General features: G+C 37.2%; 2 protein-coding genes and 1 long non-coding RNA gene across 3 annotated transcripts in view; 1 reads left to right on the top strand and 2 right to left on the bottom strand.

Annotated features, from left to right (window-relative positions):
- Positions 1-8,519, bottom strand: part of LOC100303599 (death effector domain-containing protein) — a gene marked incomplete at its 5' end in the record, with an annotated part of 23,364 nt that extends 14,845 nt beyond the window's left edge. Inside the window, 2 exon segments of the mRNA NM_001164949.1 lie at positions 7,495-7,641; positions 8,466-8,519.
- A 10,218-nt stretch (positions 8,520-18,737) lies between these two features.
- Positions 18,738-32,442, bottom strand: LOC146730171 (uncharacterized). The gene is made up of 2 exons (XR_014927979.1): positions 32,334-32,442; positions 18,738-18,933 (listed from the first exon to the last, which is right to left on the bottom strand). It is a non-coding gene; the product is annotated as an uncharacterized LOC146730171 (long non-coding RNA).
- Positions 32,443-60,017: 27,575 nt separating this feature from the next.
- LOC146730170 (bifunctional purine biosynthesis protein ATIC-like) lies at positions 60,018-61,373 on the top strand. The gene is made up of 3 exons (XM_085494616.1): positions 60,018-60,279; positions 60,854-61,020; positions 61,315-61,373. Exons 1-3 carry the CDS (start codon positions 60,265-60,267, stop codon positions 61,346-61,348), a joined length of 216 nt encoding a protein of 71 aa, XP_085350742.1. The 5' UTR covers positions 60,018-60,264; the 3' UTR covers positions 61,349-61,373.
- The last annotated feature ends 10,716 nt before the right edge of the window (positions 61,374-72,089 follow it).

Raw genomic sequence — 72,089 nt, 5'->3', positions numbered from 1 at the left:
ATGCATGATATTTGATGATTTTTTAGCACAAAAATGACCACCATTCGGCCATTTTGAATATGATAGTCAAACCAATATATCTGTTTATCTATGACATGATGTATAATGAATATTTAAAATTTGAAAATATTATCGGTCAAAACAAGTCAGAGATATGGGTCTAGAAGCCCATTCATTAAAACAAAATGGCCGCCAGACAGCCAATTTGAATCCGATCTGAAAAATAAATGATGTGCATCAGGAACCTGTAATGTCTAATATATGTACCAAGTTTGAACGAAATCCATCCATAAATGCCAGAAATGCTTGATAGTTGATGATTGTTTAGCACAAAAAAGGCCACCATTCGTCCATTTTGAATAGGATAGTCAAACCAATATATCTGTCTATCTATGACATGATGTATAATGAATATTTAAAATTTGAACATAATCAGTGAAAGCAAGTCAGAATATGGCACGAGAACCACATTCTTATCTGAAAAACAAAATTATTTGCATTAAGGTCCCATAATGTCTAATGTATATACCAAGTTTGAACAAAATCCATCTGTAAACAGCCGAGAAATGCTTAATTTTTATGATTTTTAGCACAAAAATGGCCGCCATTCGGCCATCTTGAATCAGATCGTGAAACAAATTGACGTGCATATGTATAATATCATGTATAATGTATGTGTGAAGTTTGATTGTGATTAGTCCAGGCATTTCTAAGATACAGGTCCGGACGCATGCACGCACGCACACACGCACACACACACGGAGGTCAAAACATAAGTCCCCGTTTTCAGACTGCGTCCGAGCGGGAACTAATAAAATATGCAGATTATGGAAAAATATTTAAATATGTAAATTTCCTTGAAGAATGCCCCTCTTCACAGAATGACCCTAAGACTTGAATGTCAAATGGGTTAGAGGGAGTTGGAAATCGAACAAGTGGTGCATCACTGCCTTTGCTATAGTGCAGCACATATCACTGACAAGAGCCAGAAACTGATTATAATTTGGGGTCATCAAGACTACCACACCTCATCGCCAAGGTGTGAAATACATACATATCAGGTCCTTTGCATCGATGGGTGCGTTGGATTGATGCACATCCCACCAACTGAGGGCAGTATTGCATTAGCTATCTACCGGTAAATATGTGACAGATGTATTATTCCGTGTTAAAATATTTCAGGTGTGATCTCCAGAGAAGTAACTATGAAAACAATATTGGAATAAAAAACTGAATTCGAAGAAAGTCTATATCGATACATCACTCAAATTTGTATAATTTAATTATTAGCAAAGCAGCGCACTTAGTCAACATTGTTGAAATATTCAGAGCCAGGACAATATTGTATACAAATTAGCATAATTCAGTGCATGAATTAAACTTTGGTCACCATACACTAAATGTCAGCATCACTGTGCAGTCATTTTCTCAAAAAACTATTTGTGACATATCCTTATCAACTTTGACTTGCTTTTCCTATCGAGTGCATGTTCTTGTCCAGTTATTATATTTGAGATCACATAAAATATGGCCAATGTATTAAACCACTTTGAATTTGTACTTCGTGTGATTATATTTGGTGTACGTAAAACATCAATCTTTCTAAACATTTTCTAAGCCAATGCATGATATATGCATATTTATATTCACAAAATAATGTGATCATATTTTATATTATGTAAAAGTACGTCGTTCTGGATCACTTTGCAAATTCATTCCAAGACTCAAGTAAATAAAATAACTAGTTTCCAAGCTTCTGGTGCAGCTGAATTTATTCAATTTTGTAATCCTTTCAATTTCCCAGTCTTTTGTATTGACATCAGGTTTGAATTGCTATGCAAGCCTACCATGTACGACCCCCCTGCCATCACCCCACATATGCATAAAGGGTTTTGAAATGCAAGCACCTACAAAATTCATCTGTAAACAGCCGAGAAATGCTTAATTTTGATGATTTTATAGCACAAAAATGGCCGCCATTCTGCCATCTTGAATCAGATCGTGGAACAAATTGATGTGCATATGTATAAAATCATGTATGATGTATGTGTGAAGCTTGATTGTGATTGGTCCAGGCATGTCTAAGATACAGGTCTGGACGCATACCCTAATGGAGGCATGGAAGCACAGACACACACGCACATAGGTCGAAACATAAGTTCCTGTTTTTGAACTGCGTCCGAACGGGAACTAAAAATGAAATAAAGCGTTTTGGTGTAAAAATTCAAGATATGAAATCTACGGCTGGATTAAACACAACAATAAAAAGGACAAGCATTGATAATACATAGTCCCCGTTAAATATTAGCTGTAGTCGATGTAAATATTCAGTACAAGCATGGAAGGTAAAAAGAGAGGAGATAGGACGCTATTGTTCTTCCTTGTTCGATGATCGTTTCGATTTATTTACTTGGTAAACAATTTCGTAATGCGATTACGTGAATAATTAATATTCGGGTCGGCTCAATTCAAACATGACAACAAATCTTGCTGCACCAGTAAAACTATCAAGCAAGACAGCAACATAACCATAACCCAACATCTTTCCCTATTTGAGTATTTCAATCGCGGACAATAACTGTAAAAATCGTTAAAATGAAATGAAAAATATGTATTTATATGCTCATATCAGAAAACTGACACAACAATAACTGTTTGTGATCACACCAGGGTTCTAACATTGCACCACCTTCCATATGATCACACACACAACGTATTTATAAGTATATTTGTTGTGTCGAGGCGGTAACAAAATGGCGAAACTATTGCAAAAAAATCTCGTTTTTTCACCATTGCATATCACCGCATACAAACAAGACAAAGCTTACTCGAAAGTGCCAGACATAAAGTCCCACTTGAGCTTTTTAAATACTTCAAGAGACAACCGGGCGTTTAGTTTTTTCACTGTTACTAAAAAAGACGGTTAGGAAACGCCATTGTTAAAAGGTGTGAATCTGCCTAATCCCTCAAGGATGCGTGTCGCGCTTGAGATTTCAAGGTCCACCATTTTGTTTCATTTTTATGTCGATCACTTGATGTTCCGCGAATTTGAAATTTTAAGCTCGTTTTCGATAGAATATTCACGTTTAGTGAACAAGCGCTACGAAGAACTACACGTACGTCTCGGATGAGTACTCTTTGTGACTGTGATAACATTCAGAATCGAGAATCGTCCTTTATCGTTTTCACTGTTGTCATGAGAGTAAGCTTGGGTCCCGGTAGAAAAGTGACAACAATTCTAACCCCTAAGTCACTATTTTAAAATACATTATATTATAAAAAATACTACCAAATGAATTTTTAGTATACTACTGTGCGTACTTATGAAGGTTGTGTGCGATTTGGGGGCTTATTAGAGTAAATTTTATCATTTTGCTTTCACGTCACTGTATCAGCCATTTTGTTCAAAGTCGTGACACTTTTTTTGTAGACGTCGTAGAAATTGTTGAAAATGTATTCAACATTTTCCGCCAGTTTCATAAAATGCCTGTTTAATTGTTCTTGTCTGTTCTTGTTTCAGTTTTTTGGAAAATTTTTCATGTTGCAATATTCAGCATGCCGTTAAATGTGGTTTTAGTCAACGCTACAATTTTTGAATACATTGAACTGTCGGTACAACTTTCTAGCAGTCTCTTCGCCAAATCAATTTTTCGAACCCTTTTTAACCGTTCTTAATTTCATTGGAACTGCCTGTTGTTGCATATTTGGTCTGCTTACATGCATTTTGTAGAGCATGGGCGGGTTATTTCAGTTATCTTATCGCATATTTTGTTTATTTCCAACAAAATGTACGTGGTATCATGGCTCCTCATTAAAACTTTCGCATGGCTGAAATATAAACACTTGTATGGTTTCTTTGACGTCTTTTTTCTGATCATGTTTTGTTTGTTTTTTTATTTCAGTTTTCTGTCAATCTTGTTCTTTAGAAACGAAAATGCCATACACGACAGGCAAATTTGTTTTGAGTTTAAACCGAGCGACAGGTTTTGTCAGGATTCACTATAACAACTTACACTTTAGTATTACTGAAAGTATCCACAGAGACACAATAAAATGGCGTGCAGTTGTTGATTGCAATGAACTCTGGGAAAAATGACGTCATGTTTGCGTGATTTCCTGTCTACATTTTATGTTAATGATTTATCACAGATTAGTACGTCTTTTGTTTCAAATGTTTACCCGCGACACGCATCTAATGAAAAGAACATGATTCGTTTCCCAACTGTCTTTTTAGGTAACCGTGGTTTTTTCGTCTTTAAAATGGAACAAGTTTACGTGCAGAGACCGAGCAGCGTATCATCCGCTCATGCTGGAAAACAACCGACGAGTGTTTCGTTTCTGGTGTCAGGCCTTGCCAATGACCTATGACGTCACGTGAACCTTTCTGCGCATACACCCTTCTGTCTCTTCGCTGATGCGCAGTGCCACTCGTGACGGTGATTTTTTTTTTCAGTCACGAAAAATGTGAGTTCATCCCATTTCGCCGAGTAAATAAGCGGTACTGGTGACGGGGTAAAACGAAATATAAACAATAAGGCGATATTGTCAGTGTGAAACAAAAGAAACAAGTCATTGAAAATGACACAGTCCCCGTTAAGTTCTCTTTGTGCTTGTCATATTAAAGCGGAGGGGTTGTCGCGAGCGTGTCCTTGAAACTTGAGTTCCAAGTGGCGTATACAACAGATTGTTTATTTACATCAAAACACGTGTTTCGTGTCATAGTAATATGGCCAAAATAAAAACAGTCGTTATTCAGCCATCTTTGATCTGATTATGAAACACACTGATATGTATGATGTATGTGCCAAATACGAATGAAAATGGTACATAAATTGTGGAAATATAGTAGTAAGGCCAAAAAGTCAGATGGCTGTCAATCGGCCATCCTTGACCAGATTTTGAAACAAATTGTCATGGACATGCATCCTAACATGTATAAAGTACATGTATGTGCCAAATTTGAATGAAAACTGACAGAGCACGTCCAAGATACCGCATAAAAAAACAAAAACAAGATGCCTGCCAGTCGACCATCTTTGATCCAATTGCAAAATAAATCGTCATGGACATGTATCCTAACATGTATAATCTATGTACCAAGTTTGAATGACAACTGACAAAGCATGTCCAAAATACAACATTTTCAAAAAACAAGATGGCTGCCAGTCAGCCATTTTGAATCGAATCGCTAAACCACTGCATGTGTCCCACATAAGGTACTAGGCACATGCAAAGAATGAACGGAAACGGTCCACAGGATTCTGAAATATGACGTTGGATAGACTGACGCATGGACAGACGGACACACAGACTTAGGAACTCACGGACGGTCGGGGACATGTATCCTAACATGTATGATCTATGTACTAAATTTGAATGAAAACTGACAAAGCCTGTCCAAAATACGACATTTTCAAAAAACAAGATGGCTGCCAGTCGGCCATCTTTGATCCAATTGTGAAATAAATCATCATGGACATGTATCCTAACATGTATAATCTATGTACCAAGTTTGAATGAAAACTGACAAAGCATGTCCAAAATACAACATTTTCAAAAAAACAAGATGGCTGCCAGTCGGCAATTTTGAATCAAATCGCTAAAACCACTGCATGTGCATATGTCCCACATAAAGTACTAGGCACATGCAAAGAATGAATGGAATCGGTCCAAGGGATTCTGAGATATGACTCCGGACGGACGCACAGACGCACGCACGGACGGACGGAGACTGAATTATAAGTCCCCGTTTTCGGACTTCGTCTGAACGGGGACTAATAAATTGGATTAAAAGTCGTCCTATCTCCTCTCTTTTTACCTTCCATGGTACAAGTGACATGTAGAAATGAAAGATCAATATTATTTTTAACACTAACACAGATTATAGATTGTGTTACTGTCAGTATAGTACCTATGTAGAAACCTTGAACTGAATTTGACTATATCTCAGGGATTTTTTTAAACAGGGAAACAGGGGTGCAGTGCCATCATGACGTGCACCACCTTTACCCTGGGGAGCAGATCCTCTGGCAACCACAAAATTCTGATTGACCAGGAATCAAATGCGACCACAGTCTTCAACTGTGACCTGTCTGATAGTAATTTTGGCCCCAAGGAAGCCATAGAATGCTCCATTTTAGCTTTAATCAAAAACTCAACACCCTGGTAGGGGGAACCCTATCTCCCCCAACTTGGTGGCGCCACTGAACTGATATCTTACAGAGGAAATAGCATGAAAGAAAAATGCAGCCAGTCGGGTATTGTTGTTAAAGTATCTCCAAAAGAAATATGGCTTGCACTGTAACCCAATATGTAAGGTCATCATACAAAGTGTGATTGAAAATGCCCTATTCAATTTTGAACTGAATCAGGCCATATTGCCCTGTTATGACATGTTACAGAATGATATTTCACGTTTTTTTGACAAAATGGCCACCATTTGACAAATTTGAGCTAATTTGAGTTGTGTTTTCTTGCAGTATACTACCTATCTACAAACTTTCAAGTGAATCAGGCCATTTCTTTCAGAGGAATCAGCACAAAAAAGGGGGCAAAAATTGCCACCAGTCGGCCATTTTAGTCCAAAATTTAAAAAAATATGACGTGCACTAGTAACCCAATATACATTATCATCATACAAAGTTTCGACAAATTTGATCAAATCTCAAAGCAAAACATGGTTTTGTATTACCTTGAAGTATAGTACCTATGGACAAACTTTGAACTGAATCTGGCCATAATTTATGGAGGAATCAGCACGAAAACAGAAAAACACAAAATGGCGACCAGTCGGCAGTCTTGGACCGAATCTCGAAAAAAAAGTGATGTGCACCTATAACCCAATAGGCATGATAACCATACATCCTGTTCAGCTCAGAGAAACAGTTCCGGACACGTTTTAATATCAAAATGGCCTGTGAGTCAGCCATATTCAATCGAATCATAATAAAAAGTTGTGTGCATATGTAGGTTATCATATTTTGTCTGTATGCCAAGTTTGAACGAGATCGGTCAAAGGGTGTCAAAGAAATGAAATCGCCCTATATACCGTATATATGGTCAGATGCTTTAGTAATGAATGCAAACCACATTATTGTGCTGTTCCAACCGTTTTTTTTTCTTGCAATGCTATATCAACATGAAAAAATAATTGTGTTTTTTAATCTTATGACTCGTAATAAATATAACAGCAAATGGAAATAATTTCATATAGCAATTATTATTAACATCATATGCGTATTATTTTCCATGTTTTGGTCAAATTACAGAACGAAGACTGGGGGCATGATTTCGGCACAGCCCTAGCGAGTCCCAAGTTGGTCCCAACTAACGTGAATGAAACTGTCCTGCTCCAAACATGAAGGATTACAAATTACCGGTATAGCATGTGTCCAGATCCTGTAACATGAACACAAGTAAACACTCACACCATAGCTACAGTTAATGAACACACCAGATAATGTCAACTTATAGTCACCACTTTGTAGATATTACCTGAGATATGTATCTTGACTCTGGAGCAGGCAAGGTGTCACTCTTAGCCGTTGCAGTCTGGATATATGGTCTGGTACCGCTGATATTGCAATACGTACCACTGAGCTGTTTCTTGTCTTTAGTTAATTATTAACTGAAAGCTGTAAACTAAACAATAAAAGCAGTGCATTTGTCAGTTTGACCACAGTCTGTCTATATCACCTGTCTGACAACAGCTGTTGTTTTAGGTATGCAACAGCTTATTCCCTGGGACCAATGACGAATGGTATACTATATAATTAGTCTAGTGTCTGAGGTTGTCTGTTTCATGCTAGCCATTATTCACTTTGTCTTGTTTTCCCAATGCATTTTTACCCAATCTCACCAGTTATAAACAATTCCCAAATAGTTTTAACAATTATAAAGTGTAATTCTCATGTGAAGTACTTTTTACTATCAATCTTATTTTAGCAATAATTTTTACTCATTTTTTACAAACATAGAGAGCAACATGCATCGATACAATTAGCATTTTATCTACGTTTCATTTCCCTGACACAAGGGTTCAATTCATTAAATGTTAATGCCACACCAGATATAAATAACGTCTTCATGAATAATTATTCACATAATGTAATGCTGACATCATTTATAACAAACTCTATAAAATCATGTAACTTTAAAAATTTTTTTTTTTCATCATGTAATTGACTTGACACAATCTTTGTCATGTAATAAACAAAACAGAAAACAGTCGGCCACTTTAAATCATTACTATATATAGAGATACATGTGTGTAAAGTTTGATTAGATCGAGTTTCCGATTGGCAGAAATGCTGGAATAAAATGCTAACTCGCATGAACATTAGAAACACATTTTGTAACAAAAACATCAGTGTTTAAACAAAGTGATTTTAAAATATCAAAACAAGTTTTACATTGTGCAAGAGAAGTTTATAATTGTACTACAAAAACAAGATGAATTAACTCACAGAATTGTGGTAACACGTTAAGATGGCAGATCAGCATAAGATGTGGACAACACGGTGCTGGCACATACACTGTTCAGATTGAGATGTGTGGCTGCAAGTGTAGGCTGTATTTTGTAAAGTGATTGTAACTAATGTTAATAAACTGATAACGTTGCTACATACTCTAGTTAATGATTATATGTAATCAATAATAATCAATAAACATAGAGATATTCCTACAGTACAGGCTGGGCATAACTTAACTTTTAGTTCACAAGATATTAATAAAAATTAATTAATTAAATATGCAAATGAGCTTGTTAATTAAGCTGAAATTCAATATTGCATAGCATATATCTTATATTGACAAATCAAGTTTTATCTCATTTGGACTATTAGTTCACAAGATATTAACAAGAATTGATCAGTAAAATTCATATTAATAATTAAATATGCAAATGAGCTCATTAATTGATTCTTTGAAAAAATTTGTACCTAGTCTCAGCAAAATCGGTCCAGGCATCTGCGTGAAATGATGATGGACACACCAAAAAAAAATGGATTTTACAGGTGTTTGCCGCCAGGCAGCCATATTTGATCAAATCAGGAAATAAATCCATGTGAATATGTACAACTCCTCACTGTGTCTTTGTCCCTAGTATCATTGAAATCAGTCAATGCATCTCTGAGAAATATCAATGGACAGACAAAAGCCATGATTAACAATAAAAATGGCTGCCAGAGAAATAACAATGGACATGAAAGGACCCAATTTGGCTGAATTTTGGCATTAAAAAATGGACCGCCAGTCAGCCATATTTGTCAAAAACTGCGTGTTTGTCGACGGGGATATTCTAATTCGAATGAATCTTCACTGTGGATTTTTTTTATTTCTGGTTTATTTGTCACATTCTAAGCAATAAATTAATTGTTGTTACACTTCTAATGCTGCATATTGTTTATTTTTGTTGCATGTTTTTATTTGCCGTTTTACTCCCAGTCGCAGTTCGATCTGCGTGTTGCCAATTTTCGCGATCTTTCATTTTTTTTGCCGGGGATATCCAAACAAACGCCCACCCCTTCTTTTTGCCGATTTTTCATGTTCAGGACCCTGGGCTCTTACCCGGATAAATACGATAGTACCATATTTACTCTATTAGTGGAGCAACTGTCATAGAGACACATGTACTGTATTTGTACCATTAAGTGCATCCATGGTCTCAAGTTCTTTTTTAGCTGTAAATAAAACTGTGCAATAAACAGAATTTACGGCATTATAAAGATAGTTTGGTGCCAAACATTCTAAAGTTGTTAGGTGAGTTTGCAAAGTTTTTATTTATCTTTCTCAAGCTAAGCATAATTATTTTTTTTATTTGACAAGTCGGTCTTTTTGAACTGAGAATATCATATATTACAGGATATGTCACTGTGGAAATGTAACAGTCCAACAAAATGGCATCTGAAATGAATAATTTAAAGATACAGTATACATTTGAAATGCAATTCCTCACCCCCTTGGCTATTATCACCAATTTTTCATCACCTGAGTGATATACATCCCAAATTTTGGTTTCCTGTGCATCTAATAAACAACTTATCTAACCACTGGACTGAATTAATGATTTTATCAAAAATTTATAGAAGATTGGGCATATATCCATCAATTTTGGCCTCAAATTTTTCTCACTCAAAAATGCAATTGCAATACAACTAGATTTTCAAGGTCACTGGTTGTTCAGATCGAATGGTTTCTTTTTTGTTTCAAGTTTGTTTGTCTAGAAACATATCAATGTTGGATTTTGGTGAATACAGAACATGTTCATTTCTGATAAAGGATTTTGATATGCCAATATCAAAAATTCCTTTAACATCTTGCATATAAATAGTTTTTGACTCTCCAAATTTTTACAATGGTACTATAGCTCCGAATGGAATTCCTTTCTGATAACACACCATGTGTGTGTTTTATTGCATGTCACTCAGAAACCTATTTTTTGTAGTCATCTGTTAGGAGTTGCCCTCAATAAATACATGTTTCAAAGACACCATGTATGTTTCTTAGCACCAAATTCAGCAGCAGGCTATTTATTTGTTGCTTTTATAGTCCAGAGCAACTTAATAAGCACCTTGTTTTTCTGAAGTCATATTGTAGTGATTAATTCTATCACATAAATCCAATAATTAATGTCTCCTTCAAAAATCTCATAAAAACTGTAAAGTTAACCAGGCTACATAGAGTCTTGCTGGTTTGTCATGATAAAATTGAACAATTATGACCTACCAGTTGTTTTTTCATATTCCAGATTGAGTCATACAAATACAAGTGCGAAAATAAAACTTGCCCAAACTATTATAATCAATATTACCATAGAGAGGACATGTGGTCTAAACAAGATCATACTACTTTTTTAAAAACTGATATTGCTTGATTGGGTTTGAGTGTTTGGTTCAGGGCTGACATAAGACATGGCAATGCATATACACAGGCCTTCTTTTTCCAGTTACCTATCGTTGTCTGGTCTTGCTGGGGACCAGACTGTTTGGTTCACGGCCTGCATAAGACATGGCAATGCCCATGCACAGGCCTTGTTTTTCCAGTTAGTCATCATTGTCTGGTCTTACTGCGAACCAGACTGTTTGGTTCAGGGCCGGCATAAGACATGGCAATGCATATACACAGGTCTTGTTTTTCCAGTTATCGATCATTGTCTGGTCTTTCTGGGGACCAGACTGTTTGGTTCAGGGCCTGTATAACACATGGTAATGCATATACACAGGCCTTGTTTTTCCAGTTATCAATCATTGTCTGGTCTTTCTGGGGACCAGAGTGTTTGGTTCAGGGCCAGTATAACACATGGTAATGCATATACACTGGCCTTGTTTTTCCAGTTATCCAGCATTGTCTGGTCTTGCTGGGGACCAGAGTATTTGGTTCAGGGCCAGCATAAGACATGACAATGCATATACACAGGCCTTGTTTTTCAGTTATTCTTCATTGTCTGAATTTGCTGGGAACCGGAGTGTCTGGTTCAGGGCTAACATAAGACATGGCAATGCATATACACAGGCTCTGTTTTTCCAGTTATCCCTCATTGTCTGGTCTTGCTTGGGACCAGACTGTTTGGTTCAGGGCGGGCATAAGACATGGCAATGCATAAACACAAGCCTTGTTTTTCCAGTTATCCACGATTGTCTGGTCTTCCTGGGGACCAGAGTGTCTGGTTCAGGGCTAACATAAGACATGGCAATGCATATACACAGGCCCTGTTTTTCCAGTTATCCCTCATTGTCTGGTCTTGCTTGGGACCAGACTGTTTGGTTCAGGGCGAGCATAAGACATGGCAATGCATATACACAGGCCCTGTTTTTCCAGTTATCCCTCATTGTCTGGTCTTGCTTGGGACCAGACTGTTTGGTTCAGGGCGGGCATAAGACATGGCAATGCATATACACAGGCCTTGTTTTTCCAGTTATCCACGATTGTCTGGTCTTGCTGGAGACCATAGAGTTTGGTTCAGGGTCGACGTGAAACATGGCAATCAGGCCTCAAAATTAACATCGTCCCGATGGCCCGGGGGCCCGGGGCACTAACAATTTAGGCTGGAACCACTAGAAATTCACTTTCACACCTTTTTTAGGATGATAATCAACACTGTAATGTAAACCCATCATACGTTTGTCAGGCGTGTGACCCAGCTGTCGTCTCCCAAAAGGCCCCCGAATTTGATCTCTTGTCATGCAGCGCACATGGAAGCTGCAGACACCCTGATTCGTGACTCCGCCCCCATCCCTTTGATCTGTATATAAGAGTATGTTTATTGTGACTAGCGTGAATGGGTAAGCCTCTTTCAACAATGAGCTGTTATCACTGTAAACAATGTTAAATAATTCTTCAAATGCTCAGTTTATTTTTTGAAAACAACTATTTTTTGATTTGAAAAAAAAAATCATGCAGTTTTCCCATCAAAATCCAAGCCAAAATATCATACTACAACATTGGCAAATATCTCTCCGCATTGCGTTCAATACAATGTAACATTAACATATTTAATGAGCTATGGTAATTTGAACACATTGGCATCATCCAGCATTTTGATTGGTTAATTAGCGATTTGACCTATTAGGTCAATTCAAGCAAAAGATAGAACATGGCGGATAGCCGACAGCATCAAACATTTATATGCGACCGTAATCATTTGCTTACGATGAAACTAAGTTCAAGAATTTTTGTTTTTCCAGTTATACATCATTGTCTGGTCTTGCTGAGAACCAGAGTATTTGGTTCAGGGCCAGCATAAGACATGGCAATGCATATACACAGGCTTTGTTTTTTCTGTTATGCATCATTGTCTGGTCTTGCTGTGAACCAGAGTGTTTGGTTCAGGGCCAGCATAAGACATGGCAATGCATATACACAGGCTTTGTTTTTCCAGTTATCCATCATTGTCTGGTCTTGCTGAGAACCCGAGTGTTTGGTTCAGGGCCAGCATAAGACATGGCAATGCATATACACAGGCTTTGTTTTTCCAGTTATTTATCATTGTCTGTTCTTGCTGGCGATCTGAGATACCCATAATTCATTGCAATGCATCTATTTATTGTAGTTTCCAGATATGACACATCGTGAGAAATGTCACTACCCATTATTCATTGCAATGCATTACACTGTAGTCTCCAGATATTTTCCAAGATGCATGTACTCAATATCAAGTTTCATCACCCACAATGCATTGCATTTAGCCCAGCATTACTGTTGTATCCTGATATATCACAAGGTGTATTGCTATTATCATTTCATTTTATGACGTTTTATCAGACTCTCTTACATGATGGTTGGCCATTCCCTGTCACTTTCATACCTAAACATACCTAAATTATCCCTATATTACTGTGTCAAACTCAAATACATTATATTTTATGTGGCCAATTTGCCCATCACAATGTGACCTATTTTATGCAGTCACCTGCACTCTACAAATCTGTTTCAAGGACACCATGTAGGTTTCTTTATACAAGAGTGGACCAAACAATACATTTACTTATTCCATAGTTCAGAGCAACACCAATTTTACAATCTTGTTTTTCTGTAGTTGTATTGTGTTCTTATCTATAGGATCAGTAGTGCTGAATTCCATAACATAAATCCACCAATAAATGTCTCCTTCTCAAAGATAATAAATACCTGAGTGGAGGTTTACACAGAATTTGCAAATTAATTAAAGTTGACATTAAATGAATGCAAAAATAAAAGTATCAAATGTGTACATAAAGTGGTACACTAATAATACTTTAATATAGAATATGTTTACTAGGGATAAAACACTGACTAATTGTTATCAATAGTTCTGTATATATTAAGTGTCACATTAAACAGACTGTTATAAAATAATAAGTTGATTGTAAATTACCCACTATGAGTAGTATAGCACAGATAAACCGATAGTGGGGGAGAGGGGTGAATTTGTATTCAAGCACAACTGATTGTTTGTCAGCTGCAATAAAAAAGATAAAAACATGCACAGATTTCTGAGAGCATATTTCATAAATAGTACACAATCACGTATCTTACTACAGGGTAAAATTACAGAATCTAGACTGAGTATATTATTACCAAACGCTTCAGTGTGGTATTAAGAGTTTGTTTTCAGGGTTGGGTGATACCAAGGTGGAAAATGGATGCACATATGAGGTTAATTCCTTGAATTGCAATATAGAGGGTTCAGGCTAAAATACAATATATAGTGTTTTCATGTTTCATCTGATATTTCTGTGGTATTCTGCTGCTGTAACTAATGCACGATTTGTTCCGAAATTCAGTGGGTTGTGTGCACTCCAGGGTTATTCGTTTTTTACTGAAAACACCCCTTTGTTTTAATGGAAGAGTCGAATAGTTTCACTCCCACTGGGAAATCTGCATTGTTGCTTGAATGAGAGCTAATTAAACACATTTTCCAGACCGGCGAAAGAGTATGCAACAGCCAATTTTAACAGCTTGTCACATGATTTTACTCTGAATGAAAAGAGGCTAGTCCATTTTACGAAGTAGTAATTGGGAGTAAATATGTGAGGGATAGTATCAACAGAGATGTGTATACTGAAAAGTAATATCTATCCTTTTTTGGCATCGTCAAGCATTTTTGTTTTACTGAAACTCCCCTATTGATCGAATCCTGGGGTTGAAGGAGAAGGGCACACCACATGTTTGAATACAATGGTGAAGGCAAACATGACTTGCGTCGACAGCGGTCGTCACTGAGCAGCATGCTACAACTTTGCTTGTGATGTTGCTTACTGATCGTGGATTGAATGAGCCTTGGTTACCGGTTAAAATGTTGCTCTTTTGCCGTTGGTAATCTTTATTTGGAACTGGGTAACGTCGCAACGTTGCCAGCAGAAACCTCATGATACTTTGATGTTGATGGTCGTGCCTCTATGGTAATCGCTAATTTTACTGCAGGTGGATCTTCGAAGAGCCCTTCAGGGTTTATAAAACTCAGTCAACAAAATTAGCAGACGAAAATTTGTTTACAAAATAAAAATAGTCCGATTGCCATTATAACTAAAACCGAGCACCATATACGCAGTTTGCAAAAAAACATTCAGTCTTTAGAAGTCACTTTATTTTATTTGCGATAGTATTTTCTAGATTGAAGACAGCATTTACATTTCATTCAAAGTTCGAAGTTGCGTTGAGATTACTTTGATACAGTGTAACATTATCGGTGCCCGTGATCTCTCACCGGTGCAACGTAGCCAAAATAAAAGGCATGATCATTTGAACACTGCTATTACAAGACTGGTAGGAAGTAATACATTTGGGGCGAAAGTATTCAAAAAACAGTTTTTGACTGTTGCCATGGTAGCTGTGGGCCAGGATTGTTTTTCCAATTAGTGACTGTACGACCTGCCTGTCAAATATGAACAAAATTAGCCAAGCCAAAAATAATCTCCAAGCCGTTGCTGGTGAAAAGTTACCCCAAATTCGGGTCAATTTTCTCGGTAATGAAAATAAACATAAAAAACAGTAAATTGTTGCCCACACTCAAGCTGAGTAGAATGACCTCCGTCCGTGCTTTTTAATCATAGAAATGTAGGGTGTGATACATTTGGCTTAAAGGTATTCAAAAAATTCAGTTTTTGGCTGTTGCCATGGAAATGGCGGTCAGAATTGGTTTTCAGATGTTACAAATAGTTACTTTGTGCCCACACTCAAGCTGAGTAGAATGAACTATTTATGAGGTGTTTTATCTTAAATTTGTAGCAGGAGATACATTTAGCACTCTGCTGTGTGGTGTCCTAAGTGGTATAAAAGTTTTAAACCACAAGTAAGTCAGCTACGATGTTGACATGTGATCAGAATAGTAATGATTCACAGAAAATCAATGCTACTTGTGTAGTTCATGAAGTCACAGATGCAAGTAGGCATCCATGTTTACAGGGACAAGATCATCGTCCGCCTGCACGGTGTTGTTCCGTTCGGACATTCCTCCCTCTACAACACCGTGCGGTAATTCTATTCATAACCGTGTATGTCACGTGGTTGCGCGATAGAAAGTTTACCGACCAATAGAAAGCTTTGTTACAATGACTGCCAGAAAGCGCCTCGACATCTAAGCCAACACAGCTACCACTGTGTGCAGCGACATTTATTCTCGGGTCAGGCATTTTCACCGCCTGGCAACCATCATGGTGAAAACAAAGGGTGTGCTTAAACCGAAGAACGAAGAAAATATATGTTATGATTAAACAGTATGAACGATGAGTGCATGTAAATGTATTAAACTGTTATGATTAAACAGTATGAATATTCTGTCTTCGTTCTTTGTTTTTCGTTCTTCGGTTTAAACACACCCGACAACAAATTTTCAGAAAACGGTATTTTGGGATGGTTGTTGACACCCCCCTGAACAGTGTAACAAGATTACCCCTACATATGCAACATATTTAAATTTGATTGTTTAGGATGTCTTCAAAGTTTGTGCTGTTTTCTCGATTTTAGCTATTTTCACCGGCTTTTCGACCGGTGTTTCACAGCAGCTCACCCGGCAGCTCGCGCAGAGCCCATATAAATACAAGGTAGAGTGGTGCGCGTTTTAAATAGTAACGTAGAGCGTCTGGTGAATTAGTTCCGCCCCGAAGATTATGATAGCTTGGCCAAGCGCGTTGAAGAAAGAAGCAATATGATTGGCTGTTGTTAACTGATTCTAAACTGTGAGGGCATTGTCACATACACGTAGTCCTAATGAAATACTTCAAGGTGATAGTGGAGTGCTTCGCCGGAACATTCACCTTGAAAATTCAAGATGGGACAAGATAGAGTTGAGTTGCAATTTGGCCATGATCTGCCAATTATTAGTGTTGTCAGTGTGGCACATCAATACTCATTCTTTATCCAGAGAAATAGTTTAGGGGCAGTAAACAAGAAACCTGAAAAACTAAAATGTCGTCTGTATGGATGATTAAAAAAAACAGAGTTAAGGGGTCCTGCACGTTTCATAAATTTTGCCCATATATTTTTTGTATTGATTTGTGTTATTTTTATCAAAGGAAATTTATTTAAGTCTTGTGATCGTGTTCAATGTACTTGTGAAGCGCTAAACCCATTTTTGACAAATATTAGTAACTATATCGTTGTACGTCAAGCTAAGTGGCCCGAATTGTAACATCACAGCGCATAAATTGTGGAAGTCTTTGCCCGTTACCGCACGTAGGTTAAACAGGTGTTTATTTGAGTTCAGTCGGGATGTACGCAAATACTGAGTGACCCACTTTAATAAGTACCTTGTTTTTGTGAAGTCGTATTGTATTCTTATCAGTGGAACCAGGAAGGATTAATTTCATCACATAAATTCAATAATGAATGTCTCCTTTATACAACTCGTAAAAACTGTAAACTGTAGTAAAACAGTCGACGAGCCAATATCATACTTAAATGCAGGCACTGACTGACTGAGTTGAAAAAAAATACGACAAAAACTCAAACTATGAACAGATGACAGAAATAAAAACAAATATCAGGCACTGTTACTGTATTATCCCGATTTTGAAATTCATTGCAGAGACTGTACATGCAATAGTATCTTGTAAGACATATATAACTCTGTGACGTCAATTAAATGACCACAGTAGCATGGTCTGATAGCATACTGTGTGTGTGTTGTTTTATTGCATGTCACTCAGTAATCTATTTTTGTAGTCATCTGTTGAGAATTGTCCTCTATTAATCCATGTTTCAAGGACACCATGTACGTTTCAAAGCGCCTAATGCAGAAGCAGACCCAGCTATTTATTTGTTGTTTTCGTAGTCCCTAGCAACACCCACTTTAATAAGCACCTTGTTTTTGTGTAGTCGTATTGTATTCTTATCAATATAACCAGGTGTGATTAATTCCATCGCATAAATCCAATAATAAATGTCTTCTTTATAAAACTCGTAAAACTGTAAACTGCACAAAAAACAATGTGCGAGCCAATAACACAATTAATTGCAGGCACTGACTGACTGAGTAAAAAAAAACAGGGCAAAAACTCAAACTATGTACGGATGACAGAAATAAAAAAATAGCAGGCACTGTCAGGCCTTGCTGTTGTATTGTCACTCACTAGTACGACAGACAACTTTTTTAAAAACTTCCTTTCACCTTACCAACTTGTTTCTGATCGTATATTATAATGCATAGACAGGTTTTTGAAATTATTATGATTAAGAAGCCATAAATGGCGTGTTACCTTGAAATAAATTTAAGACGCCAAAGCACGGACACTTTCGAAAATTAACCCGAGGTCACGATGCTGGTTGCATACATAATTAAAGGAAAAATTTAAATGATCGATTAAGTGATGACTAAATCCTAGTCATATCTTGCAAATTTTCCATAGAATATGACTGCCTAGTTTTATTTCATTACGATCACCGATTCCTGAGACATCGTGTTTATAAAAATTTGCTGCACAGACAGGTAACACAGGACACAAGCACGTGTTGACTGTCAATGGGTGCTAAATACGAGACTTGAAGAAACCAATGTAACCTGGAATTGCGTTCATGTCATAGAATGCTAGAGATTTTATTTAATGGTACATGTAGATTGATGATGTTAGTCGTGATCAAACTCTGTATTATCCCGATTTTGAAATTAATGGCGGAGAATGTACATGCAATAGTATCTTGTAAGACATATATAACTCTGTGACGTCAATTAAATGACCACAGTAGCATGGTCTGATAGCATACTGTGTGTGTTGTTTTGTTGCTTGTCACTCAGTAATCTATCTTTTGTAGTTTTTTTGTAATTTTCCTCTATAAATTCATGTTTCAAGGACACCATGTACGTTTAAAAGCGCCTAATGCAGGACCAAGCTATCCATTCGATAATCGCAAGCAACACCCACTTTAATAAGCACCTTGTTTTTGTGAAGTCGTATTGTATTCTTATCAATGGGACCATAAATCCAATAATAAATGTCTCCTATGCAAAACTCGTAAAATCTGCAAAAACAAAGTTCGAGTAAATGACATAGTTAAAATAATTGAAAGAAGGCACTTACTGAAATGAAAATAGCCCGGGAAAAAACACAAACTATTGACAGAATTTGAAAAAGAATAATAAAAGCACATGTGAGACAGACAACTTTTTCCTTTCTTCTTTTTTGAACTTTCTTTTACTTATTTGATTTATTCTTGATCGTGTCACACAAACTTACATTATGGTCAATGTGCTTGGGAATACTACTAGGTTACTGATGGGACTCGTGTGCATTGAAATGCATTTTGTCAAGATGGCTATCAAATGTCCTGCCTAATTTGCATAACAGCTAACTGACACAGAAGCGTAGCAATATGAGATGTTAATCCAAACAACTTGGAATGATCCATTTATTTGTAGGCTTGCCACAAACGTAGTTTTAATTGTTATAACTATTAAGTAAAACAGTATTCCATCTAAAACGTTAGTTATTAATTACGTTGGCATTAAATTTAAACAAAAGTAATTCTCATATTCACACACAGTTGTGTCTTTCAACCCTATGCTATAAATGGTATCTCCCATCTAGATTCTCAGTACAGTGCGATACATGAGGGAATTGTAATGAATCCAGGATCCAAAGGTTTTGCACACAATTTTTCAGACAAAACTTTACGCATTTGATATAACCGTTGTTCCGTGGCATTTTCGTCTGAATAGGTCATCATCTATCAGTATACACCGTAGAGTCAGAAATGTTTGTGTAAGAAGTGGGATTGTGAGTCTGATTTGGATTTTACTGTCAATCCCCTGACTAAATTGACTGTTTAGTAACTGCTTAAGGTCTGAAGAACACGGTGTTCAGACCAGTTTGTACTGCTTAGTAACTGCTTAAGGTCTAGAGAAGAAGGTGTTCAGACCAGTTTGTACTGTTTAGTAACTGCCTGAGATCTAGAGAACAAGGTGTTCAGACCAGTTTGTACTGTTTAGTAACTGCTTAAGGTCTAGAGACCAAGGTGTTCAGACCAGTTAGTACTGCTTAGTAACTGCTTAAGGTCTAGAGAACAAGGTGTTCAGACCAGTTAGTACTGCTTAGTAACTGCTTAAGGTCTAGAGAACAAGGTGTTCAGACCAGTTTGTACTGCTTAGTAACTGCTTAAGGTCTAGAGACCAAGGTGTTCAGACCAGTTAGTACTGCTTAGTAACTGCTTAAGGTCTAGAGAACAAGGTGTTCAGACCAGTTTGTACTGCTTAGTAACTGCTTAAGGTCTAGAGAACAAGGTGTTCAGACCAGTTAGTACTGCTTAGTAACTGCTTAAGGTCTAGAGAACAAGGTGTTCAGACCAGTTTGTACTGCTTAGTAACTGCTTAAGGTCTAGAGACCAAGGTGTTCAGACCAGTTAGTACTGCTTAGTAACTGCTTAAGGTCTAGAGAACAAGGTGTTCAGACCAGTTTGTACTGCTTAGTAACTGCTTAAGGTCTAGAGAAGAAGGTGTTCAGACCAGTTTGTACTGTTTAGTAACTGCCTGAGATCTAGAGAACAAGGTGTTCAGACCAGTTTGTACTGTTTAGTAACTGCTTAAGGTCTAGAGACCAAGGTGTTCAGACCAGTTAGTACTGCTTAGTAACTGCTTAAGGTCTAGAGAACAAGGTGTTCAGACCAGTTAGTACTGCTTAGTAACTGCTTAAGGTCTAGAGAACAAGGTGTTCAGACCAGTTTGTACTGCTTAGTAACTGCTTAAGGTCTAGAGACCAAGGTGTTCAGACCAGTTAGTACTGCTTAGTAACTGCTTAAGGTCTAGAGAACAAGGTGTTCAGACCAGTTTGTACTGCTTAGTAACTGCTTAAGGTCTAGAGAACAAGGTGTTCAGACCAGTTTGTACTGTTTAGTAACTGCTTAAGGTCTAGAGAACACGGTGTTCAGACCAGTTTGTACTGTTTAGTAACTGCTTAAGGTCTAGAGAACAAGGTGTTCAGACCAGTTTGTACTGCTTAGTAACTGCTTAAGGTCTAGAGACCAAGGTGTTCAGACCAGTTTGTACTGTTTAGTAATTGCTTAAGGTCTAGAGAACACGGTGTTCAGACCAGTTTGTACTGTTTAGTAACTGCTTAAGGTCTAGAGAACAAGGTGTTCAGACCAGTTTCTACTGCTTAGTAACTGCTTAAGGTCTAGAGAACACGGTGTTCAGACCAGTTTGTACTGCTTAGTAACTGCTTAAGGTCTAGAGACCAAGGTGTTCAGACCAGTTTGTACTGTTTAGTAACTGCTTAAGGTCTAGAGAACACGGTGTTCAGACCAGTTTGTACTGTTTAGTAACTGCTTAAGGTCTAGAGAACAAGGTGTTCAGACCAGTTTGTACTGCTTAGTAACTGCTTAAGGTCTAGAGAACACGGTGTTCAGACCAGTTTGTACTGCTTAGTAACTGCTTAAGGTCTAGAGAACAAGGTGTTCAGACCAGTTTCTACTGCTTAGTAACTGCTTAAGGTCTAGAGAACAAGGTGTTCAGACCAGTTTCTACTGCTTAGTAACTGCTTAAGGTCTAGAGAACACGGTGTTCAGACCAGTTTGTACTGCTTAAGGTCTAGAGAACAAGGTGTTCAGACCAGTTTCTACTGCTTAGTAACTGCTTAAGGTCTAGAGAACAAGGTGTTCAGACCAGTTTGTACTGCTTAGTAACTGCTTAAGGTCTAGAGAACAAGGTGTTCAGACCAGTTTGTACTGTTTAGTAACTGCTTAAGGTCTAGAGAGCAAGGTGTTCAGACCAGTTTGTACTGTTTAGTAACTGCTTAAGGTCTAGAGAACAAGGTGTTCAGACCAGTTTGTACTGCTTAGTAACTGCTTAAGGTCTAGAGAACACGGTGTTCAGACCAGTTTGTACTGTTTAGTAACTGCTTAAGGTCTAGTGAACAATGTGTTTAGACCAGTTTGTACTGTTTAGTAACTGCTTAAGGTCTAGAGAACAAGATGTTCAGACCAGTTTGAACTGCTTAGTAACTGCTTAAGGTCTAGAGAACAAGGTGTTCAGACCAGTTTGTACTGCTTAGTAACTGCTTAAGGTCTAGAGAACAAGGTGTTCAGACCAGTTTGTACTGTTTAGTAACTGCTTAAGATCTGGAGAACAAGGTGTTCAGACCAGTTTGTACTGTTTAGTAACTGCTTAAGGTCTAGAGAACAAGGTGTTCATACCAGTCTGTACTGCTTAGTAACTGCTTAAGGTCTAGAGAACAAGGTGTTCAGACCAGTTTGTACTGTTTAGTAACTGCTTAAGGTCTAGAGAACATGGTGTTCAGACCAGTTTGTACTGCTTAGTAACTGCTTAAGGTGGATCGCCAATACCATGTTCATTTGCATATTGACCGTGAAAATACCAAAAACATTATTGCATTGGTAATATGCAAATTAGTTTTAGTCAACATAAGTGACTGCCTAGAAGTTCCATTACTGTTGTTCAAATTTCATTTCACTCGGCGAGTATATTCATGAACCCAAGGGTAATATATCGTAGCTCTAAATATTGTTTATTTCTGTTATGTTTCGAAAAACGCTACTCTTGAAAGGACTACTTTGTTTGCTCCCAGACCTCATTTGCATATGGGGTGTGGTAATACCGATGTTGATTTCTGGGACGAATCAAAATAAACTGCAGCACATATGGAATAATGTGGAATACATTTTTAATGTAAACATTTTTCCTCTAAAATAAATTCCAGTGAAAACTTTCCTTATACTCTATTGAGAATTGACACAGCACAGTGAACATTGGAATCACACGTTATGCTTGAAAACTTTTCATCAAAAATAAATTAAGTGAAATTCTATGTGACTTCATGAGAGTTGGAAATGAACAAATTATATGAAACCCAACCTTACCGATCCATACACAAAGTAAACTATATCCCAAAACATGCTTTCACCAGTGTATTCTATTTGACTTCAGGAGAAATTGAAATAAACAAATTATATGACAACAAACTTAATTATAATTTCAGTCTCTAGTTCAGCCCTGATTAAATAAACTACATGTACCTCGTCTTTATGTCAATTTGAAGTTATTCAATGTCTACATCAGTGACTTCAAAATATATGTTTCAATCCCAGGAATTTCACTTGCTATTAGTTGCATATGAGTGCAAGTCTTTTATTTTCTATTGCAATGTCAATTTCTTGCGATTACTCAGAACATGAAGCTGTAACCACAGCCGGCTAGGTAATACCTGGTGTAAGCACCGGTTAGGCAGTCTTGAACTATGCATGTGAAGCCAGCTGAGATATATATCCAATCACATAGATTTCTCATTGTTTGGTAACTATTTGATGCAAATGCAACAAAAATCAATATAAAAATATTACCCACAAAGCATTCTACAGGTTACTTGTATATTACTAGTTTTTGATACATGTATTAGCATACAGTCTTGGCAGGATAATGCCATAGACTGCGTACATCACATGTGTACACTTACAACAAAAAGATATTATCATTGAGTATGTTACTATATACATACTGTCAATCATATCCTGTACTGCCCTCTGTAGGTGACATACTGTCAATCATTACACAGTAATAAATACACTTGGCAATACTAACTAGTGTTGGTATCAGTCAGTTGATGTGTACTGCCCTCTGTAGGTGACATACTGTCAATCATTACACAGTAATAAATACACTAGGCAATATTAACTAGTGTTGGTATCAGTGAGTTGATGTGTACTGCCCTCTGTAGGTGACATACTGTCAATCATTACACAGTAATAAATACACTAGGCAATATTAACTAGTGTTGGTATCAGTCAGTTGATGTGTACTGCCCTTTGTAGGTGACATACTGTCAATCATTACACAGTAATAAATACACTTGGCAATACTAACTAGTGTCGGTATCAGTGAGTTGATGTGTACTGCCCTCTGTAGGTGACATACTGTCAATCATTACACAGTAATAAATACACTAGGCAATACTAACTAGTGTTGGTATCAGTGAGTTGATGTGTACTGTCCTCTGGAGGTGACATACTGTCAATCATTACACAGTAATAAATACACTTGGCAATACTAACTAGCATAGGTATCAGTGAGTTGATGTGTACTGCCCTCTGTAGGTGACATACTGTCAATCATTACACAGTAAATATCTTTTCCCTCGGTTCGATAGTATAGAGGGAAAATACTGTCTTCAATGTTACGGTGACAGTAATTGATGAGATGGGTGGGGCAATCAGATAGGGAATAGCGGGAAGCAGTAGGAAGTTAGTCAGTCTAGTCAGCAACTCAGCAGCTCACAGACGTTCAAGTTCAATTACATCAAATATTTAAAAGTTCACTTCGTCTTCATAATTCTCCATGGAGTCGCATAAGCAAACTGCAAGTAGACCGGCAGGATCCAGTGCCACCGCCGGGAAAACACCAGCTACTACTACTATAATCGCTATGCCAGGAGAACAGATTAACAAGAAAATAGCTGATTCTGTGAAACAGATTTCCAGCCAGTTATTGAAAGATCTGGATCAACTTGTTACATCACGAGTTACAACGATGACTACTCAGCTGCAGGAGGCACAGAGTGCTACTTCATCGGCTCAAATAGAAACAATGAAGTCGATGAGATGGTCTGAAAAACCTACCTTTCGAAAGAAAGGAAACGAACTACAATACAAGCATAATGAACGTGTATTGGAGCACATGGAAGAGGCTGTTTCTTCTATCAACGAGGAAAAGACAGGGAAGGCAAAAGAGAAGATAATAGACGGTATTGCTATGGTTAAAAGGCGTCAAAAACTGATCAAGTTGGCGGACATGTCAAAAAGCGGATGGGCTACTGTTGAGGAATATACTGCTCACGATTTAGCATCTGATGATGAAGATGACAAGAGAATACAAAAGGCAGAATATCGAGCATCACAAAAGCTAAAAGAGCGGAGACGTACAAGTACAAAGGCGGTAAAAGACTACCGAGATAGCGGGAAAGTGCTACAGGTTGCATACAGTGAGAAAAGCGGCATATCTAAGAGGGTTGGCATTTGCTATGGTTGTGGTAAACCAGGCCATTGGCGATCAGAATGTAAAGATAGTCACGCATCTGGTGCAAGTTCAATGCAGCCAAAGATAAGTTCATTTAATTCATATTTGAATGACAAAGTTGTGTGTTTACACGTATGTGATGAGAGTGCCTGTTCTAGTCATCATGTCTTAACGAGGGAAAATCAGTTGGATGTGACGATACCCAGTAAAGTGGGTGTGGTGGAATGCGTTAACGGGGATATCATCTCCCATGGTGTGTGCAGTAAGGAAAACACATTAGAAAGTGATGATGTTTGTTTTGATATGATGAGTCAGGCATGGCAAGAAATTGAATGTTGTGGATCAAAATCCCACCCATTGAGGGAATGTAAACTACACTTTGGCTATGACAAGTGTGACAGTGTTGTGAGTCCACGAGGCAGATTGAAAGCTGCTCGTGATATGTGGAAAACAGCTGGTGTTAATGGCTTTGTACTTGAAGTAATTGATCAGGGATACAAACTCCCACTAAAAGAATTGCCATCTAACAAAGAATTGAGAAATAACGCATCAGCGTTGAAACACAATGATTTTGTGACATCTGAAATACGCAAGTTACTGAACAAAGAATGCATTTCATATGCTGAGATTAAACCACATGTTATAAACCCTTTGAGTGTGGCAGTTAATCGGCAAGGTAAGTGTCGACTTGTGCTCGACTGTAGAGCAATTAATTGGTTTCTTCACAAATTCAAATTTCGATGCAAAGATATGAAAGTAGCTCAACAAATATTTTACCAGGGGGATTATTTAATCACGTTTGACATAAAATCGGCATTTCATCATATTGAAATATTCCCAAGTCATCGCACATACTTGGGGTTTTGTTGGGATCTCGGGGAAGGTACGCGTTATTTCGTATTTAATGTACTACCTTTTGGGGTTTCAACTGCCCCGTATATTTTCACAAAAGTAACCAGAACCATGGTTAGTTATTGGCGAGGACAAGGTAAGAAAATAGTTTTGTTTTATGACGATGGCATTGCTGGTATATCGACATACAAGGAGGCAGTAGTATTGGCACAACAGATTGAAAGAGATTTAAGCCGATTTGGATTCCTTATCGCTCAGGATAAGTGTGTTTGGAACCCACGGCAATCAGTACCGTGGCTGGGATATGATATCGATTTGAAAGACGGGAGAGTATATGGGCAAGAAATACGAGTCAAACGAGCTCTGACGGCTATTCTTGAGGCCATTCAAATAATTTCCATAGAAGGAAATAGTGTGAAAGTGAAAATGTTTGCGTCCATTGTGGGACAGTTAATTTCATTGTATCAGGCTGTGGGGCCAATAGTGAGGCTCCGAACGAGATACTTGTTTAATTGCATCAATAGTCGCACAAGTTGGTGGGGAAAAGTCTTAGTGTGCTCAGAATCACTGACCGAGTTGTGTTTCTGGTTGAATAATTTGGAACGTCTAAATGGACGTAATTGGCATAGGACGCCAAGATACACACAGGTTGTATATTCCGATGCTTCGGGCATCGGTTACGGAAGCTTCTCTGTGAGATATGATAATGTGAATAGTGTTGGTACATGGTCAGCCACCGAGGCTGTACAAAGCTCCACCTGGCGAGAGCTTGAAGCAGTACACCGAGTACTGCATGACTTAGGCATGACCATTGAGGGTCAAGTAGTACAATGGCGTACTGATAATCAGAATGTTGTACGTATAATTGAAGTGGGCAGTAGAAAGCCCAATTTGCATATTATTGCATTACGTATATATGATTTTTGTGAGATCATGAATATTCAGTTGCAAATGCAATGGGTACCTCGTACCGTAAATGAGAAAGCTGATTATCTCAGTCGATGTGTGGATAATGATTGGTCGATAAATGTGAAAGTGTATAATATATTAAATGTTCTTTGGGGACCACATACGGTCGACAGATTTGCTACGCACTACAATAGTCAGTGTGCCCGTTTCAATTCAAAATTTTGGTGTCCAGAGACCGGGGGCATTGATGCATTTTGTCAAAACTGGTCAGGGGAAAACAACTGGCTTGTGCCTCCACCTACAATAGTACTAGCAACGTTGCGTAAATTGGCAAGGGACAGGGCGAGGGGAACACTAATTGTACCACAATGGCGATCTGCGCCGTTTTGGTCATATTTATGTCCCAAAGAAGGGAAATTTATGCCGAATATCGTAGATTGGCGTTATCTGCCGTCGACAGAAATAATACAAAAAGGAATGGGAAGAAATGGCATATTTAGTGGTCAGTATATGGCATTTCATATGCTAGCACTGCGTATTGATTATACGAGTAGTTAATGTAATATTATGTTGCAGCTCTAAATTTGCAAGAAAGAGTGCAAAGTGAGTTGGAAGGCGAGACGATTGATGAGAAGATTATCAACATAGCAAGTCAGATGACCAGTAGACTGTTAGATGCTAGAAGTTCGCATACAAATACTAAGTACTTTAGTGCGTTTAGAAAATGGAAGGTTTGGGCAACAGAAAAAAATGTAGAGGTGTTGCCAGCAAATCCTATTTTTGTAGCATTATATATTACAAAACTGATTGAAGAAAAGCATAGTGTTAGTATTATTAATAGCGTAGTGTATGGTATTAAGTGGGCTCACGAAATTTCTGGTTTTGAAAGCCCTACATCTCACCCATTTATTAGGAATTTACTAGAATCGGCTAAAAGATGTCGCGGAAGACCAGTGCAGCGGAAAGACCCGGCGACACCAGAAATGTTGGTAGAGTTGTGTTCGAAGTATAAAGACACTGGTGACGTTGCAGTAATTAGAGATATTGCCATGATTACGTTATCTTTTTCAGCATTTCTACGTTTTGATGAGTTGAGTAGACTAAAATGTAACAACGTGCATTTCCATGGGGAGCATATGACGCTCAGTATTGAGTCTAGTAAAACCGATCAGTATCGGAAAGGAAATGAAATAGTTTTAGCAAAATTGACATCAATTGCATGCCCGTATTTTAATCTTCAAAGATATGTTAATGTATGTAAAATTGATTTGGAGAGTGATTTCTACTTGTTTCAGCCTTTAGTTTTTACAAAAGATTCTGTAAAATGTATTTCAAAAAACAAACCTTTAAGTTATACCAGGGCGCGGGAAACCCTTGTCGCAAGATTGAAAGAGGTTGCCGACAATAAACTTAATATTGGGTTACACTCATTACGGTGCGGGGGAGCGACAGCTGCGGCTAATGCCAATGTCAATGAAAGATGTTTTAAACGTCATGGTAGATGGAAATCCGAAACTGCAAAGGACGGATACGTTGAGGATTCACTGGAATCTAGACTGCTTGTATCCAAAAACCTTGGTCTGTAATCAGATATTTTCACTTCCCCTTTCTTTAGTGGAGTCTAAAGCTGCCGCATCTCTGGCTCATCCATCATTATTGAATGAATGAAGTGTAATGGAATTTATTCAATGGTATAAGAGTATAGTGAAGACTTACACAGTAATAAATACACTTGGCAATACTAACTAGTGTTGGTATCAGTGAGTTGATATGTACTGCCCTCTGTAGGTGACATACTGTCAATCATTACACAGTAATAAATACACTAGGCAATACTGACTAGTGTTGGTATCAGTTAGTTATGTACTGCCCTCTGTAGGTGACATACTGTCAATCATTACACAGTAATAAATACACTAGGCAATACTGACTAGTGTTGGTATCAGTTAGTTATGTACTGCCCTCTGTAGGTGATATACTGTCAATCATTACACAGTAATAAATACACTTGGCAATACTAACTAGCATTGGTATCAGTGAGTTGATGTGTACTGCCCTCTGTAGGTGACATACTGTCAATCATTACACAGTAATAAATACACTAGGCAATACTAACTAGCATTGGTATCAGTGAGTTGATGTGTACTGCCCTCTGTAGGTGACATACTGTCAATCATTACACAGTAATAAATACACTAGGCAATACTAACTAGCATTGGTATCAGTGAGTTGATGTGTACTGCCCTCTGTAGGTGACATACAGTCAATCATTACACAGTAATAAATATACTAGGCAATACTAACTAGCATTGGTATCAGTGAGTTGATGTGCACTGCCCTCTGTAGGTGACATACTGTCAATCATTACACAGTAATAAATACACTTGGCAATCCTCGGGGTGGACATCCGGGCATTTTCACCGCCTGGCAACCTGCGGCGGTGAAAACAAAGGCCCAAAACTTGCAGAAAACGGTACTTTGGGATGATTGTTGAGACTCCTCTGAACAGTGCAACAAGATTAGTCCTACGTGTGTAACATATATAAATTTGATTGTTCGGGATTACTTCAAAGTTGAGTTTGTGCTGTTTTTTCGAATTTTCACCGGCTCGACCGGCGTTCCACAGCAGCGCGCACAGAGCCCATAGAAATGCATGGTACAGTAGTGCGCGTCTTAGCAACGTGGAACGTCTTGTGACGTAGCTCCGCCCCTGAGGATACTAACTATTGTTGGTATCAGTGAGTTGATGTGTACTGCCCTCTGTAGGTGACATACTGTCAATCATTACACAGTAATAAACACACTTGGCAATACTAACTAGTGTTGGTATCAGTGAGTTGATGTGTACTGCCCTCTGTAGGTGACATACTGTCAATCATTACACAGTAATAAATACACTTGGCAATACACCACAGAGGGCAGTACACATCATTTGCTCATACTATCTGGTGTTCATTAATCTAAATTTTTCAATGTTTGTTTTTGTAATAAAATAAAGTAAAATGATCAAAATTATACTTACATTTTTTTTACGTGACAATCCATATACCTTGTACCTTTCCACTTCACACTGAGACCATTGCTGTTTGAAGTCACTGATGTAGTCTGTAGTGTCTTTGTAGTTGTCATCTGGAATTATCAGTCTTGCATCAAGTACAGCAAGTGTTGTGGTAAATCACGTCTTTCACATCAGTCAATATTCTAATAATTGTGAAAAAATAAAATAGAATAAAATTATCACTGTATTCTTTTATATCAAACCATCTTCTTCTGTAGTACATTGTAGGAAAAGTAACTTGTTTATACATGTATGAAATTTCTTTTTTAACGTCCCGGTAAGGTTAGTCAGAATGAGGCAGGACATCACACATCATTCCTAATGTGGTTACAAACTAAATTTTCCACAAATTTAGCAAAAGCAAGAAATGATGGATCATTTCTTTTAGAAGCTTCTCTGTAAAGACTGGTGATTACACTTGAATAAATCTTCAAATATGTGTCACATGCAGCATTGTATGACAACCATCTTACAGCTTTTGCTTGCTTTGGTTTCAAGACTGGGTTTGTCATACTTTTCTGTCAATATTTTACAATTGATTAATAAACACATATATACCCTATATTATTTGACAACATTTAAATTACTGGTACAAACAACATACCTGTATCTTTTTTAAAGCACTCAGTCTTACAGGAGAATACTTGTAAAATCTAATTTCGGCGTACAGATGTTTAGTTGTTTACAGAAATATTTAATACATAGTCTATTAGTTATGTCGGCATACAGTTGTTTACAGAAATATTTTATGCATAGTCATTCTGTGGCAAAGATCATATTACCATTGAACTCTACTTAGGCCAAAACGTCCGCCCTGGTCAAAACTCTTGGCCGAAACGTTCGCTGCCCAAATGTCTGGCATTCCTACAATCACTCTGAATAAATCTGGTATTCAAAACTGTGTGTATTAAAATCCAATAGTGTGGAAAGCACCATGGAAGAAAGAATATATTGAACATCTAAATCTCCTAATTAAACAAACTAATCACTAAAAAATTAAATTACTAAATTTGAAGTAAATACCAAAATCACAATAAAATAATATACAAAAATAATTTTTGTAGATACACACATGTCATGTATGTGTATTGACTGCTAAAACAAAAGTTTGAAAAATATCAAAAATTAAAAACCCAGCCAGTTCACATGTTTTACAGATAGGAGATACCGGTAGCCCGCCGCCGCCCGGCAGGGTTTGCGCTAGTGTCTCGGCAAGACGAGTCCCACTTACAAAATTTTAAGAAATTGAAATTTGACTCTGGATAACTTTATTAGAGATTGGACCCCAGCTTGCCTGAAAAACTGGGTCCCTCTACAATAATTCCGGGAAGCAAAATATGGGGTTAACGCAATCCAATGACCCAAGTGACAAATATTAAATCTGTGATGAAAGTGAAATCAATAAATTATTCACAAGTGAGAGAAAATTTCTCGTAAGTGAAGCAGAACAATTTATAATGAAGTATCACATAAAATAGAGAGAAATATGAAAGTCATCATGACCAGTGAAAATGAGGGAGTACTATCTGTTTTAATTTAAGGGAGGGAAAAAAATAAAATTTTCAGTTTCCTCATAATAATTTTGTCATGTTATTTATCTTTCCTAGATTTATTTTCTATCATTTTTCTGATATGTTCTGCTATTCAACTGTGTGTGAAGTATTTTGTTGATTTTGTCTCGTCTTTTGATTATCATCTCATGCTTAATTCAATAAAGATTATTATTATTAAAAATGGTAATTTATATACTTGTATACCTTGAAATGGAAAATTAATTAAATTCAGACTTTCATCATTCTTAGAACAAACAAAAGGTTTATTATTTTTATAGCTTACTAAAACAATACAATGTAGTTGAAGGTTAGTTTGATTTGTCAGTACTTAATCCATTTTTAACACCTTGGTTGACATTGGCTGTTTATTCTACTGATGTAGTTCTTGAGCTAACTGATAACAGATTTTCATAATTAATTATAAGATAACACCCTGGTTTAGGGTGGATTAAAGGAATAGCTTATAAGGGTGCTTTCAACTCATGTAAATTTCATGTTCATAACACTATTTCGCAGTTACACATAAATTAGTAAATGAAATGTATTCGCCTGGACAGAGGTAAGACAGCCCAGCCATATTGCATGCACATCATATTATACCATACATTAGATAAAATAATACTGTGTCCAGAAAGTGTTGATACCCGTAATACCGATATACAACAAACATACAGTTACTGTCTAGTGTTATGTTTGCCTATTTTATCCACGGAGTTAAATTTCCCTAAATACCATCTATAGGCTAATACTCAAAAATCACAGTGTTGACGTTAACCAAAGGGGTACCTCATCATTGAAAACTGGATCAAGAATTTCGTCAACGACTTTATTAAAAGCTGTCGTCTGCACATCGTGCAATTACTGTCAACTTGTACTTAATTGTGTGGACTTTACTAAAATAGAATATTTACTACCACCAAAGAAGAATGCAAGACAAGAAAATAGAAAGTCCCCCGAGTTCATGCAATAAATGTTCACGTGAGAACAGTTCACAAATAACTTTGGATCCTTTTCAGAATAAGTTACTCACCAAGACACCATTTCAGCTAAATAATATCCCGGGTTTATCTGGCAGTCGATCCAGCGAGGCGCCAATCACAAAGGCGTAACTTTCTGCACCACTATATCTCAGAATTCCGAAGTATTCCACGCAGGTTTAGATGTTCCAAACAGTTTTATCACTCCTTTAAAGACAATGAGTGTCCTCGTTGCATGTGATACATTTTGTAAACCGCCATGACTCAATGACTATTCTTCCACTGTTGTTAGAGCATTCGTTGTCTCTTTCCTCCAATGTAACGTCTTCAGAAAGATCTCAACAAAGTGGCCCTTTACACATTTACATGATAACGCACAATACGCCATAAATTACAAAACTATGAATTTACAAGCTTTGTTCGTGACTGAAACAATTAACTACATAAAGTACTCATTATTAAAAATCATACAGTATTTGCATAACAGTACCACAAGAGGGCGTTATGTCACACAAACTGTACCTGTGCATATCAAAGTTGGGTTTGAAGTTACAGTTTCATTTTTGTTTTTTGTGCAGTTGTGTTAGCAAGTAATAAGCTATTTCGATTAATTTTTGAAAGTTCAGTGTTAGAATAAAAATGAACTATAATTATTTTAATATGGTTATGTATGCATTCATGCGTGCTATAAACTAATTTCCATGAAAATACAGTTTTCATCACATTATTTCATTATATTGATTTTTTTTTAAATAAAAAACCTATTTCTAATTGCGTTTTTTTGTTCGCCCATTCTCCCTCCATGGTTCGCCATAGAGTCCCGTGTATTAACGTAATCTGCAACGCATATATTTTAGCCAATCATGTACCCTCCTTATTGACCTATCACAAACATGTAATATATCCCCTTGCCGCCTAAATTAAAAAATGCACCATTCCCCTATAAATTGAGAAATTGTCCTCGTACTTGTCAGATGCTGTGTTATGTTATGTTAGTATAATAAACCTCGTTACTTCTTCAAACCACTGTTATCTCGCCTCCGTTATCTCTATCCACCCGAATATCTTCTATATAATTCTACACACAAACATACTCTTCGAACTTTAGTTACTCTCTCTGGTTATTCTGTATGAAGTCAGAGAAACTGTGAATTCGCCCACGGCTTCCCTGGTCGCACATTTATCATGGCCACGAATGGGGCTCGAATCCATGTACATTCACTTCCGATAAGCAGGCAGTTTCATTTATTCAGAAAATGTTATTCTACATTGCGGTACCGGACAACCGTTTATAAAATCGACATATCTTTCTGTACTGAAAGCACAGTTAGGAGGAAGGCGCGACATTGCACTTTTCAACGTTATCCGATATTATCGTCTAAAAATGTCAAAGTTAGACAAGCCTTTTTTAGGCAACTATTGGGGCAGTTCGTTTTTCTCCGATATTATCGATAATATCGATAAAATCGTCTAATAATTTCTAAAAATGTCTAAGTTAGACAGGTCTGTCCGGGCAACTATTGGGACAGTTTGTTTTTCTCCGATATTATCGATAATATCGATAAAATCGTCTAACAATGTCACAGTTGTCAGGTCTGTCTGGGCAACTATTGGGACAGTTCGTTTTTCTCCGATATTATCAATAATATCGTCTAACAATGTCTAAAAATGACTAAGTTAGACAGGTCTGTCCGGGCAACTATTGGGACAGTTCGTTTTTCTCCGATATTATCGATAATATCGTCTAACAATGTCTAAAAATGACTAAGTTAGACAGGTCTGTCTGGGCAACTAATGGGTCAGTTCGTTTTTCTCCGATAGTATTGATAATATCGTCTAACAATGTCTAATAATGTCTAAGTTAGACAGGTCTGTATGGGCGTCTAATAATGTCTAAGTTAGACATCTCTGCCAACATTTCATAAGATTTTATTAGACGATAATTATCCGATAATGATTTATATGACATTGTCTCGCCTTCATGACAGTTAGTAACGTAGCAACCATGCGAACAGGAATTCGCAACTCAGCGGCAAATCATCTTGATCTCTAGATTTTTTTAGTGACCCTGTGGTAATTTAAAACAGAGAACAGGACACGGACGCATTTCCCATCATAATGTAATTTTTACAATTCATCTTGGAATGTTTCATAAATTAAAACAAATCGCAATTTACCTCATTTACTGTTGACAAAGGGCAAACTGTGTTTTGTCATGGATTTGTTTTAAGTATGTCGTATATCTCTGGAATGTAGGTGACCTCGAAACCATGGATACGTAATTAAGTGTGGCCAGGCCACAGTCGACACTTAACATCAAACAGTCTCAGAAAAAAACGTGTTTAGTTTAGTATTAGTCATAATAGGAAATATACCGCTATACCGAATGTCTTTGGTGAATTTCCCATGATGTCACCCGGGTGACAACCTGACAGTCCGAAGAATACTGATTGTTCGTTGTACATCACTGACAGAAACCTCATTCACTTCACCTTAAATCGATAGTATTATCCTTATATTTTTGTTGAGACTTACGTCATGTTTCGTTGAACGTCAACAACATAACGACAATATTGCCTATTTCTAGAACTCATCCACACAGTGGCGGATCCAGCAAAATGTATTGGGAGGGGGGCAAGCTTCGCTTAAAATTACGGAGCGTAAATCACAGAGAAGCTACATGTATGCGTAATCCAGATGATATGAATCGTCATGCGTTTGGGGGGCATGGCCCCCTGCTCCCCCTGGATCCGCCACTGCATCCACAACAGATATCCATGTTTTTCACACACCTTAGATTAATCCAATAATCTTACTTAAGAGTTCATAAGCTTTATCTTTGATGATTCAGTTTAACCATAGACCCACGGAGCTAGAAAGGAATCTGTATTCTACGAACATATTCTACGCTCACTGAAACGTCTGACCTGGTTCAACGTAAAAATATACTCGATAATATTTCTTGTACAACTACATTCTATATTTATATAAATGCGGTTGTCATTGCATTGAAAATATTGCATTTTGAATTGCGAGGAAAATCCACTTGATTCACTCACTCTCCTCTCCTTGCAATATGATGAAGGAAACACATAGTGGACGGTCGAATTTTCCCAAAGTCGATTCTATCCAAATTTATTCGACATTTCACCTGATAATAAAGTCCGCAGTGAATTGTGGGTCAGTGCGGAACTGACTCTGAACACTCGCTTAAAATGACGAATGATGAGTTGAGGAATTAAAAAAAGAATGTTGTTGTTGTCGGCACTACTTTGTTGATTGGAGGTAAAGGTAGGAAAATGTCTGAGACTATTTTCTAGAAGTTATAATGTTCAGTTTTGACACAGGCAACTAATAGTTGTCTGAGGTATTGAGGTCTGAAGGAAACCAACAATGAAAACTGCTATGATATCGTGTGTGACGTGCTACTGAATTGCAGTTTTGAAGAACCAAGACATTTGATCGAAATCGTACATAGTGTTCCTTTACGTACAGGTGATAATAAATATACTTACACTTTTCAACATCGATACCAGGGTCCGTCTCCAATCTCAGTGTTTGTAATAAGATACTATTTAGTTTTTTCATCAAATATAATTTAGTTAATGTTTGTTTTCAAATATTTTATTTTATTTTATTTGCTGGTATTTTAAAAATGTTGGTAAAAAAATAAACTAAATTATATTTGATAAACAATACCCACTACTAGTAGGGTTTTTATAATAAAACGTTTCTATAGTTATAATAGAAAACATAACAGCGGAAATTTCTGCTGGATTTAGAACGGACCACATCAACCACATTCTTATCATCAACCGGAAGACATTAAAAATAAGGGGGATGTTAATCTAGTTTGCAGTGCATTAGAAAAACAATATATTAAAAAGTTAAAGCAGAATTTGTTACTTGTATTAATTGAAAACCTGGATTTATTGATTTTCCGTCACAGAAGAATTTACACGATTTAGAATCTACCGTGACGATGGGGGTTGTGTGAATAAAACCATGGATACAAAATAATAACGATAGATATTAACGAGAAAAATACTTATTACAAACATATTTTGAAGGAGAAAAAAACATTACGAAAAACTGTATGGTGGCCTAATGAATATTCATAACATGGTTCTGGGTGTCATGACACCAGCACAGAGCAAACAATCAACGAGGAACGATTAACATAGAAATTCTACTGACGGTTGTAGAAGCCGAAAATGTGCTTACAGGTATGCCAAACTAAAAAAGTCCAGGTGCGTTCTGGCTTTACCACGGAATTTTATAAAGCATTTTAGAGCCGGTTTAGCATCGGGGTTCAACGACGTATACGTGGCTGTAAAAATAAAATAATAATAGTAGCGGTAATGTATAGTGACGTGTATAGTGCCCCGCCCCTACTCTACAACACGTACGTCTATGGGAGATCGTGAAAGTTATGCGGCACAAACATTTTACTATTAACTTTAATTATAGATTCCGTAAACGGGTGAACATTTTAAACACTAGAGTTGAGGGTTTTCTGTGTTTTTTACCAATTGCAGCTTGGGCTTGAAAAAGAGGAAACTCTCTTACGCCATACCTTTCATAAGAAGTTAAATATGCGATCTGCCAAAACCTCAGTCTAAACAGAATACCGTACAGCGCTGATTGATATTCTGATTTTCATTTACCGGTACTAACAGTTTGAGTGTCTAGCGCCCCAAGTGTTCACTTATTGAATAAAGCAAGAACAGTCGTATAATACTGCGTTATTGTGATTTGTTATTATTGCCATAATTTTATTTCTCTTCCCGCACATCCATTCCCACCTCTGGTGTCAGAAGAGCAGTAGAAAATCAAGAACACGCTCCCAACAGAGTGTATTATTAAATCTGCATTGAAAATAAGCTTACAGCTCACATGTACCACAGTCCCTCTATCCCAAGACTGGAAACAATAGGAGTGTGAGATGCTTACGTTCAGTAAGGAAAATGATCCACAAGATCAAAATCACCATCAGCACTTTTCATGTTGAAATTGACAACCCCGATACCCTGGATCGAAATCTACAACGCCAGTATTTTTTCATGTTAAAATCGACAGCACTGGAATTTTTATATAGAAATAGACAACACCGATACCCGAGATTGAAATCGACAATACCGGTAATTTTTTTATGTTGAAATGGACAACACCGATACCCTAAATCGAAATCGACAACACCGGTATTTTTGTTACGTCGAATACTAAATCGAGTTGGTATTCGGGTGAGTTGGTTTAGGTGCCCCTACCCTGTCACAAAGTATTGAAAAAAAGCTCATAGTTCCACAGGGAGAAAAAACACATAGAAAAATTCTGCCAGAAACATTATAATCTCGACCAAATCACTGTGACCATGCATAGATGTAAAAAGAGAAGGAGTCACAGTCAAAATAATCCTCCTAAAATGTGTTTACTGATTACGTACAGTACCCCCTAGGCAAGCTACAACGATACCACGCCATATTATGGACGTTAATTTTGGCATGGATACCGTGCCAAATTATGGACGTTAATTTTGGCATGGATACCGCGCCATATTATGGACGTTAATTTTGGCACGGATACTGCGCCATATTATGGACGTTAATTTTGACACGGATACCGCGCCATGTTGTGGACGTTAATTTTGGCATGGATACCGCGCCATATTATGGACGTTAATTTTGGCACGGATACCGCGCCATATTATGGACGTTAATTTTGGCACGGATACCGCGCCATATTATGGACGTTAATTTTGACACGGATACCGCGCCATGTTGTGGACGTTAATTTTGGCGTGGATACCGCGCCACATTATGGACGTTAATTTTGGCATGGATACCGCGCCATATTATGGACGTTAATTTTGACACGGATACCGCGCCATGTTGTGGACGTTAATTTTGGCATGGATACCGCGCCATATTATGGACGTTAATTTTGGCACGGATACCGCGCCATATTATGGACGTTAATTTTGGCATGGATACCGCACCATATTATGGACGTTAATTTTGGCATGGATACCGCGCCATATTATGGACGTTAACTTTGGCGTGGATACCGCGCCAAATTATGGACGTTAATTTTGGCATGGATACCGCGCCATATTATGGACGTTAATTTTGGCATGGATACCGCGCCATATTATGGACGTTAATTTTGGCATGGATACCGCGCCATATTATGGACGTTAATTTTGGCATGGATACCGCGCCATATTATGGACGTTAATTTTGGCATGGATACCGCGCCATATTATGGACGTTAATTTTGGCGTGGATACCGCGCCAAATTATGGACGTTAATTTTGGCATGGATACCACGCCATATTATGGACGTTAATTTTGGCGTGGATACCGCGCCATATTATGGACGTTAATTTTGGCACGGATACCGCGCCATATTATGGACGTTAATTTTGGCATGGATACCGCGCCATATTATGGACGTTAATTTTGGCATGGATACCGCGCCATTTTATGGACGTTAATTTTGGCATGGATACCGCGCCATATTATGGACGTTAATTTTGGCATGGATACCGCGCCATATTATGGACGTTGATTTTGGCATGGATACCGCGCCATAATATGGACGTTAATTTTGGCGTGGATACCGCGCCAAATTATGGACGTTAATTTTGGCATGGATACCGCGCCATATTATGGACGTTAATTTTGGCATGGATACCGCGCCATATTATGGACGTTAATTTTGGCATGGATACCGCGCCATATTATGGACGTTAATTTTGGCGTGGATACCGCGCCAAATTATGGACGTTAATTTTGGCATGGATACCGCGCCATATTATGGACGTTAATTTTGGCGTGGATACCGCGCCATTTTATGGACGTTAATTTTGGCATGGATACCGCGCCATATTATGGACGTTAATTTTGGCATGGATACCGCGCCATATTATGGACGTTAATTTTGGCATGGATACCGCGCCATAATATGGACGTTAATTTTGGCATGGATACCGCACCATATTATGGACGTTAATTTTGGCATGGATACCGCGCCATATTATGGACGTTAATTTTGGCGTGGATACTGCGCCAAATTATGGATGTTAATTTTGGCATGGATCCCGCGCCATATTATGGACGTTAATTTTGGCATGGATACCGCGCCATATTATGGACGTTAATTTTGGCATGGATACCGCGCCATATTATGGACGTTAATTTTGGCATGGATACCGCGCCATTTTGTGGACGTTAATTTTGGCACGGATACCGCGCCATATTATGGACGTTAATTTTGGCATGGATACCGCGCCATATTATGGACGTTAATTTTGGCGTGGATACCGCGCCATTTTATGGACGTTAATTTTGGCATGGATACCGCGCCATATTATGGACGTTAATTTTGGCATGGATACCGCGCCATATTATGGACGTTAATTTTGGCATGGATACCGCGCCATATTATGGACGTTAATTTTGGCATGGATACCGCGCCATATTATGGACGTTAATTTTGACGTGGATACCGCGCCATATTATGGACGTTAATTTTGGCATGGATACCGCGCCATTTTGTGGACGTTAATTTTGGCACGGATACCGCGCCATATTATGGACCTTAATTTTGGCATGGATACCGCGCCATATTATGGACCTTAATTTTGGCATGGATACCGCGCCATAGGAAGGGTTGGAGGAATTTGGTATTTACAATGTTTTCACATATGATTAACAACATTTTCTAAATTTTCATTTGTTGTTCATTATGTTGTTGTCATGGAAATTGCTATTTGTTTATTTTCTCTCTCCAAAATTTATTTATTAACAAAAATCCCAGCCCACACCGGTTTTAAAATGGAGAACCCCTCACATCACATGACCTCAGGCATGACCTAAATTCACCCACGTGTTTCCGGTCAGTCACCAGACGAGAAAATAGCGGCTGTTGAAATGGGTGAGTTTGTATTGGCCGTTGTTTCTCACGTTTGTCACTTTATTTCGTATCGTTTCTAATTCCTTCGAGGCTACACGACTTTTAAATGTAAAATGGATCGTTGAAATGTGTTTTCACATCATTGGCGATTCTTTTGGTGGCGTGTTCGCCGCAAATGCCATGTGTGTTGTGTTTCTGATAGTGGATTGCCAAAGTAACCGTGGCTGTATGTCTAGAGTCACCGTAGCCCTGCGTACATGGCTGTGTAGGGGTGATATTTACATTGGGCTTCTTACGCCACCCCAACACAGCCATGTGAACGGTCACTATGATTTTCTAAAACCCCACATCCCCAGCGGACGTGGCATAGAAAATTACATTTTTTCCAGAAACTTAACCATCCTCCATCAGTAAATGGCACCGATCGTTTCAATAACATTTAATGAACACTCGGTTTGTACCTTACGCATGTCTTGACAATTATAAAGTGGAAAAATTCACGTTTTGTCGTCAAACTCGCATTTGTCAACAAACTGTGGCAGCCATCTTGAATCACGCGTGACTTAATTCCTAAATTCCGAGTTACTATTTTTCTCACGAAATTCGATAGAGGGCGTTCTCAAAGTACCCGGATGACAGTCCGTTCAACGTTGTGGTGGGGTTGAAATTTGAGCGGCGTCTGCTGTAAGCAATATGCTAGTAGTTACTGTTGCCGAAGTCTTATTTTTTACAAACGTTTTGCAAGAATTGGTCAAAATGGTTAACTGGCATTGTAATGCCCCAGACTATTCCTTGGGTTCGATTAAAAAGAAAAAACAGCGAAATATCCTGAGATGAAAGGCGTAACTTTTCACATATTTCTTTCGTCCAAGAAATCAACACTTCAACGCCAGTGGATTCGAATGTGTCGTCGGGAATCTGAGTGGACGCCAAACTATATTCCCGGGTTTGTTCACGGCATTTTCCATCCTGCGCCAGTATTTTTTTTAGTTCTATAACTGGAGACAGCCATCTTTCAACCGCAGTTATACATCGATTGAAAAACGAAGACTCTGTCAGCTTCCCGAGACGAGCGCAAATGAAAACATTGAGCCGGATTTGATGAAAAATTCGCTCGTTGCCGATTCCCACATCGATCTTCTTGTTCAGAATCCTTATGATGGCATTTTTTGCGAAGTTGAAGTTAAAATAACTACGGAAGGAAAAAACGTGTGTCCATTTATGATAACTGCATCTGCTGATCGCCTGGTGAATAAAATATTAAATTAAACTTACAATACACAGTTACAAACACCAGAAACTATTTTAGAGTTTGATTTAATAATAAACCATGGCTTGTAAGGATTTTCCTTCATGGATCATTGCCGAATACACTCTGCCATAATGAAATTAAATTCTGTATTCTGCACATGATGAAGCTTTACCGGAAATTATGAAGTAAGTAACCATTAATAAGTCGATATTCTTTCAGTCTGGCTGTTGTCCAGTCACTTCAATGCAACAAATATGCGAACATATCAGCTACACAAAAACAAAGTATGAAGTTTTTTTTGCCAAGTTTTTACGTTACACGGATCTACCAGAGTTATCGTCGACTCGTGTTTTACAGTACGACGACGATTGTTTGACTCTTGGCGAACATTTAACTCGTTTGCTAACTCAACAAGTTCAAACAGTTTAGCTTTACGAACATTGCTGCAAGTTATACCACGATTCTGAAGAAATTTGCGGAGTTTTGGGACTTTTTTGCTTTTCTAATCTATTGATTTACGCATGTAAGAATACAGAACTTCAATGAAAACAACCCCCGTCATTCGGGAATTTTGGATGCGCCCTCTAGCGGAATTCCGTAGAAAACTAACAACTCGAAAATTAGGAATTGATTAACGGTGATCACGTGATACAACTTTTTCTTGACGTCACAGCCGCGAAAAAGAAATCTGCATGTACTTTCATCGAATCCCGTTCAACGAACACTATAAAGAAACATGAATACAACTGTTCAATAAATATTTCATAAATTTATTATTCATTTATTGTGTATTTGTTTTGAAAATTAACATAAATAAATGATGTATTATAACTAAAATTTAATTTATTTTTATTTATTTTTAATTTTAAAAACTCATCATGCTGAGCAGTCTCCACCCGTCTTTGATCACAGATGTTGTGTTGAGCTGTATATATTTGAGACACATCTGTAGCAGCTATAACCTCCATCATTAAGATTTAGTATACTTTTTCTGCCAAGCATGATGGATAACAAAATAATATATTACTTTTTAAAATTAAAGTATTTTTTCTTGAAAATAACTGAAAATTTAAACATTTTAGTCAAAAACCACAACAATTATTTGTAAAACAAGTTTTATATTGATTTTCCTCATAGAAAACACGTTTTCGTCATTCAGCTCTGACGTCATAGTAAAAAAGATTTATCACGTGATCAATCTCGCGTGACCAAAATGGCGTCTCTGTTTATATACTTAAGTACCGTGTATACGCATTTTGGGCAATAAATAGTCTGTTTTAACATCCAAAACTCCCCTACAGTACATCAATTCAACAACCGAGTGTTCATTACAGTATGTTAAGGTGATCGACGCTGCTTTTGGTGCAAAGAGGTATGAATTCGTCCCGAAATGAGACATTTTATATGACATGTGTAGTGTTTTTGAAAATGCCTATGGTCGTTCACAGGGCTGTGTATTGGGGCGCAGATAAAGTCCCGATGAATAGGAGCGCCTCCACATTCACAGACCTGTACACAGAGCTAGAGTCACCGTGGCTATTGTCCAGTATTTGGACATCAGTCAGAGAATGAATGAATAATACAAGACATTATTGTTGAATAGTACGATGTAGAATGGGGTGCATATTTATATATATTTCCAAAATATTGAATATCTACTGGTACATGTATTGAAACAGTAGCTTTTAGCAGCGTGCATAGAATTACCTGTGGGCTGTGACTAGCTTAGTGTATATCAGGATTCCCATCACGTTGTAGAGTAGGCATTGATTACATTCAATCATCGACTGCCCAATCAAACATTGTCATGGATTAAAAGTATTTGTAATCATACTGGTAAATATTTAAAATGATTTTCAACAATGTTCCAATTTTAAACCATTACAAAACCAAACCCTTTGACTAATTCCTAATTTTTACTTTATTATATGATCATCTATACATGTTCCAAAAGCCAAAAAAATTGTATTTATTGTATTTTATGCTGGATTGTTAAAATCTGACTTTGATTCATTCCTAGTGATTGACCATGGTAGACACACCTCTACACATGTGGTATTAATAGAGTAAAAACAGTATTGTATGTTGTAATAATAATCTTTATTGTTGTCATATCCTCTATGGGACTTTGATTATAAATTACAATAAAGTATAGCAATGAAAAAATTAAATGAAATTAAAAAGAGTAGAAAACAAAGTTATTAATAAAATATAATAAATTAAAGTAAATGTTTTTATTGATTTTGAGGCAGCTGGTAGTACTTTTTTCCAAGTTGTTCTCTCGGATTTTAAAACAATCATGTTTGTACTTAGCAATTTGAGGAACCAATTTTATACTACCATTGTTTAGTATTGCAACTATTTTTTATTTTTCAGAAAGTTTTTGAGAAGCTCATTTCTTTCTTTTTTATAAAGACCGCTTTTAAGAAGGAAGTTCTCTTCATTTTCTATTTTGTTGTATGTGTTCAGTTATGGTGCTGTTGGTGGAGGGGGGTGTCATTATTGTTTAACGAGATCATTACATTATGAGGTACATGTACTGTTGCCATGGACACCTCTACACATTTCTACTAATCAATATCGTGTTATAATAATATGACACAAATACTTTCTATTTATAGCTTTACTGAGTGTGTCTGACAAGACAGGATTGGTGTCGTTTGCTGAGAAGCTGCACAACCTGGGACTAAAGTTGATTGGATCCGGTGGTACAGCGAAAGCCATCAGAGATGCTGGTATTCCAATCAGGTGATGTCTTATTTTTTGACAAAATAATATCTTGTCACATTCTAAAATACTGACAAGCATTATAAATTGAGACTTTAGGGAATTTAGTTTTAACTTTCACAATCAACAGAACAAAAATTGTAATGAGAATCTCCTTAAAGAATGTTTACAGTGGACACAAGATATTTAAATACTCCCGCACCCGATAGGCAATTACTGAGGGACTTTGCAACATCCCCAGATACTTTCCTAGACACTCCAATTACCGTTGTAGACGCAATAAAGTTACATACCCGCTAAATAATAATAACTTTTCATTATATTTCTTGTTCTTGTATTGTAGTGATGTGTCTGATGTAACTGGTGCACCTGAAATGTTGGGAGGTAGAGTTAAGACGTTACATCCAGCTGTACATGGAGGTATGACAGTAAATGATAATTTCATTAGATTTTGTGATAACAGAAAACAGCAGCTGTCATTGTGATGTCTGTTGTACTCAAATGTCAGGTGATTATGGGGTAAACCACATCACCAATATTAAATCCATTATGTCACATTAGTTGCGTTCACGCACAGCTCCCTAGCATGGGCTAAGAGGTCAAATTCCTTAGCCCGTGCTAAGAAAACGTGCGTGAACGCTTAGCACGGGCTAAGAAATGCTAAGTATGGGTTAAATCTGATCTGAATTTAAGACACGGTCTAGACCCTTAGCACGGGCTAATGAAGTATGCGCGAACGCTTAGCCCAGGGCTAAGCGTCCTCTGCGGCGACATTTGGTTGTGAAAATTGTCCCATGTTTGTATAACGACTCCATTCCATTCGCTGGTTCCCGGCGTCCTTTGCGAATGGCTTGGTACGCAATGACACTTGAGGCGGGAACCAGCCAACTTTATTCCACTGCACTAGTCATTACTCCGCGCACGCTTCCACATTGATCAGGTCGCTGTAGTAGAGCGTACAACAGCTCCAATTATAGACAACATAAATTTGGTTCGTTGTCTACGACGTGCATTAATAAAACTCTGTATTCTGTTATGCCCGTTGTATACTGTTTCTGTGCATCTAAATAAGTTGGGTCTGTCTTCTCGCGTTCCTGTGCACGTCGCTTCAAAATTAGAACGAAACATGCCAGCAGCAGAAATAGAACCTCGCACGTGTCATCCGTTTTTCGTTCGTAAATAGCGGCTTACCAAAGGTCACCGACTAATGGCACCCCTTAGCCCGTGCTAACGACTGGCCCTCCCTATGCGTGGGTCTAGCCAAAATGCAAATATGCTAGATAAATCAGCTTAAATCTTAGCCCGTACACAACTATAAGAACACTTTGCTGTGTTTACATTGGACACAGAAATGTATACATGTAAACCACATCACCAATATTAAATATGTTATGTCACATTTGAACACTTTCCTGTGTTTACATTGGACACAGAAATGTATACATGTAAATCACATCACCAATATTAAATATCTTATGTCACATTAGAACACTTTCCTGTGTTTACATTGGACACAGAAATGTATACATGTAAACCACATCACCAATATTAAATATGTTATGTCACATTAGAACACTTTCCTGTGTTCTAATGAAAAATTTCTGGGGAGAACACTGTTACTTGGGTAGGTACATGTACACTAGGCAATAGTTGGAATATACATGTCATGGTGGCAATAGGTGGGTATACTAGGCATAGATGGGTATACTAGGCATACCTTACCTGGGTAGGTACATGTACACTAGGCAATATATGGGAATATACAAGTCATGGTGGCAATAGGTGGGTATACTAGGCATACCTTACTTGGGTAGGTACATGTACACTAGGCAATATATGGGAATATACAAGTCATGGTGGCAATAGGTGGGTATACTAGGCATACCTTACTTGGGTAGGTACATGTACACTAGACAATATATGGGAATATACAAGTCATGGTGGCAATAGGTGGGTATACTAGGCATACCTTACTTGGGTAGGTACATGTACACTAGACAATATATGGGAATATACATGTCATGGTGGCAATAGGAGGGTATACTAGGCATAGATGGGTATACTAGGCATACCTTACAGTGTTCTCCACAATCCAAAATAGCTGGTGGGCGGCCTAATTAGCATAACTTTGCATATTAATTTGCATGTCATTTACATACAGCATTCTAGCATTTATGTCATGAACTGCAATACACACTAAGTTATTGCTTTTTTAATTTAATTGAAACATGTTAAAATTTTTTGAAATACAAACAGATTGGTCACTATTATTATTTACGAAATGCAAAAAGTTTGAAATCGGTGATTTACACGTTCGCAAATTATTCTACGTTCATGAAATGCAATTCGAGTAACCAAGAGCAAGTACAAGAGTTATAATGTAGAAAATATACGAGATGATTTGTCCCCGACGCCAAAACGGACGATTTGTCAAAATAAAACTCATAACATTTTTTATTTGTGGCATCAGTACTCACCCGTGCCGACAGACGGTAAGATGCATTTACGCATTTACGGTCACGATACGTTGCGTTTTCACACGTTGTTTTGGAATTCAAGAAAAAATGCTAGCAATCGGCAAAAGAAGAGAATCTGCTATGTTCTCGAAAGATTAGACATAAAAAATGGATAAATTGAAAAAAAACATGGAAAAGATAACTAAAATATTATTCAATTACAAATATTCGCGGTAAACTAATCCGGCAGCCATGTTTGATGTTTATTACCGCTTTCCGAATTCAGTACACGAACACCAAGAATGCGCTGTTCCCAATGCAACTTGGATACTTACTCGTTACAGCGCCAACAACGGTGGGTGGCCGACGGTCGTTGAATGGGGTAGGCCAAAAGGTCACCAGTTTGCCTACTCCATGCTGTTTTTACGATGAAAATCGAGTGAACGTTGTAAATACGGCTAGAATTTTAATTTTTGTTCGAGTTTACATGCAATCTGCTAATATATTTGTTTATTTACTGTGCATATACATTTCGTTCGTATTTACTTCTTCCTTTCGTGATCGGAAGATGATTATTAAAAATACAGCTGTAAATTTAAACCACTGTAGTTGCGTATCGTGAGAAATAAGTGGCAACAATGTCGGGCGACGATGAATTCAGGCGATTGACACATTGCCATGAATACATTTGATAACTGCTTACAGACTTCCAGTGGTCATTGTTTATGTTTGGACTCTTGAAACAATAGCAAAATAAAGGGTTGGGCAACTACTCCTTTGTTTAGGCTTGGGAAGAACAATGCAAGCTTTTTACAAATAATTTCAGCTGGATGTGCGTTGGTGGGCGGGTGTTGAGAGTTACTAGGCGGCCGTAAAACTTGATGGGCGGGCCGCCCACCTAAAACCCCTTGTGGAGAACACTGCCTTACTTGGGTAGGTATATGTACACTAGGCAATAGTTGGGTATATACAGTACTCATTTCGCCGAACCTCCCGCCCGCTTCCGGATTTCGATCGCTTTTTTTTCGCTCGCTTTGTTCAATTCGACCGCGCAATTTCCGCTTTTTTTTCGACCGCGCAAATCTGGAAGTATCCGCTCGCGCAAACGCTCGCTCGCTCGCTCGCTCGCCTGACAGCGAAACCGCCCGCATTTACAGTTCATTACCTACTGTTTCATGTACAAGTGTATCATTTTTGTTTTTTATGATGTTAAAATAAGAATAAATACAATCAGAAATTTATAGAATGACCGTTGACAAAATACGGTGGATCACACGGCCATAAAAAATTGGTAATAATACATACGCGTAGTAATAATGTCCACCATAAACAAGATCGAACCAAACATGTGAAATCGAATACGACGCTGACACAGACACAACTAATATGAAATAAAACCATTCTATTTTTGGTGGAGAGCGAAAAATGTCTACTGTAGATTACGGTATTCGTTGAGTAACCGTGTGTAGGGTGATGGTTGTCATGCACGCATGGTTTGGGTTTAACACGGGTCAAGTTGTAGTTATGTTAAAATCCGTGGCACCTATAACAATTGAAGAATATCTGCAGGAATAGTAAGACTGAAAAAAACGACTGATCGATTGTTATAGAATGACCGTAGTGTACAATTTGTCAAACAAATACAATACTTGCAAATGTAATGTCGGCCAGCGCCCATCTTACTTGTCCGAAGTTGTCGAAGCCGACATCAATGGAGATCGCGTTTTTTAACTAGGCGACTGGCAAGCGGACTAACACGTTACATAAACTTGTTGAATTACAATTATGGTTTTTATTTTTGCGCCCAATGTCTCGTTATAAAATAAAGGATTCAAATTTTGCAGGGTATTCAGTTTTTTGCGAACTCTGGGCGAAATACTTTCATCAGCTGTACGTAGTTCACTTACAGCCAAAAAAAAGTTAGCTTGGACATTAAGTTGTGAGACGCGACAAAACAAACGCTGCCAGTGATAGATTACGCGAAGAAAAGAACAAAATAAACGCAAACAAAGGCGCCGACCACACGCTTCGGAAATAAATAGAACGCGTTGCTAAGAGGAATCGCACCTGCATCTTGACGACGTCTCCGGTCATGAGCAGGGTTTGCCGCGTCTTAGAAAAATTGAAAGTTAAAAAGGAATCAGTGTCGGGGAACCATTCAATGTTTGCATGCAAAGTCCCACGCGAAAGCGTTTTTTTTTTCCTGTTACAAACACTATGGTACCTGAATCCCGATTAATTCATAAATATGAATCGGTAAGGGTCAATTTCCTGCAATCCTTCAAGATTAAATTTGCCTCCGAAAATCTTTCTAACGATGACCTGGAAGATTGCCATGATTGAGTGCCACCATTTCTGTTATAAGATTTATTCAGTATAATAATACAAATGTTCACCCCAACAGAGGTGGACATACAGTTTTAGCGACCCGAAGAGCTCATTGTCAACCGAGGCGAAGCACTACGATAAAGACTTTCCGTTCCCAATAAATAATAATAAAAACAAACTTCTCGTTCCCGACATTATGAAATTCTTTCGTTTTGGGGGAAAAAACCTGGAAAAAAAACTGATTTTGACAAAATAATTTAGAAATTGATATTAAGAATAATTCATAACGAAATCTATATGTACCCATATTTTTTTTCATAATTACTGATTACACACGAATATTACAGAAAAAAATAATTTGCTATATTATCTATATTTGCGCCTTTTATTTGTCTTGAATCGTGACTGAAAGGAGCTGGATGAAATTACAAACTATGTAGTGTGTTCGACAACTCATGTATGAACAACAATTTTAATAAATATGATTTTACTTGGTAAAATTACTGTATTTTTCTACATAAAAACAAAAGAATTTCATAATGTCTATGTTATCATAGCGTTGTTGGTAATAGTTGAAAATGATACATCCACGTGAACCTGCTTATATGAGATCGAAGGAGTCTCTGTTTACAACAGCCGTATACATCTAACTGCGTCATCGCTAAGTTTCCTTGTGGACCACGAGCCCTGTTGCTTGTTTGCACGTTATCATGTTCACACAATCGCAGACATTATTTGTAAGGGTGCCCTTTGAAATGGCACATTTTCTCGATGTTTTAGCGAGTACTCCGCGGGTATATGGCTTGTTCTCACATCAGCATACTTTTCCTCGAGTTCACTCATCGCTTTCCCACATGCACTTCTCGTTCTTTGCTGCTAACTTTTTTGCACTCTAATATGGTGTTGTTTTTGTCTTTCTAAACATCGAGTTTATTTTTGACATTCAACGATATCGCTTGAATTTTGAATTTGATGACGGTTCGAATTTATCCACTTTTACAGTGATCAACATTGCGTTCGAGTAGAGTTACTAGTAATTACAAGCCTGATTTACATTTTTCTTGCGGTGTTTTTTGTCAATGTATTAAATATAAGTGCTTTTGGAAATAACATAATTATATTGCGCGAGTGAAAGAGTTTGGTGAGACTGTCACAACACGTTTTATTTATTTCCAACGCGCGTGGTCGGCGCCTCTGATTGCGTTTATTTTGTATTTTTGTTTTCAAAATGTATCACTGGCTGCGTTTGTTTTGTTTTCCTCAACAAATTAACTGTTCCGAGATCTCTTTCATTTTTCGCCCGGCTGCTGCCAATCCAATAATTCGTCGCCGCATGTACTCAGCCAAGCGATTAATCGTCACAGTCATTATACTAGTAGTTTAAGTCCAATTGATTTGTAGAAATTCAGCTATGCGATAATTATATGTGCAGTTTTGTTTTGCGCACCCAGACACGAGCAAAAGTTAACCAATAGATTTTCTGAACTACAGCATTCGTATTACTTGTGCAAATTGAGTAAGAGTCATAGTATGAGTTGCGTTCGCAAATAACAAAGTGTCACATTATTTTGAGCGCCGTTCGGAATAAATTTAGTCAGAAACACACACACAACACACAAATACTAGTACTCAATACATATCGCGATTGACCATTTATATAGTTGAACTACACACACAAGGACGTAAATATGTAAATACAGGTCACAGTTCGACTTGCGTAGCAAACGTTACAATGTGTCAAGTGATTTGAAGGCGTCTTTTTTCCAAAACAGAGAAGCAATAGGCGTTGTATTTTGAATCGTCATTAAAACCTAAATTTATTACGAATAAAAACTTAAGTTTATACATACAATGTACGATCATTGTTACTCCAGCGGTCGGTTGGCAAGCGGACGATGTTTCTGAAGCCAGCCATAGCAGGAGCGAGCGAGCGAACAAAAGCGAGCGAGCGAGCGAACAAAAGCGAACGCGAGCGAGCGGAAAAAAAGCGATCGGTTTCCGGTCGGAAAGCAGCGAGCGGTCGGAAATAAAGCGATAAGCGGTCGGAAAAAAAGCGATAAAAGCGGGAGGTTGAGCGGAATGAGCTTTTTTTCCGCTCGCTCGCGTTCGCTTTTGTTCGCTCGCTCGCTCGCTTTTGTTCGCTCGTTCGCTCGCTCGCTCGCTTTTGTTCGCTCGCTCACTCCTGCTATGGCTGGCTTCAGAAACATCGTCCGCTTGCCAGCCGACCGCTGGAGTAACAATGATCGTACATTGTATGTATAAACTTAAGTTTTTATTCGTAATAAATTTAGGTTTTAATGACGATTCAAAACACAACGCCTATTGCTTCTCTGTTTTGGAACAAAGACGCCTTCAAATCACTTGACACATTGTAACGTTTGCTACGCAAGTCGAACTGTGACCTGTATTTACATATTTACGTCCTTGTGTGTGTAGTTCAAGCAGCTATATAACTGGTCAATCGCGATATGTATTGAGTACTAGTGTTTGTGTGTTGTGTGTGTGTTTCTGTGTGTGATTTTGACTAAATTTATTCCGAACGGCGCTCAAAATAATTTGACACTTTGTTATTTTTGAACGCAACTCGCACTATGACCCTTACTCAATTTGCATAAGTAATACGAATGCTGTAGTTCAGAAAATCTATTGGTTAACTTTTGCTCGTGTCTGGGTGCGCAAAACAAAACTGCACATATAATTATCGCATAGCTGAATTTCTACAAATCAATTGGACTTAAACTACTAGTATAATGATTGTGACGATTAATCGCTTGTCTGAGTACATGCGGCGACGAATTATTGGATTGGCAGCAGCCGGACGAAAAATGAAAGAGATCTCGGAACAGTTAATTTGTTGAGGAAAACAAAACAAACGCAGCCAGTGATACATTTTGAAAACAAAAATACAAAATAATCGCAATCAGAGGCGCCGACCACGCGCGTTGGAAATAAATAAAACGTGTTGTGACAGTCTCACCAAATTCTTTCACTCGCGCAATATAATTATGTTATTTCCCAAAGCACTTATATTTAATACATTGACGAAAAACACCGCAAGAAAAATGTAAATCAGGCTTGTAATTACTACTCGAACGCAATGTTGATCACTGTAAAAGTGGATAAATTCGAACCGTCATCAAATTCAAAATTCAAGCGATCTCGTTGAATGTCAAAAATAAACTCGATGTTTAGAAAGACAAAAACAACACCATATTAGAGTGCAAAAAAAGTTAGCAGCAAAGAACGAGAAGTGCATGTGGGAAAGCGATGAGTGAACTCGAGGAAAATTATGCTGATGTGAGAACAAGCCATATACTCGCGGAGTACTCGCTAAAACATCGAGAAAATGTGCCATTTCAAAGGGCACCCTTACAAATAATGTCTGCGATTGTGTGAACATGAAAACGTGCAAACAAGGAACAGAACTCGTGGTCCACAAGGAAACTTAGCGATGACGCAGTTAGATGTATACGGCTGTTGAAAACAGACTCCTTCGATCTCATATAAGCAGGTTCACGTGGATGTATCATTTTCAACTATTACCAACAACGCTATGATAACAAAGACATTGTGAAATTCTTTTGTTTTTATGTAGAAAAATACAGTAATTTTACCAAGTAAAATCATATTTATTAAAATTGTTGTTCATACACGAGTTGTCGAACACACTACATAGTTTGTAATTTCATCTAGCTCCTTTCAGTCACGATTCAAAACAAATAAAAGGCACAAATATAGATAATATAGCAAATTATTTTTTTCTGTAATATTCGTGTGTAATCAGTAATTATGACAAAAAATTATGGGTACATATGAAATAGATTTCGTTATGAATTATTCTTAATATCAATTTCTAAATTATTTTGTCAAAATCAGTTTTTTTTCCAGGTTTTTTCCCCAAAACGAAAGAATTTCGTAATGTCGGGAACGAGAAGTTTTTTTCTTCTTATTATTTTTTGGGAACGGAAAGTCTTTATCGTAGAGCTTCGCCTCGGTTGACAATGAGCTCTTCGGGTCGCTAAAACTGTATGTCCACTTCTGTTGGGGTGAACATTTGTATTATTATACTGAATAAATCTTAGAACAGAAATGGTGGCACTCAATTATGGCAATCTTCCAGCTCATCGTTAGAAAGATTTTAGGAGGCAAATTTAATCTTGAAGGATTGCAGGAAATTGACCCTTACCGATTCATATTTATGAATTAATCGGGATTCAGGTATCATAGTGTTTGTAACAGGAAGAAAAAAAAACGCTTTCGCGTGGGATTTTTCATGCAAACATTGTGAATGGTTCCCCAACACTGATTCCTTTTTACCTTTAAATTTTTCTAAGACGCAGCAAACCCTGCTCATGACCGGAGACGTCGTCGAGATGCAGATGCGATTCCTCTTAGCAACGCGTTCTATTTATTTTCAAAGCGTGTGGTCGGCGCCTTTGATTGCGTTTATTTTGTTCTTTTATTCAGTGAACGTAATCAATCACTGGCAGCGTTTGTTTTTTCGCGTCTCACAACTTAATGTCCAAGCCGACTTTGTTTTGGCTGTAAGTGAACTACGTACAGCTCATGAAAGTATTTCGCCCAGAGTTCGCAAAAAACGGAATACCCTGCAAAATTTGAATCCTTTATTTTATAACGAGACATTGGGCGCAAACATAAAAACCATAATTGTAATTTAACAGATTTATGTAACGTGTTAGTCCGCTTGCCAGCCGCCTAGTTAGAAAACGCGATCTCCAGTGAAGTCGGTGTCGACAACTTCGGACAAGTAAGATGGGCGCTGGCCGACATTACATTTGCAAGTATTGTATTTGTTTGACAAATTGTACACTACGGTCATTCTATAACAATCGATCAGTCGTTTTTTTCACAGTCTTACTATTCCTGCAGATATTCTTCAATTGTTATAGGTGCCACGGATTTTAACATAACTACAACTTGACCCGTGTTAAACCCAAACCATGCGTGCATGACAACCGTCAACCCTACACACGGTTTAACTCAACGAATACCGTACTCTACAGTAGACATTTTTCGCTCTCCACCAAAAATAGAATGGTTTTATTTCATATTAGTTGTGTCTGTGTCAGTGTCGTATTTGATTTCACATGTTTGGTTCGATCTTGTTTATGGTGTACATTATTATCACCAATTTTATATGGCCGTGTGATCCACCGTATTTTTTTCAACGGTCGTTCTATAAATTTCTAATTGTATTTATTCTTATTTTAACATCATAAAAACAAAAATGATACACTTGTACATGAAACAGTAGGTAATGAAGTGTAAATGCGGGCGGTTGTGCTGTCAGGCGAGCGAGCGAGCGAGCGAGCGAGCGATTGCGCGAGCGGATACTTCCAGATTTGCGCGGTCGAAAAAAAAGCGGAAATTGCGCGGTCGGATTGAACAAAGCGAGCGAAAAAAAAGCGATCGAAATCCGGAAGCGGGCGGGAGGTTCGGCGAAATGAGTACTTTGTACATGTCATGGTGGCAATAGGTGGGTATACTAGGCATAGATGGGTATACTAGGCATACCTTACTTGGGTAGGTATATGTACACTAGGCAATAGTTGGGTATATACATGTCATGGTGGCAATAGGTGGGTATACTAGGCATAGATGGGTATACTAGGCATACCTTACTTGGGTAGGTACATGTACACTAGGCAATATATGGGAATATTTATGTCATGGTGGCAATAGGTGGGTATACTAGGCATAGGTGGGTATACTAGGCATACCTTACTTGGGTAGGTACATGTACACTAGGCAATATATGGGAATATACATGTCATACTAGGCGATACAATTCATTGTTAGGTATACCTTACTTTTGTTGGCAACTTGTGGATATACTCTACCTTGATGAGTGTATGAGTCAATGCATGGGTGAAGATGGGGAGTGTACTTGAAATGGGTGGGTGTACTTGGGATGGGCGGGTGTACTTGGGATGGGCGGGTGTACTTGGGATGGGCGGGTGTACTTGAAATGAGTGGGTAAAGGTCATGCATCGTCTTTCTGTAATAATAATACACACTATAAAATAAATAGATGCAAAAATAAAATTGCAAAAATGACATGAATAAAAAGACAGGCTGCTGTTTATTTGAAAGAATAGTACCACCAGACAACATATCAACATTTCAAAAAAATGGCGGCCATGTAAATAGCATAGTTACCAAGCAACATAGAGGGCGATATTGTCAAATCCACTTGCATAGTAGAATACATTACACAGGCATTTGTAAAGAATCAAAAAGCTAAGACAAAATAAAAATAAAAAAATTATGACAAAATTTATTTTTGCTGGGGGGGGGGGTGATGAAAATAAAATCCTGCATTTTTTTCTATATTTTACATTTATTTCATCAAAGAACAGTGAAAATGAATTCTAAACAAAATAGCCAACTTCTATTTCAACAACAAATAATTTTTACAAAAATAGGGTATTTTACATTATGCTAAATACCAGAAAGATAAATTGTGGGGGTATGCTATGCCTAGCAACCAGAAGTTCAGTATATTCTGATTAGATAAACAAACGAATCTCATGATAATTGTTTAACAACATTACAAGAATAAATAAGTTTATTTAAAAAATTTGATTTATTTGTGAAAAAATCTGGGCAGTAATTAATGCCTTTACAGTAGTCAGTGTGGATAAGTACTGCATTATATTGTATTAATAAGTTCATTTATTTAGATTAAACTTTTCTAGAATTGCAGATGAAATGTCAAGTTCAGAAACTCATGACACAACAGCAGATACAAGGAAAATGCTTGCTGTCAAGGTTGGTATCAACTCAGTCAATAATATTATGGGATATGTATGTATGATGGCAATAAAGTGGTTGTGTTCACTGACAGATACCGTAGATTTTTCTCATCAAAATAATTTCAGTGACCAGAGTTCCGTCATCTGCTTTGTTGTACAGTCAAACCTGGATACAGTGGCCACTTGCCTATAGCGGTCACAACCGAACAATCCCTACGCATTTTACATGTAAAGTACCCTGTTTATAGCGGCCACCTGCCTAACGCGGCCAACGGCCACGCTTCAGCGGCCACAGTGATCAGTTGAACTGCATATAACGGACATAGTTCCCGGATGTCTTGCAGACTACTGCCTTCCACCTCAGACAACTAATAAGCTCACAAAGGACAAAGTTAGCACGTTTTCACACCTTTCATTCAACCGATGGCTTCGGCAATTGTTTTATTCTTGTTTATAATTCAGTTTACCATGGCAAGCACACCGTACCCCAAAACATAATTAGGAATTTGAAAGTGTCTTGATAAAAAAAACATGCTGTCATTAATGTTTTGTTGAAATATGTTTACCATGGGAATAACTTACAATTTTGTTCAATGAATGAATCGAGCAACCACAACGATGACGACCCGCAAAAGTTTTGTGAGTCGCCGGGACACAGTCACGGTCCCTATGCATGTGGCTGGGGTGAATCGAAATGTCGACAGTAAATCACCAATCTAATTGATTACCAACAAAAAAACATAACAACTCACTTGTTATTTAGTATCGATATTTATTCACTTTGAACTCCTATAAATATCGATAAATACGCATGTAAAATAAACTGGAACTGATAGCAAAAATGAAAAAAATCAACACAACCCTTGCGCATGTGCATTTCTTGTTCTTCCGGGGTTATGATAACTCGGGTCAAAAAGTAGAGTCGCTTTCGTTACTGCCTTTCGATCGTCTCGTTGTCCAACTAAATTCATTCAACTATTTTGTTTCGTCGGTCGCTACTGCCTTGGTACATTTAACAATAGATGCTTTTAACAATGATGTTAAATTGACCCCAGTTCACTGGCCAAATTCACCAGACATATTTCACATGTTTCTATTGTTGCATCAGTACAATAACATGGAAGTCGCTCAGATTTCGATTGCGCAAAGTAATGTTTTGATTAGGAATCAACCATTTCGTAAGTGAGGTAGGTTGAGAAGATTTTTGAAAAAAAAAATGAACAAAATGTTAAGGGAATTGTGATTGGGGAGGAAACTTTCAAGTTGTCACATAACTGGAAGGAGATCCATCTATCACTACAATAGATAAGTGTTCTTTTCGTATACGTAACGTTGTAGGGATCAATAAAGCACTGCTAACTGTCCCTCTCCCTTCTCCTTGGAAGAATTTGCTATAGCCCAGATACACTCCGATTTATTAAAACAGTCAGTGTGGATAAGTACTGCATTATATTGTATTAATAAGTTCATTTATTTAGATTAAACTTTTCTAGAATTGCAGATGAAATGTCAAGTTCAGAAACTCATGACACAACAGCAGATACAAGGAAAATGCTTGCTGTCAAGGTTGGTATCAACTCAGTCAATAATATTATGGGATATGTATGTATGATGGCAATAAAGTGGTTGTGTTCACTGACAGATACCGTAGATTTTTCTCATCAAAATAATTTCAGTGACCAGAGTTCCGTCATCTGCTTTGTTGTACAGTCAAACCTGGATACAGTGGCCACTTGCCTATAGCGGTCACAACCGAACAATCCCTACGCATTTTACATGTAAAGTACCCTGTTTATAGCGGCCACCTGCCTAACGCGGCCAACGGCCACGCTTCAGCGGCCACAGTGATCAGTTGAACTGCATATAACGGACATAGTTCCCGGATGTCTTGCAGACTACTGCCTTCCACCTCAGACAACTAATAAGCTCACAAAGGACAAAGTTAGCACGTTTTCACACCTTTCATTCAACCGATGGCTTCGGCAATTGTTTTATTCTTGTTTATAATTCAGTTTACCATGGCAAGCACACCGTACCCCAAAACATAATTAGGAATTTGAAAGTGTCTTGATAAAAAAAACATGCTGTCATTAATGTTTTGTTGAAATATGTTTACCATGGGAATAACTTACAATTTTGTTCAATGAATGAATCGAGCAACCACAACGATGACGACCCGCAAAAGTTTTGTGAGTCGCCGGGACACAGTCACGGTCCCTATGCATGTGGCTGGGGTGAATCGAAATGTCGACAGTAAATCACCAATCTAATTGATTACCAACAAAAAAACATAACAACTCACTTGTTATTTAGTATCGATATTTATTCACTTTGAACTCCTATAAATATCGATAAATACGCATGTAAAATAAACTGGAACTGATAGCAAAAATGAAAAAAATCAACACAACCCTTGCGCATGTGCATTTCTTGTTCTTCCGGGGTTATGATAACTCGGGTCAAAAAGTAGAGTCGCTTTCGTTACTGCCTTTCGATCGTCTCGTTGTCCAACTAAATTCATTCAACTATTTTGTTTCGTCGGTCGCTACTGCCTTGGTACATTTAACAATAGATGCTTTTAACAATGATGTTAAATTGACCCCAGTTCACTGGCCAAATTCACCAGACATATTTCACATGTTTCTATTGTTGCATCAGTACAATAACATGGAAGTCGCTCAGATTTCGATTGCGCAAAGTAATGTTTTGATTAGGAATCAACCATTTCGTAAGTGAGGTAGGTTGAGAAGATTTTTGAAAAAAAAAATGAACAAAATGTTAAGGGAATTGTGATTGGGGAGGAAACTTTCAAGTTGTCACATAACTGGAAGGAGATCCATCTATCACTACAATAGATAAGTGTTCTTTTCGTATACGTAACGTTGTAGGGATCAATAAAGCACTGCTAACTGTCCCTCTCCCTTCTCCTTGGAAGAATTTGCTATAGCCCAGATACACTCCGATTTATTAAAACAGTTACCAGACACAATAGATATTAAAAAAAAACATACAAATTCAGAATAGCTAAGCAAAGCAAGCTGAGTGATTTCTTTAGTAGGAAATGAGACTCAAACTGCTGCTGAACATGAACTTTACTGTACAAATCTTCAAATAATTTTCTTACTACTCATTGTGCAATGATAGATTTTTGTGAAATGATTTTTGTTTACATAATACAATTTAAAACCAACATTTTTTATTTGTAATAAAGTGTTTGGATACTGTGTACAGTTGTGTGTCCAATGGGGTTGCGAGATCTGTTTTAATACATTGATTCAGTGCCTAATTAATATTCATGAATAAATTAGTGCACCTGTATAGAAAGGCCACCTGTCTATAAAGGCCAAAATTTTAAAGTCCCTTGGGTGGCCGCTATAGACAGGTTTGACTGTAGTTTCTGATGTAAACTGTGATAGAATGTGACATGAAATAATCTTAAAGGGCGGTGGTCGCTGTGCCATGCATGCACTAAATATGGGTCTCAGATGAACAAAGATGGTGACTTTGACTGTTGTGTTGAATTCTGGGTAAAATTCTGTTGTGCAGACTAATGACTACAAACTGAGACCAAGCTTTAAGTGCAGGGATTTTTTTAAACAAGGGAATAGGGTCACAGCGCCCTCATGCAATGGCCATGCGCCCCCTCACCCTGGGGAGCAGATCCTCAGGCAACTATAAAATTCTGATTGACCAGGGATCACATGTTGCCACAGTGTTCATCTGTGACCTGTCAAGGAAGCCATAGAATGCTCCATTTTAACTTAGAATTATCAAAAACTCTACACCCTGGTAGGGAGAACCCTATTTCCCAACTTGATGAATTGCATTGCTTCCTTTTTCTAGAAAAAACCCTGAACTGGGTAATTTCTTTGGTAATTGGTGCATGTCACACTCAGGTTAAAACTTTTACTCATAATTTACATTCTCTTTGAATTAGATTGTTGGACAATTAATATTTACATGTGGTAATCAAAAAAAGTTACATGTCAGATTCTCTTGAAAATTACTCATAAACTCAAGACAAGTCAGTTTTAATCACTGTGAGGAAGGAATTTTCAAGGATTTTACTTGTTTTGTAACAGTGACAATTTTGTTGGTGTCCTACAACATGGAATGTCAATGACCTTTTAATTTTCAAGATTTTGTCAAAAAATTTTTTACAAATTGTTGTTTACATCACAAAAATTTGTCCAAAAAATGACATTTTAATCTTTCTTGACAGTGCATTCATTCTTTTATTACATTCTGTCATTCATTTCTAGGCATTCAACAACACTGGAGAGTATGATGGCGCTATTTCAAATTATTTTCGAAAGGAATACAGTCAGGGTGTGTCTCGGTTACCACTACGATATGGAACGAATCCTCATCAAAAGCCAGCACAGTTATACACTACACCTACAGTAACTACCGGTCAAAGTCCTGAATGGTTCTCCTTGATTTGTTAATCTGGGTGACGCTTTCAATTCAGGGCAGTTAGTAAGAGAGCTGAAGACTGCCCTCAACCTACCAGCTGCTGCATCTTTTAAACATGTCAGCCCAGCAGGTAAGTACTTGAACTGAAGACTACTCTCCACCTGTCACATCACTTGGTGTCGCATCACTTGGTGACACATCACAGTTTATCATAAGAGTGATTGTCCGTCGTTGTCTGTGTCAACTTTTATCTTATTCGACTTCTTGAAAACTACAAGTTTGAATGTTTTGATACTTGGTGTATATGTACCTTGGGTAGACCTCTCTTAGATTTGTTTTTTTCGTTATATCTTCAATTCTTCAATTTTGATGAATATTTCTGTAATTTTTGGTAAAAAGTGATATTTTCATCTTCTTATTGAAAACCGCAAGTCCGATTGCTTTGATACTATACATATAGGTACCTCGTGCACCTCTCTCAGATTTGCTCATTTTCTAATGATATCTTCAGTTCTTTAATTGAAATGTCCATTGCTAACAGCGGAGCTATCTCAGCTGCTTGTTTGTCCTGTGTTTACAGTTGATATCATGCATAACAGGGAACTTCAGAGAAAATTAGTCTATTGGAATCAATTTTGAGTCTGTCCTGCGATGTGTTAGTTGATACAATTGCTGAAATTCATTTTTATCATATTTTTTTCAAGCTTCCTGAGGCAGCTGTACGTGATCTGATAGTTGCTAGCATTGCATTGAAGTATACACAGTCAAACTCAGTTTGTTATACTAGAGATGGTCAAGTTATTGGTATGGGTGCTGGACAACAGTCATGTATCCATTGTACTAGACTAGCTGGTGATAAAACTAATAACTGGTAAGTTAACTTTAGTTATCAACTACTCACTGTAAAAAAAATTCACAATTTTGTTGCTAAGTGATTCCGTCAACATCGCAAAGTATTTGGAATGCATTAATTTGAACAAAGCTTACTATCAAATAAATGTCAGGGGAAAAACAAACTTAAACAGTTCAAGGTAAATGCCAATCAAATATAAACCACTCTGTATATTCACTTAAACACTGTAATGTAATTTAGAAATTAACATAAATATAATTATAACTTCTTGTTATGATTTCTGTGAATATTTTAATAATTATTTTTTTGTAGGACATGGAGACATCTGCATGGGAGAGTATGCTAGAGAAACCACCTGAACAGTTAACACAGGTACTAACTGCATTTATAACATTTATATTTGTTGATTTTTTTAATCAGCCTCACTAACAGTTTTGATTTGTGCATATGAAGTAATGTACATAATTTTAAATATCAAGCACTTCTGAAGTGTAGCTTGGTCAATTGTCAAGGTTTGGAACTTTAGAAATAACTGAGAGTTCTTTGGCAATAACTGAAAATTTGGCCAAGCAGGGTTTGAACAATGACTTTGTTATTGAGAGACAGTTGCTACATTTACACAACTGCATTTTATCGGAGCCCATTCAGCTCCAATAAACCCACGGGATTGAACTCTGATAGGATTGAGCCCCGACATGGCTCTGATCGTGTATACACATATAGATAGGTTCACTCATCTTATTCAGAATACATTATAGTTATTTACATATACTGAATTCATTGTTTGTATTGAATACAGTATTTTGAAATCAGTTTTCAAATATATCAATGATTGCTTTGTTATTCTTACTGCAGTCTGAGCATGAGCAGTGGTTATCAAAACTGAAAGGTGTAGCACTAAGTTCTGATGCATTCTTTCCATTCCGTGATAATATTGACAAAGTGTATCAGGTGAGTGTTTGATATGTCTACCAATACTGTGCAGAAAATGTTTGGACAGATTGCCAGTTAATACAGGGTTAGATCAGTTGCTAGTTTATACAGGTTAGACTGGTTTAAACAGGTTATCAGTTTTTACAGGGTTAGACTGGTGTAGACAGTTTGCTAGTTTATACAGGGTTAGATCAATTGCTAGTTTATACAGGGATAGATCAATTGCAAGTTTATACAGGGTTAGATCAATTGCTAGTTTATACAGGGTTAGATCAATTGCTAGTTTATACAGGGTTAGATCAATTGCTAGTTTATACAGGGATAGATCAATTGCAAGTTTATACAGGGTTAGATCAATTGCTAGTTTATACAGGGTTAGATCAATTGCTAGTTTATACAGGGTTAGATCAATTGCTAGTTTATACAGGGTTAGATCAATTGCTAGTTTATACAGGGTTAGATCAATTGCTAGTTTATACAGGGTTAGATCAATTGCTAGTTTATGCAGGGTTAGACTGGTTTAGACAGTTTGCTAATTTATACAGGGTTAGATTAGTTGCTAGTTTATACAGGGTTAGACAGTTTGCTAGTTTATACAGGGTTAAACTGGTTTAGACAGTTTGCTAGTTTTTACAGGGTTAGACTGGTTTGAACAGGTTCAGAATGGTTGCTGGTTAGTCCCCGTTCGGACGTAGTCCGAAAACAGGGACTTATGTTTTGCCCTGTGTGCATTTTTTTCATGATCCGATTAACGATAGCCGAATAGCGGCCATTTTAAGGCCGAAAATGCATCAAAATTGCACATTTTCACCATTCCGGACCCGGATCTCAGTTATGCATAGATTTTTTTTTGGATTGGGTTTGAAATGGCCGACTGGCGGCCATTTTGTTTTAAAGAATTCAGTTCTGGATCCGTATCTGAGACATGCTTGGATTGATCAAGTTCAAACTTCACACACACAAGGTACATCATGTCACAAATATGTATGTGCATTTGTTTCATGATCTCATTAACGATAGCCAAATGGCGGCCACTTTAAGGCCGAAAATGCATTGAAATCACACATTTTCACCATTCTGGACCCGGATCTCAGTTATGCATGGACGGATTTTGTTCAAATTTGGTACATACATTAAACATAATATGACCTTGATGCACGTCATTTTTTTTTTCAGATCAAGTTCGAAATGGCCGACTGGCGGCCATTTTGTTTTATAGAATTCAGTTCTGGATCCGTATCCGAGACATGTCTGGATTGATCAAGTTCAAACTTCACACACACAAGGTACATCATGTCAAAAATATGTATGTGCATTTGTTTCATGATCTCATTAACAATAGCCAAATAGCGGCCGCTTTAAGGCCGAAAATGCATTGAAATCGCACATTTTCACCATTCCGAACCCGGATCTCAGTTATGCATGGACGGATTTTGTTCAAATTTGGTACGTACATTAAACATAATAGGACCTTGATGCACATCTTTTTTTTTTTTCGGATCAAGTTCGAAATGGCCGACTGGCGGCCATTTTGTTAAAGAATTCAGTTCTGGATCCGTATCCAAGACATGTCTGGATTGATCAAGTTCAAACTTCACACACACATGGTACATCATGTCACAAATAGATATGTGCATTTGTTTCATGATCCGCTTAACAATAGCTGAATGATGGTCATTTTAAGGCCGAAAAGCATCAAAATCACGTATTTTCACAATTCCGGAACCGGATCTCAGTCATGCATGGATGGATTTTGTTCAGATTTAGTACAATGTGTTGTACATATGCAGGTGCATTTCGGTCATGATCTGCTTTGAATGTATATGTCACTCAAATATGAACGGAACGGGGACGTGTCATTAACAATGACTTGTTTATACAGGGTTAGACTGGTTTAGACAGTTTGCTAGTTTATACAGAGTTAGACTGGTTTAGACAGTTTGCTAGTTTATACAGAGTTAGACCAGTTTGAACAGGTTCAGAACGGTTGCTAGTTTATAAAAGGGTTAGACTGGTTTAGACAGTTTGCTTGCTTATACAAGATTAGACTGGTTTAAACAGATTGTCAGTTTGCCAGTTTAAACAGGGTTAGACTGGTTCAAAATGGTTGCTAGTTTATACAGGGTTAGACTGGTTTATAGGAGGTTAGACTGGTTTAAACAGGTTTTCAGTTTGCTATTTTATACAGAGTTAGACAGTTTGTTAATTTATACTGAGTTAGACTGGTTCAGAGCGGTTGCTAGTTTATACAGGGTTAGACTGGTTTAGACAGTTTGTCTGGTTAGTGTGGTTAAAACAGGTTGTCAATTTGCCAGTTTTATACAGGGTTAGACTGGTTTAAACAGTTTGCTAGTTTGTACAGGGTTAGACTGGCTTAGACAGTTTGCTAGTTTATAATAGGTTTAGACCAGTTCAGATCGGTTGCTAGTTTATACAGGGTTAGACTGGTTTAGACAGTTTGCTTGATTATACAAGATTAGACTGGTTTAAATGGGTTGTCGGTTTGCCAGTTTAACAGGGTTATTTCTGGTTTAAACAGTTTGAACAGGTTCAGAATGGTTGCTAGTTTAATACAGGGTTAGACTGGTTTAAACAGGTTGCGAGTTTATACAGGGTTAGACTGGTTTAAACAGGTTGCCAGTTTATACAGTGTTAGACTAATTTAGACCACTTTGAACAGGTTCAGAATGGTTGCCAGTTTATAACAGGTTTAGACCAGTTTGAACAGGTTTAGACCAGTTTGAACAGGTTCAGAAATGTTGCTAGTTGATACAGGGTTAGACTGGTTTAAACGGGTTGTCGGTTTGCCAGTTTAACGGGTATATTTCTGGTTTAAACACTTTGAACAGGTTCAGAATGGTTGCTAGTTTAATACGGGGTTAGGCTGGTTTAAACAGGTTGCCAGTTTATACAGTGTTAGACTAATTTAGACCACTTTGAACAGATTCAGAATGGTTGCCAGTTTATTACAGGTTTAGACCAGTTTGAACAGGTTCAGAAATGTTGCTAGTTTATACAGGGTTAGACTGGTTTATAGGATGTTAGACTGGTTTAAACAGGTTGCCAGTTTGCCAGTTTATACAGGGTTAGACAGGTTTAGACAGTTTGCTAGTTTAGACAGTTTGTTAGTTTATACTGAGTTAGACTGGTTTAGACCACTTTGAAAAGGTTCAGAACAGTTGCTATTTTATACAGGGTTAGACAGGTTGCTGGTTTAAAAGGAGTTCCAATTTATACAGGGTAACACTGGTTTAGACCAGTTTAGACAGATTGCTGTTTTAGACAGAATTATACCAGTTTCTGGTTTACACAAGTTTATGCTAGTTGCTAGTTTATGCAGGGTTAAACAAATTTAAACAGACCCAGAACTGGTATAACTATGAGTGGAATTTTTTTATATTTTCAGAGTGGTGTTCAATACATTGCTTCACCATCAGGATCAACTCAAGACCAGGTTATAACTGAAGCATGTGACGACCATTCCATTGCATTAGTATTCAAAATACCAGACTATTCCATCACTAGATATGACATCATGTGATGACCATTCCATTGCATTAGTATTCACAAATACCAGACTATTCCATCACTAGATATGACATCATGTGATGACCATTCCATTGCATTAGTATTCACAAATACCAGACTATTCCATCACTAGATATGACATCATGTGACGACCATTCCATTGCATTAGTACTCACAAATACCAGACTATTCCATCACTAGATATGACATCATGTGACGACCATTCCATTGCATTAGTATTCACAAATACCAGACTATTCCATCACTAGATATGACATCATGTGACGACCATTCCATTGCATTAGTATTCACAAATACCAGACTATTCCATCACTAGATATAACATCATGTGACGACCATTCCATTGCATTAGTATTCACAAATACCAGACTATTCCATCACTAGATATAAACATCATGTGACGACCATTCCATTGCATTAGTATTCACAAATACCAGACTATTCCATCACTAGATATGACATCATGTGATGACCATTCCATTGCATTAGTATTCACAAATACCAGACTATTCCATCACTAGATATGACATCATGTGATGACCATTCCATTGCATTAGTATTCACAAATACCAGACTATTCCATCACTAGATATGACATCATGTGATGACCATTCCATTGCATTAGTATTCACAAATACCAGACTATTCCATCACTAGATATGACATCATGTGATGACCATTCCATTGCATTAGTATTCACAAATACCAGACTATTCCATCACTAGATATGACATCATGTGACGACCATTCCATTGCATTAGTATTCACAAATACCAGACTATTCCATCACTAGATATGACATCATGTGACGACCATTCCATTGCATTAGTATTCACAAATACCAGACTATTCCATCACTAGATATGACATCATGTGACGACCATTCCATTGCATTAGTATTCACAAATACCAGACTATTCCATCACTAGATATGACATCATGTGACGACCATTCCATTGCATTAGTATTCACAAATACCAGACTATTCCATCACTAGATATGACATCATGTGATGTCGTACAACACTGGATGAAATGACTGAAATACAGGCTGTGGATCCAACAACTAAATGCAATATAACCGGATTCTGTCGTAAATTCGCCCATCCGAAAAATCGCCCTGGGCGGGCCCTTATTTGGGGTTCAAATTTTCAAAAAAATTATCATTAAATATTTTTAGGGGCTTGTTTTTTCATTGAAAAATCCATCTACGCCGATTTTCAACACTGGCAGTTGAACCACCCAAAACGAAAGAAACTAAAATTGTATACATTTTTTTGTAGCTGGATTAAAAAGTAGACCACGCATCATTCTCCCAAAAAAATTACATTAACGAACCTTGTGCGCCAAATACAATTATTTTGTTTCATTTTATTAGTAACGAAAGTATATTTTACAAGAAGTTTCAAATAACAACGAACACAACTGCATTGCTTTGTAGCAAATGATCGTGGTAGCGCAATATGGTCATGCTGTGTTTTACGATTACCTAGTAATGATTATAATAACCCCAAATTCGTTGAATTGTTATAAAATGCAAATAAATTTCAACTTATTTCATCTTAAGCAAATAATTCCGATCATATTTTCAATGCTCGATGCTGTAGAAATGAATATCTGCCATGTTTTGACCTGACCTGACAGGTCAAATCGATAATTAACCAATGAAAACGATGGATGATGCCAACATGTTCAAATTACCATAACACATTTAAATATGTTAATGTTATTGAACCCAGCACGGAAGAGATTTGCCGATGTTGTACGATCTTTTGGCTTGGATTTTGATGGGAAAGCGGCATGATTTGTTTTTAAATTAAAAAAAATATTTGTTTTCAAAAGATAAGCTGAGCATTTGAAGAATAATTTAACATTATTTACAGTGATAACAACTTATTGTCGAAACGAAGCTAACCCATTCACGCTAGTCGCAATAAACATCAATACACTTTAATTGGCGTCAATGACTACGGCGAAACTTTTAGGCATCAGAAAAGATTAAAATAACACCTTAAAAAACTGTCGAAAAATTGTCCTGGGTGGTTTCTTGGTTCAAATTTTTTTTTTTTTTAAACCCGAACTGTAGTTCAGCGGCCCTGGGCGAATTTACTACAGAATCCGGTAAGACTACGGTACACTAATCAACAATCGTTGATCTGTTTATAATGCTATATTTGACTGCCTTCAACAATCCGCAACATGAATGTTGCAAAGAAAAGAACAAGTCAAAAATTTGATTGATGTTTTTTGTATCACATGTTTAACGTTACTCTTTTGTGTGTCATCTCTTATTTTAATTTTTATAAAAACAATACTAAATTTTGCTACTTCCCTCAAATCAAATGACTTTCTTTTCCAGTTTGTTTTTAATCATCAATTGTCCTCATTTCCCAATATTGCCACTATGTGTCAAGTTAGTTATTTTATATTTTTTTATTCATTCCATTATTAAATATTGTGCTTTTGAAATATTTTACATTTTCTGAATTGGTGTGAGAAGTCAATATAATAACTGAAGTTGGTGATTCCCAATGAGCAGCCATTCCATGGATTCCGTCATTTTTGGCCAAACTGTTCTGTAGTAAAAATTAGTGATGTATTCTGGTCCAAAATTAAACATTTTTTGTGATTTCTTGTGCACATTTGCCCTGAAAAATTCCCATATTTTATGCAATGGAACAGTTTTGCTGAATTGCGATGATTTCCTCAAAAACAAATTACTGTAAGTTCATTCATTTTTTACTGATATCTAAGTTTATGTGACCAGGGAAAATAACAGAACTCATCGTTTCCCTGCCACGTTAGATTCCAATGAAAATAAATGGTTTTACAATTATATTAATTCAAAATATAAAATTAAATTGTGGTTTTGGTTTACAGGGTTTACCGGTATACAAATATATGCAGTCCAAAGTTTGGTTTTGACATTTGCTATCTTTATCTTTTTAAGTTTGACAGTCATGTATTCTTGTACTACATGTACACAGTTTATTTGACAGGTAGGAAAAAAGTGATTGTCCCATTCAGCAAAGTATGTAAACAAATTTGTGGCAACAGTTAGTTACAGTATATACTAGTGGAGACGTAAACATGTAAATATCAATCTGGGGTTACTATGGTTACTGGTTGAGAAACTAAAAATGTTATTGCTTTATGTCACTGCTAACCTGCTTCTGTTATTTAACTTTGTTGTTAAATTCTGATCTGAATTCTCATTAAATACTAAAGCAATTTCAATTGCACAGACTGGCGTATGGTTGTTATTATTACCCACAATGCATCACTGATGTACCTTGGCTTAGATTTCATTACACTACTATACTTTCCCCATGCATAGTTGTGCAATGAATCCTGTACCAAAGTACATGTTGTATATGTGAGTTGCAGAAATTAATAAAAAAAAATGTGTATGTTGGCAGAATGTCAAGTTATTGTGGTGGTACACTCTTAACCCTTTTTATCGGCAACGGTTGCTAGGCGATGTAAATACAGGGATGTCCACCCTGAGAATAGAGATGATACAGTATTGTTATAGTGTATTATTTTGACCACAGACACTAGTCATTTATATACTAAGTACATACACCATTGTTATCTTTTGAGACCATCTATAAAGTTATTTTGTATAGTCTGATTCTCCCTACATGAAATATTGATAAAAATTAAAAGCAATCTGTCCCAAAAAAGTGAAAATTTAGTGAAAAATTTTACAAAATATTTACACTAAGTCTTGGGGGACAAAATCTCTGGCACTCAAAAAAGTAAGTCTTACTAATATGTCATAACTGGGACAAACCAAAGATTATTTTATGATGTCGTACTGTAAAGTCGAGGACAGAAATTAAAAAAAAACATTCATGAAAGCCACTTAGATATCCTCGGTGAAATTAGATGACATGAACTGTACTTTATGCAAGAATAAATTACACAAGGTGCAGTCAATGTTAAACTATAGATGAACTACATCCGGTTTCCATTTCCTGAAAAATAGTTCATGTAATATTTTTTTCTGAGAATCTATTGTTTTTAAAATGACTGGAATGCAGATCAAATATTTTTAAGTTAAACTTTCTTAATCCAAAAATTAATCATCCCTGGAAACAATTTTTATCATACTATCTGCTTTCCCTTGGTGGTCCTTTAATCTTAAGATGTAATTATTAGCCCCCACCCAGACAAAGTCCGGGAGGGGGTTGTAGTTTCACCTTCATCAGTCCATCTAGAGTGATTTCTCAGAGATAGGTGGACCGATTTTATTGAAACTTGGTACAAAGACATAGTGGTCAACCATACATGTGCACGTCAATTTATTTACTGATTCGATCAAATATAGACAAATGGCGGCCATTTTTAATGCCAAAATTCAGTCAAATTTGATCCTTGCGTGTCCATCGTCATTTCTCGGAGATGGCTTGATCGATTTTGTTGAGACCACCCATACAGATGCACGTTTTTACTTTTTTGAAATAATCAAATATGGCCGACTGGCAGCCATTTTGATTGTTAATCATGGCTTTTGTCTGTCCATTGATGTTTCTCAGAGATGCCTTGACTGATTTCAATGATACTAGGTACAAAGACACAGTGAGGAGGTATATTTCAATGATACTAGGTACAAAGACAAAGTGAGGAGGTATACATATTCACATGGATTTATTTCTTGATTTGATCAAATATGGCTGCCTAGTGGCCATTTTGAATGTCAAAATCCTGTAAAATCCAGTATTTAGGGTGTGTCCATCATTTCTCAGAGATGTCTGGACAGATTTTGCTGAGACTTGGTACAAAGACAGAGTGACCACTGGCACTGCACATTGATTTATTTTGTCAAGGAATCAATTAATGAGCTCATTTAATTATTAATTTGAATTTTTGTTCATATCTTGTGAACAAATAGTATAATCAGACTAAACTTGGTAGAGACTTGATTTGTCAATATAAGATATATGCTATGCAATTGAGTGTGAAAAATTAATAGAAGCATGTTGTGGCAAGGGATTGGTTATTTTACTGGCAGTTGTGGTAGTCCTGCCAAGAATAAACAGTTCTTTTGGCTACTGAACTCTTACCTGACAAGGCGCCAAAGCAGTCCAAACCTAGTAAAGTCCAGCCTTTTGGCATGTCGATTACCATTTCTATAAGATGAGTGCACTTCAAACTTTATAGATTGACAGAGACCACTGGTGTATTTGCACATTGTTTTTTTTTAATCAATATAGCAGACTAGTCGCAGCCATTCTTTTAATAATATCTTGTGAACTAATTAATAGTTCATGTATTCAATATTGACTCAATTGAATTTCCATATTCAATTGTGAATTTTTAGCTCCGCTGTCGACTTTGTCGAGCATAGCTTATCATCGTCATCCGTGTCAATTTTTTACTTTTTCGACTTCTTGGAAACTACAAGTCTGAATGCTTTGATACTTGATGTATATATCTGCCTTGGGTAGACCTCTCTTAGATTTGTTCATTTCATGATATCTTCAATTCAATATTTTTGTCATTTTTGGTAAAAAGTGATATTTTATATCCCTTATCATAAGACTATATTTTTTCAAACAAAAACATATTTTTTTTTCTCGACTATTTCTCAGGTTTTTGCACACCCACGATTTTTTAAGTTTAGCCTCAATGATGTCCAATGAAATGCACTATCCTTATGAACACTGTAAAAGTTCATAATTGTAAATACAACTGTAACTCAAGTGCAATGTTCTCTAAATGACTATGAATATTACTACGACTTTACTGATTCTTGTTCCATGATAAGGCCGAAAAAAAAAAACTTATGTTGCCCTCAAGTCGGAAAATTGAAAAATTGGGTCGGCTGGTCGGATTTTTTTTTTTTTTTTTTTGCTGTCATGTACACAGCAAACGTGTTCACCATGTTCGCTATTGCTGTACACATGTACATACACACGATGACAAACCTGCAAGTGAGAATACTGACAGCGCTAAAACAACGTGAAAAAGCGGATGAGAGTTTTAATATAAAATGTCACATTTTGTAAATTTTGTGCATTTCATGTATTAAAAATTATATTTACTACAACAAACGTATTGCTTTTGATTCAAAATGTTTTTATTTAATTAAGAAAATACTTGGTGCGGCGATATATTTAATAATGGTCTGAAATGCAAAAGACGTGTTTGCTCTTCAGACTTCATAATATTTGGAACAGGTCAGAGAAATACAGATCAACTGGGGGTTCAAAGTCGCTACTTTTCCCCCGTGGAGCAAACAAAGGTCCGGGATCGTTAATTTTCAGAGGAAACACTTTTTTACTGCTTAAAATGGCGAGTTTTTAATTGGGCCTATAAAAAAAAAAAAAAAACCCTGACCCGATATTTCATATTTTTCGGTCTGTCGGTGAGAGCAACAAAATTTTTTTTTTTGCCTAATGAAGACAGCGGGGCTATTTCAACCGTCAGGTCACTTGTATACATATACAATCAAACTATAATCACAGTGGGTTGTGTCATCTTCAGATGACTTGTAAAATTGAGCTATTGGTGGAAATTACAATCCCAGCAACCAGTTGCTAACAATATAATTTGGAATAATGCCAACATTCTCATTGATAACAAGAGTGTATGTTATTT

Source organism: Saccoglossus kowalevskii, chromosome 20, assembly GCF_978046115.1.
Source record: "Saccoglossus kowalevskii chromosome 20, keSacKowa6.1, whole genome shotgun sequence".
In the NCBI taxonomy this organism is placed as follows: Eukaryota; Metazoa; Hemichordata; class Enteropneusta; family Harrimaniidae; genus Saccoglossus; species Saccoglossus kowalevskii.
The sequence above is the reverse complement of the archived record's forward strand: the minus strand, read 5'-3'. Positions and strand labels throughout refer to the sequence as shown.

Excerpts from the sequence above, each read along its gene's own strand:
- LOC146730170 (XM_085494616.1), top strand. Across the intron at positions 61,021-61,314 it reads GGTGATAAAACTAATAACTG|GACATGGAGACATCTGCATG; the intron begins GTAAGTTAACTT and ends ATTTTTTTGTAG.